Source organism: Nuphar pumila, chromosome 16 (assembly GCF_984573655.1).
Source record: "Nuphar pumila chromosome 16, dmNupPumi1.hap1.1, whole genome shotgun sequence".
NCBI lineage: Eukaryota > Viridiplantae > Streptophyta > Magnoliopsida > Nymphaeales > Nymphaeaceae > Nuphar > Nuphar pumila.
This window is the reverse complement of record NC_143264.1, coordinates 43574498-43646586: the sequence shown is the minus strand read 5'-3', so window position 1 is coordinate 43646586 and position 72089 is coordinate 43574498. Positions and strand designations below refer to the sequence as shown.

Here is a 72089-nt window from a genome sequence, read left to right as displayed (position 1 = left end):
GTAGAGAACGGAAATATTTCGTATTCAAACAAACAACTAAACTATTCTTTATGGTCAAAATGAGAAAAATAGTACGCAAAGAAAATAAATTTAATTAACTACTTATTACAATAAATGAATACCCTACACAGAGAGCGTAAAAGACATTATTTACAAACTCAGAATTAAATTCCTAATTCTAAAATAAAAGCAAACATTTTCTATGATTGTGCCTTGTGTCACTTGATCACTTTTGCTCCACTCCTATGTGATCCTGCACAAGTCAAACGAACACGAGCAGTACAAGAGAGAGAAATAGAAACTATAATAAGCATATTATACTAATTAAATGCTAAAAACATGAAAGAAACCAGGAAAGAAATCTAAATGACAATTTTAACTAAAATTGACTTCTAATTAAATCTAACTACTAACTAACTAATTACAAAGCAATTAACTAGCAGTTTACTTAACTAACAACTAATACTAGTCAATTAACTAATATGTAACAGTTAATGAACTAATCACTTACTTAACTAATCAGCTAATCTAACAATTACACATTACTTAACTGCTTCAAACAAAATTATTCTACTAATCCCTAATAATTTGATAAACTAATAGCTAACTAGTCATTTAACTAAACAACTAACTCTATTACTCAAAACAATAAAAACCAGTGAAATTCAGTGATTAACACACAGTAAAATTGTTGTTAACATTCAGTTAACATTCAACAGTAAACAATAAAATGAACAGTAAAAATCCAGTTAACATTCAGCAAAACTCAAATCTGATCTAATTAATATCAGTAAAAAACTGGGGCTCAGATTAAATTTCACCGAAAATAGTAAAAAGCACGGCTCAGATTGCCTGATTTCAGTAAAAAAAACATGGCTCAGATGAAATTTCGTCGGAAACAGTAACAAGCACGACCAGATTGCCGATGGATCAGTAAAGAAAAATACAACTCAGATTGTTGATGGATCCAAATGTTCACGATTCAGTTGTTCATCTTATCGTTGTTCACGATTCAAATGTTCACGATTTAGATGACAGATTCAAATTTCCGACGGATATCGATTTGCTTTGAAAACATTCAGTGCCGGAAATCGAATTTTCGTCGAAGATCAGTGAAAAGCATGACCAGAAGAAATTTGTCGGAAACAGTAAGCAACAACATTCACCGGATTCAAACAGAGCATTCATTGGAAGATGTTCTGATTCAGATCGACATTCACCAGATTCAAACACAAATCGTGATAGAGGATTCACGGCAAAAAGAGGAATCACGATTTCACGGCTTATGCAGGAGATTCCGACCAATCGTGACGATTCTGATTGGCTGGAATGGATCCAGGCCTCTGATCGGTGCCAAAATTTGATTACAAAACTGGAGCTCAAACAACAATATCGATCGGGAATGAAAATGTTGAAATCCAGATGATCGATCCAATTACACAGTAAGCACCGGAAAACACAGTGATCGATCCAGATGATCGATCAATCTGTAAAAAAAATGATAATCGATGCAGATGATCGATTAAATTTCAGTAACTTTGTGCTGAAATTCGACGAATGCACAAACACAGATGTGATGATTTCTGATATTTCACTGTATGCACACTACAATATTGTATATGAAAAGCTTAAAAACAAACAAACAAAAATGATACACGAAATGAATCTATGAAGCATGATTTTAATGAAAGGAAAATATGCAGAAAATTTAGATACTAATACTAATTCTACATACGATGAATTCAAAATGTAACATGAAATTGAAATCAAACATTATATCTACTAATTATGAGAAATCAGATTAACAAAACTGAAAAAGAAGAAGAATAATAAAAGTTGAGATGCTTACCGTGAACCGGAGGCGTTAGAAGAGATTGGCCTCCTCCCGTACGTCGTCGTCGGACTGAAGAGAAGCCTCCACCAGATTGAGGAAGAAGAGAGAAAGAGGGAGAAGGGGAAGAAAAGGCAAGAAATTGTGGAGGAGAAGGGTTAGGGAAGATGAGAGAGAGAAGACGTAAGGGGGAAGACGGTTTTGGTGCACAAAGGGGGAGGCAGGGGAATTTTTCCCCCTTCTGTGAATTTAAAAGCAATTCGGTAAGTGGTTACCGATTTTTTTTTCCAAAGGTTCCAAAATTTATTGATATTGCATTAAAGGGCTTTTCTAAAAGAATATTTACAAAACGCCTCCTTTTAACTATGTTTTTAAAAATATATCTAACTCTATTTTACTCTAGTTTTTTTTGTTATTTTTAAAAACTAAACTACTACAATTATGTAAAAAATTACAATATGCATTAAAATGTAAAATAAAGCTATTTTTATGCATTTTCTATTTTTAAATCATTTTAGCTCATTTACTCAAAACTAACATAAAATAGGGTTTTTAAATCATTTTCTCATGAAATCATGCATATTTTTATATGAAATATCCCTAAAATATATGCATGATCAAATACCCCATACTTATGTTTTGCTAGTCCTTGAGCAAACTAAAAAAAATGCAAGAAATCAAATTATTACTAGCTCACTTTCGTAGGAATCACGGTTGCATTTAGCACATGCAACAAGCCCTTTCAACCTCTGGGTTACCCCAGTGGACGAGTATGGTCTCGTGAGGGTTTGCAGTAATGCTACCAACAAACATCTTTGTCATGTATGCATAATATTACACATCTTCACAAGTAGTAGGTAATCAAAGACTTTGTTTTCACAAATATTTTCTGTTACAAAAAAAATCAAAACATAATTAGAGTCTTTTATATACCATCACAGAAAAAGAATTTCTTTCACTTTTCTAAATATCATAATTATTTATGTTTTATTCTTAGAAAATCCAATAAAAACAAGTTATTATTTACTTATCATCACTCCTATGCTTTCTGCACAGATTTTCTCAATCACACTTCTAAGCACTGAACTTTTTTTTAAGCTCTTTTCTTTTTCTTTTTTTCTTTTTTTCTTTTTTTCTTTTTTTCTTTTTTCTTTTTTTTCTTTTTTTCTTTTTTCTTTTTTTTTTTCTTTTTTTCTTTTTTTCTTTTTTCACGCTTTTTCTTTTTGCGCATTCATTCTTCTTTTATAGCTTGCATGTGGTCTGCTTTTATGCCTTGTGCAATGTCAATATCTTCTATACTTTTTCAATGCATACCAAAAGATATCAACTAAGACATAAAAGTGACTTCCTTCATTTACCTTTTTAACGTGAGAGTTAAATACTTCAACTTGTGTATGTTCTCAGCTACTAAGGATCACGAAGTTTTCCACTCTTATTTTCAAAATGAAATTCAAATACTTCAACTTGCATCTAATTCCCATCTACTAAGGATTGTGAAATTATCCAAACAACCTAACGCATGTTTTTTTTTCACTTTTGAGCTCATTTTTGTGCTTTTATTCATTTACTTAGTTTTTCAAAAATAGAATTGTGCATATTCATGTTTGTGATTCAAAATAAACTCTAACATGTATCTATCATCATTTCTTCGAAATCCACATAAACAATCATAATTTCTAGATCCATGTCAGAAAAAATTTTTGTGGGGCTTAAAAATTCTCTAAAAACATTAGATTTGAAATAGCATTTATATAAGCTCTAACTCTTTCTTTAAAAACCTACTTTTCATAAGAGATATGTAAACATGTGCAAGAATGTCAACAGAAATATCAAGGTGTGCAAACTACACCCTCTCACATGCTTGAATGACACTGTCCCAATGGCACTCCCCCATGCTTATATGAAACTACGTGGATGCACATGAGATGCAATAAATGAGAAAAAAGCGTAGAAACAACCTCACATGAATTTAAAATGCACGTTCTATAAATGCAATGAATGCAATGTATACATGACATGACATGAAAACTCATGAATGAAACGAAAAATAAAAAATAAAACCTAATAAAATCTACAAAATCTAAAAGCAAATCTAATAATATACAAGATATGGGTTGCCTCCCATAAAGCGCTAAGTTTCACGTCCCCAGCCAGACGGATCCCCGAAAAAACCTTTATCGTCCATGAGATCAATGGACGATGAAGTCTTGCTCAATCGGGCTCTATGAAGAAAAGAGTGTCATCTATGATACTATGCATTGTGTTTCCACCCACTCGACCCCTAAAAGTGATATCATGACTCTCGCTACAGGAAGAACGGAGGTTAGTCTACTCTCAAAATGAGAGTGCAGGACCGAACGACTATCGATATAAGAAACATCAAACAAGTGGTGGCCATGATCCTGCTTGACTATGTCAAGCATCTTTTGCATTTGCACATCTTGCATGCTAAAAGCAATCGACAGTTCGAATACCTGGGAGACTGGGGCTCGATGAATATATGATGATTGTAGAAGTTGTGGGCCTTGCCCCTTCTCCTGAGGCCTAATGGAGGAGATCGACTCGTCAGTGGGTATGACATTGGGCACCTGAGTCAATTCCTGAACAGGGTGATACACCTTCCTATTCTGAAGGGATGTAACAGATTTGACCTGCGACGGGTGTGAATTTATGGGGTGCAGGTCAAATGATATGGAATCCTCTCCCTTTGAGATGACAACATGCCTACTAGATGGGTTCCCCTTGCTTTGTCTGTTGAAGGTCTCAACCAATTGTCCCATTTGAGTCTTTAGCTTAGCTATTGACTGTGTATGGGAGCTCAAAACTTGTAATATCTTGTCCTAGAAGGACTGACTAGGCAAAGGTTCATGAGAATGGGGTTGAGTATAAGCAGGTTGGGTTAGGGGATAAGTCGATCGCTGAAATCCATGCGCATAATTGCTTTCCCTGGGTTGGCTCTGGGAAGGGTTAGGGGGTGGGCTGATGGGGTGGTTTTGTCATCACGAGTTATAAGTGGGTGCAAATGAATCATGCACGGGCCTAGCGAAACCTTGGACAGCATTCACCTGTGCCTGAACGAATTCAGGATATAACGGTGTTGTCGGACACTCAGAAACATAGTGTGCAGAGCTAGCGCATAGCTCGCACACTCTTCCTACTGGACTTCGCAAAGAATTTGATAAGAATTGATCTAATTTCTTAGTCAATAGGTCAACTTTGGTACGCAAATCTAACACAGACCCTACTTTGGAAATCTCAACTTTCCTAGGACCACTAGGCACAGATATGGTCCTATCGAGTCGTGAAGACAAGGCATGATGCATCGTGTTCTCAGTCAAGGTCTCAAATAAAGATCAAGCCTCATCCTCACTCTTGAGCATAAAAGTGCCCCCACACGATGAATAAACCATTTGACGGTTCTTCTCAGTAAGACTGTCATAGAAATATTGCACCAGTTGTCAGCGAGGCACCTGGTGGTGGGAACACTTGCGGAGAAGATCTTTCATCCTCTCCCAAGTCTCGTAGAACCGTTCTCCCTCAATCTGCGAGAAACTGATTATGGCTTTATGAAACTGATTCATCTTACTAATTGGGAAATACTTTTTAAGGAACTCGCGATGCATTCCTTTTCAAGTGGTAATCTGAACTGTATCGAGAACCTTTAGCCAATGCTTAGCTTTATCTTTGAGGGAGAACGAAAACAACATCAACCTCAACGCGTCATCTCCAAAGTTATTGATCCACACTGTCGAGAAGATCTCCAGAAAATCATCGAGATGACTATATGGGTCTTCATTGCTAAGGCCATGAAAGGATGGTAGCATTTCAATGACACTGGCCTTTATTTCATATTGATTTGCTCCTACATCAGGTCTCGTGATGCAGGAGGCGAGAGTGTATATGTTGGGCATGAAATACTTCCTAAGGGTACGAAACAACGACTGATTTTCGACCATGGTGATGGGACAAGGGGCTCTCCTAACGAAAGACTCGGGATCCTCAATAGACTCAACTAGCTCAGGGTTGAGTGATCGTCGCTCGTGCATACACCTTGAAGTAGATCGGTGTAGCACACGTCCTAACTTTTGGGTTTTTTTACCTAACTAACAAGCTAGCGGCCAAACCACACAAACCACGAAGCGAGTAAACAAAAACAAATACTAAAAATGAGAAATAAACAAGCATCACACAATTGCACTCAGTAGGGAATTTGCGAAAATGAAATCTATGTGCATAGTACCAATCGTACACAATCACTTCTAAGGGAATCCTAATGGGTGGTTGTGCAGGAAATGTAAGCTTTTCTCTACGTTATGCAAACACGTGGTTGTAAAACCTGAACACGTAAACAAACACTGGGCAATAAATTGAAACTCGTATTTCGTTGTTCCCTGATAACGGTGCCAAAAATTTGATGTCCTTTTGAAATCGTTATAGTTTTGAAAAGATTTTTAAATGAAGAACATGTGAAAATCAGACATCAAATAATAAAAATTGGTTCTCACTTGTGGTAGAGACCGGGTCGAACTTAGGGAACGCGAATATTTTGTATTCAAACAAACAACTAAACTATTCTTTATTGCCGAAATAAAAAAAATAATACGCAAAGAAAAGAAATCTAATTAACTATTTATTACAACAAATGAATACCCTACGCAAAGGGCGTAAAAGACATTATTTACAAATCCAGAATTAAATTCCTAATTCTAAAATAAAAGCAAACATCTTCTATGCTTGTGCCTCGTGCCACTTGATCACTTTCGCTCCACTTCTGTGTGATCCTGCACAAGTCAAACGAACACGAGTAGAATAAGAGAGAGAAATAGAAACTATACTAAGCAGATTATACTAATTAAATGCTAAAAACATGAAAGAAATCAGGAAAGAAATCTAAATGAAAATTTTAACTAAAATTGACTTCTAATTAAGTCTAACTACTAACTAACTAATTACAAAGCAATTAACTAACAGTTTACTTAACTAACAACTAATACTACACAATTAACTAAAATCTAACAGTTAATGAACTAATCACTTACTTAACTAATCAGCTAATCTAACAATTACACATTACTTAACTGCTTCAAGCAAAATTATTCTACTAATCCCTAACAATTTGATAAACTAACAACTAACTAGTCACTTAACTAAACAATTAACTCTATTACTCAAAACAATAAAAACCAGTGAAATTCAGTGATTAACACACAATAAAATTGCAGTTAACATTCAGTTAACATTCGACAGTAAACAATAAAATGAACAGTAAAAATCCAGTTAATATCAGTAAAAATCTGGGGCTCAGATTAAATTTCACCGAAAACAGTAAAAAGCACGGCTCAGATTGCCTAATTTTAGTAAAAAAAATGTGGCTCAGATGAAATTTCTTCAGAAATAGTAACAAGCACAGCCAGATTGTCGATGGATCAGTAAAGAAAAATACAACTCAGATTGTCGATGGATCCAAATGTTCACGATTCAGGTGTTCATCTTACCGTTGTTCATGATTCAAATGTTCACGATTCAGATGCCGGATTCAAATTTCTGATGGATATCAATTTGCTTTGAAAACATTCAGTGCCGGAAATCGAATTTTCGTCAAAGATCAGTGAAAAGCACGACCAGAAGAAATTTGTCGGAAACAGTAAGCAACAGCATTCACCGAATTCAAACAGAGCATTCACCGGAAGATGTTGTGATTCAGATCGACATTCACCGGATTCAAACACAAATCGTGATAGAGGATTCATGGCAAAAAGAGGAATCACGATTTCACGGCTTATGCAGGGGATTCTGGCCAATCATGACAGAGTTTTTCGGCCAGCTACAAATCCTTCATGATTCTGATTGGCTGGAATGGATTCAGGCCTATGATCGGTGCCGAAATTCGATTACAAACTGGAGCTCAAACAACAATATCGATCGGGAATAAAAATGTTGAAATCCAGATGATCGATGCAATTACACAGTAAGCACCGAAAAACACAGTGATCAATCCAGATGATCGATCAATCTGTAAAAAAAATGATAATCGATGCAAATGATCGATTAAATTTCAGTAACTTTGTGCTGATGTTCGACGAATGCACAAACACAGATCTGATGATTTCTGATATTTCACTATACGCACACTACAATGTTGTATATGAAAAGCTTAAAAACAAACAAACAGAAAAAAATGAAACAAAAATGATACACGAAATGAATCTATGAAGCATGATTTTAATGAAAGGGAAATATGCAGAAAATTTAGATGCTAATACTAATTCTACATACGATGAATTCAAAATGTAACATGAAATTGAAATCAAACATTATATCTACTAATTACGAGAAATCAGATTAACAAAACTGAAAAAGAAGAAGAAGAATAAAAGCTGAGATGCTTACTGTGAACCGGAGGGGTTAGAAGAGATTGGCCTCCTTCCATACGCCGTCGTCAGACTAAAGAGAAGCCTCCACTGAATTGAGGAAGAAGAGAGAAAGAGGGAAAAGGGGAAGAAAAGGCAAGAAATGGTGGAGGAGAAGGGTTAGGGAAGATGAGAGGGAGAAGACGTAAGGGAGAAGACGGTTTTGGCACACAAAGGGGGAGACGGGGAAATTTTTCCCCCTTTCGTGAATTTAAAACCAATTCGGTAAGTGGTTACCGATTTTTTTTTCAAAGGTTCCAAAATTTATTGATATTTCATTAAAGGGCTTTTCTAAAAAAATATTTACAAAATGCCTCCTTTTAACTATGTTTTGAAAAATATATCTAACTCTATTTTACTCTAGTTTTTTTTTTTTTTAAAAACTAAACTACTAAAATTATGTCAAAAATTAAAATATGCATTAAAATGTAAAATAAAGATATTTTTCATGCATTTTCTATTTTTAAATCATTTTAGCTCATTTACTCAAAACTAGCGTAAAATATGGTTTTTAAATCATTTTCTTATGAAATCATGCATATTTTTATATGAAATATCTCTAAAATATATGCATGATCACGAATCATTGTCTAAATCGGCATGTTCAAGCGTGTCCACACATCACGTAGCCAAAATGGTGTCTCCTTATGACATAGATCTGAAATATCTTTCTTATAAGTGGCAGCACCACTGCTAAGTATCTTTGTTAGGGTGCTTGTGGATTTTTGTTGTTATGGCGAGAAACTCTTACCGAGCGAGGGAAAACCCTGGATGGGGGGCCCTACGACCACTTTTCTTTACGCTGCGCCAGCAGGGTTTGATCCAGGATATTCAACTCAACATCTTCGCTGGCCACGCGGGTGTGGTAAGGAGCTTGTGGATTTGTATTACGGGGAAAGGACATTGCTCATATCTGGCCCCAACGCTGCGGCTACTTCTTAGCTAAATGTCTTGGCGACATTTACCTGTTTGGACATGTGATACTATGCATGGTTGGGGTCATCTTGCATGAACCTACGTGGGGTTAGCTCCAAACCCACACAGGCTCGTGTGCACCTAACGCTGCATTGTGGCAATAATCTTAATCGAGCTGAAAATCATCCAACTACCTAGGGGTGCCAACACGTGGTAACAAAGGAATGGGTCAGATTTAACTATTCAGGTTGGACCCATGAGGTCCGATTATTAAACGGGTCAGGTATGGTTTATAAAATTTTATACCAAACTTGGATAAGATTCGAGTTCTCATTAGAATTCACAATTTTTCAATATATATAGAAAAATTAAAAAAAATATGTTATCAGTCTGGATCTGGTCAGGTTTATACAATCTTTATTGGATCCAAGTATGTTTTTCTTATGAAGGATATGACCTGATCCAGATCCATATCTGATAACAGCACCTTCTAATCGAATCTAGTTTGGACCCACCTATTTTGGTAAAGGTCTGACCCATTGATACCACTTTAGTACACAAGGAGCTGCACTGTTTCACTACCCCAAAACAAGTACGGTTAATTTGACCCAATTCTTTAAAAATCCTATAATTTTTATATTCTCTTAATGTCCAAATTTGCAAATATCTGACATTGTTAAGACCCTTTTACCCTTCGTAACTGCGAATTGAGGCCTTATTTCCATAAAATTATATTGTCCATCAACTACGTCAAACTCTCACTTAAATCTAGAATTATAGGTTTTTTTATGCGGAACTCACAAACTCGCATAAATTTATTTTTAAATTTTCGGTAAAACTGAAACCACCAAATCACAAATATCCTATGCTGGAAATGACTGTAGTGTTCTTCCAAAATTTTGGTTTTTACCCTTTTGCAAATACAATAGGATGTTCACAACTCTTAATTGTGAATGAAAGTCCCCAAAATGTGTGAACCTCCTTTAACTAAATACTTTTACATTTGCAAAAAGTGGCAGTTGCTTAATCCATAGCTACCTAAATGAAACGCATGCGCTGATTAATGGACGGTCATCGCAAAAAAAATATGCAAAAGCGCTTTAAAATGCAAAACGAATGCTTTAAAGACACTAAAGGTCCTAGTTCTACTACACTCTTTAGTAGTGCTTCAAGACGCCACTAAAAGCCCCTACAGGGAGACACCTATTATTTTTTCAATTAGTTTTAGCAGTGTTTTGAAGTGCTGCTAAAGGTCCTAGTTTCGTTGAAGCACCACTAAAGGCCGAATGTCCTTACACATTTACGAATGTCCTCCGTAAAAACATGTTATAGGCAAAAAATACATTCGTAAATACATTATGACATTCGCAACCATGGAGTTGTGAAGGTCATACTGCATTTGCGAATGTCCTCACGCCTGTATCATTTTTTATAGAGATTTGTACATTTTGGAGACATTCGCAAACAAGAGTTGCGAAGGTCGTGTTGTATTTGCGAAAGGATAAAATAACCTAAAAATTTGAGAATCAAATTTTGGATATGCAAAAAAAATTATCAAACAAATAGGAATTTTGGAAAATGCACCATTTTGCAAGAAAAATAGTCATTTTCTGATATTGTTGTTCGTCACATGCCATGTTGCCACCTCATGTCGCCAACAAACCAACTAATATTGCACGCCACCGCACATGATGCATTTTTTGTTGGATGATGATTCACATTGCCCATGATGCATTCTAACTTCCCAATACACTCCATACCATGCTTACACATCACATCCCTGAAATGCGCGACATGCCCCATCCTACGAACACATTTGGTTGTGCCACCCAAAGTCTGTTTGCTAGACCCTCTCCCAACCAACCCTTCAACATTCTCATTGAAGCATGGATTATGAGAAATGAGGTCTCCCATTAATTCAGTTTTCAATCACAAATCTTAACCTTGGTCTATGTTCGTACTTTTTGACTTAAAATTTTGGCTGCCAAAAATTTTGACTCTCATGCTAGAGCCTTCCAATTATCGCATCCTTGAATGAAAGGGCGAATTTCCTTTTTTATTGGACACCCCATTCGTCGATAGTTAAATTGTTCCTCAATGCTCTCGATCACCAATTTCTATCGAAGGGTATGAATGTAACGTCCCTCAAAAATCCAACCTTTTAAAACTTTTTTAAACCCCAAAATTTTGCAAAAAAAATCAAAACTTTTTATTTATATAAACAATTCACATGGTTTTTGAAAGTAATATGCCAACAAGTTCATCTATAGCCGCATTCCAACCATTTCAAATACTAGACGACCCACCTGAGCGCAAGCGCGAGTGTATATTAACCTCCCAGTATCAGATCCAGTACGGAATCATCCATAGACACAACTTGATTGGGACTATTACTCTAAGGGCTTCTCACATATGAAAAAGAAAATGTGGAAGACAAAATGTATCAAGATTTAAGATAATTGAGGAGTCACATAAAAATTTAAGGTTTTAAAACATATGCAAGGACATAATAGTAATGAAATGACAGAATTTAAAAATGTTCTCATTTCAAAATATTACACTTCTTTAAATGTAAGGATTCAGTCAAAAAGTAAAATTTACACAAGTTTTAACTATCTCAAAACTTTTGCCTGATCTCTCCAGGAATTTTAATAGGTAAGAGTGGAGTGGAGTCTTCTGTCATGCAGCAACCTGTGTTTCACTTCAATCCTCCATAAGGTTATCTGTAAATATTGTAGAGCATCAATCACATGCCCGTAGGAAACCAAAACTAAACTTGAAGAACGCAATTCAAGTTGAAATGATGCAATCAAGTGTAATTCCCATCATTTTAGAAATGAGAGTCAAGGAAATCCACATCACAATAAGAACATGATATTCAATCGCATAAGCTATCATTCATTTCATTACATTCATAATTACATCACTTGTATGCATGAAAACTCAAAAGCATTCTCATTTTAATTCATGGCATTCAATTTCATAATCATTCACATACATGATAATCATTTGCATAAATGTATGAAACTAATAATTCATAGCATACTCAAAAGTGAAGTAAAAATGCAATTTATCATTCAATGTCATCATCCACTTTCTTTATGCTAAAAAAAAATAGGCTTATGTCCAACTTATGACTAAGGCATGCAATTTTTTCATTACAAATTCACGTCATTTGTCAGAATATTTATGCACTTTGCATTCAAATATAATAATGGAACAGGTCCTATCTTGACCCTTCCTGTGTGCCTTGCACACACAAGCACCTCATGTGCATCAATCAAGCTCTTGGCTTGTAACAATAGGTCAAAATCACATGACCAATCATAAACATGTCTTTTTCATTCACATGTAACAATTCATATGCAATAATCATGCAAAACCTTATAAGTCTCTACATACTCACAATATATGATCATGCATATGGAAGCAATTATCCTAAAAGTCTAATTAATTGTTTCTCTCGTTATTCAAACTCATCTATTACAAAAGAGGGTATAGACATCCAAAAACAATCATTGGAGTATTCATTATTCTATGTATTTTTTATTGCCCTCCTATGGCTTAACTAGGTTTTTTTCGAGTGATTCAACCCTGCAATACAGTGGTTGGGAGAACGGACTCATGGTCTCAAGTCTTGGCTTACGTCAAACCAAAATCGTCGATAAAAAATCAGGCGTGCAACCCTAACTCTGCAGAGCTTAGGTCCTACCACCTAGGACTCATTGGTAGATCGGTCCCCTAACCTCTGTACGATAGGAATAAGAGGCACTCTCAGCCTTCAAAACACATGTCCCACGAGGCTTGTATTGTCATTCCCTCTCTCGAGAGGACAAGATATCAGAATGGATTTAGCCATCTTAGAGAGCCCAGCCTTGCTGATGCCTCAAATGGACCCATGGCCCGATGTTATCTTTATGATTAAGTCATAGGTTAAAGCCAAGCATTATATTCTCATAAGATAACTCTCTCATGCCCTCATGCGTGAATTCACAAGTCTATTCCATTTACATAGCTTAAATTTACATGCTCTTATGCATGATATAAAAATCTGTCACTTTCATAATTCAAATTCACATGCTCTCATGTATGATATAAAAATCTATGTCACTTGCATAATTCAAATTTACATGCTCTCATGAATGATATCAAAGTCCATGTCACTTGCATAATTCAAATTTATATGCTCTCGTGCATGATATCAAAGTCTATACCACTTGCATAATTCAAATTTACATGCTCTCATGTACGTTCATAACAAATTTATATTCACTTTCATGTATGACCCTATCATGTCATGATTCAACTATATATGTTCACATGCATGATTCAATTCTAACATGATTTCATGCATGATTTAATCTCAACATGCTTAACACAAGATACACTCACATGAGTTATTATGCATGCATAGATAATTCAACTATTTCATGCATAAAACACATCACATCATACTTGCACACATTAACAAGATATACAAAAAATGTAATCATCATCACAAGCATGATACATTCATTTTAGACATGTTTTCATCATACAAATTTCACATGCATGGCAAGCTCAATAAAAAAATTAATGTCATGCAATCATTTGATATAGTCAATTCAAGTACAGCACTACAGTCAACCATTCATTTTACAACAATGTCAAACATGTACCTACAGCAAACACACTTCGATATCTCGCTAACTACAACCATATCCAACATGGTCTCCGAACTATAATTGTCAGCAGTCCTAGATATCCACAACTAAGTGATTGTGTAAGTAGGAGAGTATTGCATTTCAGGAAGTAATTAACCTATGATGCGCTTACATCACTTACTTACCATGGGTAGTTACCTGATTTGCATGCTTTTGCATTTGTATTTTTCTTATTTCTTTTTTGCATCGCATTTTTAGCTACATGCGGTGCTTAGCATTAAGCATCACGCATTTTGCTCTGCTACACACCTGTAATACATATTTATATAGACAATACAGTATAATTCTAACATTTTCTAGCAATGTGATTATGTTATGCATTTAGTGTATGTGCAAACTAACTTTTAGATTTTTATCATATAGCATGAATAACATTCTAAAATTTTAGTTTAGGAATCCTACCTTTTCTATGTGATGAAAGGTAAAACGAAACTCGGGGTCCCAAAATTCCAATGCAATTGTCGCACAACACAATCTACTCATCCCTCTCTCAAGGAGAGAGCGCTACCATGCTGCAGAACCAATAATAACTTTTATTTAAATACACTTTTGCTCACGAGCGATAAAAGTCTACACAACATTTGGTAACCCGATTGGCAAAAACCGAAAAGCAATACTCTGACAAGTCCAAATCAGATTGGACAGCCATGTGGAGTAAGTCCCACGGCTACACACAGTCCAAAGCATCGTTCTTCACGATAGAACAAAAATTGAGGCACACGGTTTCGAGGGGGTTTCGTATTCTTTTGGGAATATAAACCACAATGGTAAAACCAACACAATATTGTCGTTAAAATGCAAGGTATTCTTGTTGTCGTGCAACGGCAGCCTTGCATGATTCCCAATGTCAAGAATCGAGTTTGCAAGTTATGTTGTGAAGATAGCAAGACTCGGCTTGCACCTTGAACTGAAGAACTCTGCAATTAAATCAATGTAATGCATATATAAAATGGAACTCAGCAATTAACATTTAATCTAATTCATAAAAGAAAGGGAACTTAGTAATTAATAGAAAAAAAATTGATCTCATCCATACTGCAGTTACGTGCATGCACAAACAGTGAACCCCCCCCCGATTGGGGGTTGTTTCCCAGCGATACGAGGATCCGACCACCTACGATGGCCCGGACCTTACCTAAAACAAAGAAATCGACTCCAGAAAATAGAAAACAACGATTATGGGAGGGCTTTACAAAATAGAGGAGAGAGAGAGAGAATAGACGTACTCAAATAGGGTGTGGCGACTCACCTAGGTTCATCAGCGTCGATGGGAGGGTTTTGGAAGGCAGGTATCACTAAAGTGGTGTGGCATTGTCACAGGTTTTGGCAATGGCAAACAACAAAATCAGAGGCTCCGACAGTGGCTGGAGTAGTGGCGACCTATGACGAACTGGTGGTTGGAGGTCCGACGATGGCGACGGAACATAGCAGTGATGGGGGCTGTAATGACCATAACTCATAAACCTTAAAAAGTGCAACTTTTTTTTAAAGCAAGTGCGGAAACAATCCCAGAGACCCGGGGCCTTTACAATTAAATACAACCACCACCACTACAAGGGATCTTATACTCATCTTTCATACCAAACCAAAATCAAACTAGACTTTATTTATTCAAATGTAAAGAGTCTGAGACATAAGTAAATGAAAGTAAAGAAAGGAAAGGAAAGAGACATGTCATCCCAAGAATCTGCCATGTAATTGTGTGGTCCCCTCGTGACTCTTCTCAGAAGTAAGTCCTTTCCACTAGGCATCTAAGGCTGCAAAAAACACAAAAAGTAGGATGTCAAAATCCAAAGAATTTTGCCTATGAATCCTTCTAATGAAATAAATAAGCATAAAGAATACAGCTAAGATTCATGCAATAATTTAGAGGTATGCAATTATGATAAATTCATAATTCGATTAAGCATTCATGCATTAGCGATAATTATTAAGCATGAGTAAACATTTAATAAATAACAAAGATCACCATTTTAAGCAATACAACCATTTAACATGTATTAGAGAATAAGATCATGCATCCACCAACATGTAACAATTGAGAGAACAAGTAAATATTCATGATCTAATGCATAGCAGGAATATGCATGGCTTCAGTGCAATGCATGAGTAAATTATTACCTCTTATTAGAATTTTATTTTATATGCATATCTCTATTAAATGCACACAATTTAAGTTTCTCTTTTTAATTACCATTGCTCGCAAATACAACAAACGGGTAAAATCTTCGAGGTCAAGTTAGGTTCTCAGGGTAGCTTAGCACACAATTTGTATTTTATTATTGGGTTCTAAACTTAGCCCTCGATCAATATCAGAAAATAGCATAATCCATTAGAACATTAAAAATCAGCATCTAATATTGGGGACACTAGGGACATCAGCATCTACAAGTGATACTTTTCTTGGCATACCAAAACAACAGTTGTGCCTACACACCACCTCTAGGGAAAGTGGCAAAAACTCTCTAAAATCGTGGTTAGGAGAAAGAACATCAATATTGGGTTCAAAGGCAACAACAATGCACACGAAGTGTTTTGTATCCTCATAGTTTTCCCAAAATCATAATTCCAAGAGTCTCGTACTCCCGATGAGACATCTTAGAAAGTACATTACAATGTTTTTTTTCTTTGTCTAATTACTGATAGTTTAGCATGCCAAATTAATATCATAAATTTATATTTTCAAATGCAAGACTCATCACGGGACTCCAGCCCATGGAAAAATGCAGAACAGTGCAATTAAAACCACAATAGCCAATATGACTTTTGAAATACATAAACAAGTAAAGCAAGGAGCACTACGGCTCAAGGCATCCACAGCCTACCATGATCCATCTTGATCATCTATGCATTCATATGCAAAAATCTTAAGGAACATGCCAATGCATTCTTTTAATGCTTCCCAATGCACATTCATTTATGACAATCTAAAGATATGCATGAAACAATATTATACGTGTGCATGAGTTCACAACTTCATTTTAATTTCATGTATTCATTCTATACACATGTCTATGTCCAATGCATGCTTTCATTTAGTCTAAGCATTCATGTAAATGCATGCTTTGTCTTACATGTTCATGTGACATACATGCTTTCATTCAATTACACATCTTAATTAGTACTTGAACATTCAAGTGATGGTGCACGTGCCAAACTCATTAGTTTAAGGTATGTACATGCGAATGTTATTTTGATTAAACATATCATGTCAAGGATTACATTCCATAGCATGTAAGCAAATGCACCCTCTTAACAGGAAATCTGAAATAAAAAGAAAACATACATCATATTTTTTTCACGTAACCCAGCCGACCCAGTCGACTGGGTCTAGCACGCAGCCAGACCCACCCAGCCGACTAAGCCGGCTGGGTCAGGTACTCAGCCCAGTCGACCCAATCGGCTAGGGCTGACTGCCCTCTGGCTCCGCCGACCAAGGTCGGCTGGGCCCAAGCATGAAATAAAAAAATTATTTTAAACTTCCTTTTTTTTAAAACAAGCCTAGGCCGAATGGCTAGCCTGGCAATGACTACCATGCCTGCCAGCCGAAAAGCTGGCCTGGCAAGTCTGCCAGGCCTGCACCAGCCCAGTCACTCAGTTGAGCTGAGGAGGACCTGAGTCGGTCCCTGCCGAGCCACTAGAACCTGAAAAAAAAATGAAGCCAACAATACAAATTTCTGTCAGCTACCAGTATGTATATGTATATGTATATGTATATGTATATGTATATGTATATATATATACTAGTTTAAAGCTTTACATACTCATGTAACTAAACCATATATACACTAATAGGCTTGCCAAAACAATGAAAAGAAACATACGAATATGAATTCTTGCCTTTAGGATTTTACATAATTTCAGAAGTAACCTAAACATATTATCTAATACACTAATTTTATTTCAAATCCAAAACCATGATTTCTAATTTAATAAAAGATTAGGCTTGCTCAGGAATTAATTTAAAGCATTAATACACTAGATCGGTTGCTTATATAATTATATATATTTTTGAAAAGCCTGCACATACACAGTCCTATTAAAATAGCCTGGGTATGTGAAATTTCCTATTTCATGTATACAATACATGCATCATTATAAACAATTATGCATACATGGCCCAATTCACTTTTCACGCAAGTATATATATACTCTTATGCTCAAATCAAAACACATGCATAATCAAAATTTCTCAATATGACATGTGTGCATGATCAAAACAACAACATCCAATGGTCCTTCACTAGGATATTCATGAAAACCAAATTTGTCATGAACCAACACATAATAAATTGTATTTACCATAAAATAAAATTTTGTTTTGGTATAAATATGACATGAACAGGAAAAAAAATTTGTTGCTAGGTGTATAAAATCAAAAATACATCCAAGAGAGAGGATTTACAAAACCTTATCCATGTATTTTAGAGTAAATATCTAGATTTACTCTTTTTTCATGGATTTTCTCAAAAACATCACATGGAAATCCAATCCATGTTCTTTTTCTCATCCAAAACAAGAGAGAAAACCCGTACCTTTTATATAAACTGAAGAAAAATAATGGTAGATGTTGAAAAACGTGGATGGGTGGCTGAAAAAGATCAAATACCCTCGTCTTCTTTTTCCTTTTTTCTCTCTTTTCCTCGCTTTATCTCTCCTCCTTTTTTTTCTTCTCTTTTTCTTTTCTCTCTCCTTTTTGGGGTCATTTTATAGGCCCCATAGGGGAGGTCGCCCCTCCCTTTTTCTTCAGACCTCCCTAAGAAAGTTTCCAAAAGATGAAACTCTCTCTCTCCCTTTGTTTCCTAATTTTTTTGAAACTCTACCAAATATTGACTTTTCTAAAAAAAAACTTTCAATCCTTTTAAAACTCTTTCCTAACCTCTCTTAAGTTGGAATAAGGACTCTTTTAAAGAGTCTTACTCAGCCCCAAAAATAAAATTAAGAATTAGTATTAATTAATTAATTAATATTTTTAAAATATTAATTAATTAATATTTTTTAAATATTGATTAATTAATTAATTAATATTTTTAAATATTAATTAAAATTATCTAAAAACTTTCAAAAATTACTAAATTAACCCAAACGGCTTCTCAACCTTATTAAACTCTAAATTAAGGCTTCATATTGATTTAAAGCTGGAAAAATGTTGGGCATGGATTTGGATCTAGATCCAAGATCCAAACTCATCTCCGAAATCCAAATTGGTTTTGAGCTGGATCAAATCTAGATTAATATGGGTCTTGGATAGAGTACAAATCCATATTAATTTGGATCGAATCCATAAGATTCGGTTTGATCTGGGTCCGGATCCGAACTGACAAACTACTCAATTTTTAGAAAAATATGATTTTTGAGCCAACTGAAACCCGAATTCAAGAAAATAAAATATTGTTGTGCTCAGAATTCTAAGACGCATCCAACGATATATTACACGAATATCAAATTTTGAATTTTGCTCAAAAATAACCCAAATTTTGCTCAAATTTTGCTTGGATTTAAAGGTCAAAAATAAAACTCTTTATCTCGCTTTGATTGGCTCGTTTAGACCTAGTTGATGAGACCTGGATCAAACCCAGACTCAAAAGCATCAATCTAAAATTGAGGTTCAAACGATTTTTCTCCCAGACAGCCAAATTTTTTAAAATCTCAAATTTAACTAAGTGTGAAAATACATGACATTACAGGGGCTCCCGGTGATAAGGCAGCAACGTCGGGTCGCAATGGAGGGTTTCGATCAACACTCAAACGGGGGAAAGAAAAAGGTGAGGGGAAGAAAGGAAAAAGAGGCAGAAGGAGGAGGAGCGTAGACGAGGTGGGGGTCACGACGATGGCACCCAACTCCGGCCAGCTGTGAACGGGGAAGGGGGAGAAGGTGTCACGACGGGTCACGGTGGTGGCGGCAGAGATGGAGTGAGGGAAGAGGGAGGAGAAGACAGAGACAAGAGAAAGAAGAAGGAAGGAAGAGAGGAGGGGAAGAGAAGAAGAAGGAGGGAGAGATGGCACCGGTCGGTGAAGGTCGGCGACGGCCTGGCTTCGGCCGATCTGCAAACGAGGAAGAGAAAAGGGGAAAATGGCTCAGAAGGCTGCATGAATGGAGGAAAAAAATGAGAATGGGAAAAGAAAGCTTAGTTAGGGTTTTATGGGGGTGAAATGTTGGGTATGGATCGGACCCGGTTCGGGTATGGATCGGACCCGATTTGGGTCTGGTTCGGGCCCGACCTGAGGAACCTGAATAACTAAATAAAAAATAATTTATACAATACAAAGAGAAAAGAAAATCTACATAATGAAATAAATAAAGTATATAAAATAAAAATCACTAAAACTAAGACTACTTGGTGGTTCATAGTCTTAACTTAGACGAAATTTGGTTTTAAAACAATAATTTATTAAATTAAAATATTTTTGAAACTAATTTTTAATCTTGTTACAAAATTATTCTAGTACCATAAAAGGTATCTTGTTAAATTCAAAATGCATCAAAATGTTTAAATGGTTTTATGACTCATTAAAATGATTAAATTGACTATTTTATTTACCACTATAATTTAAAATGACCATTTTACCCTTCTTTGTCAGAAAGATAAAATTGAGCGTGTAAACACACAAAATTGACAATAAAAGATAAAAACATCAATTTTAACTCGAAAAGAGTCAATTCTTTTATTTATTTTCTTTTAAAAATTTACAAGTTTTACAAAGAAGCCAACATCAACACGGAGTTTTTTTTTTCATTGACTGTCCTGTGAGTTGTCATTCTGCCTTTTGCTACTTTGGTCATTGTTAGAAAAATTCACTAAGAGGGTTTGGAAACTAAGCTTGAACAAGGTGGTTTGGTGGCCCGCATTAAACATGCTATCTTTCAAGTGATAGTTTTTTCACTTATAATTAACTCCTTGATGCAAAGGGTACTCGTGCAACTTCGCTCCCAACATATAACTGAGTTTTTGCTTACTCGTGAAGGCTAGATCATGCCATGTACTTTGTGAGACCCAGCAACTCGACATGGACTATCTTAAATAGCCTTTTGACTCAATTTGGATTGAGTACACTCTAGGATCTACAGGGCAAACTCTTAAATAAGTTAGCCTAAACTCACTAGAGAGATGTCAGAACCCGACCTCAAGGAGAGATGGTTCTGCAAATTCGACTTTGATATGGCCAAGGCATGAATCTCAAGGGGTGGACGTCGGCAAGGATGAGGGAGAAAAGTGTTCCCTCTTAGGCTGGTGTCCTACTTATGAAAAGAGGTAAGAGCGTGAGGAGGGAGAAACACGTTCCCTCGGATTTGTAAATCTGGAACAAGAACAAAAAGAGAAGAATAATTTCAATCAAATTCCATTCATAATTAGTCAAAAAATAAAATACATATTTAAAGTCTAACCAGGAATCCTAAAGCAAATAAGAGTCCAAGAAAAAAAGTCTCAAGCGACCAAGAAAACAAGAATCCCAAATTGGAAGGGTGTCCCCCAGTCAAGATAGGACTCTTGGGCCGACCTAGATCTGAATCTTGCAAGTTGGATCCTCTCTGGATGAATCAGAGTGGTCCGTAACAATCCACCCCTCTCAAACTTGCCTTGTCCTCAAGGCAAGAACTCCAGAAAGTGAGTTGTGGTCTGATTATTTTCTTCCTATATTGCCTCATCTAATCCACTCTCACTCCACTATACTAGCACCTCTTTGACTAAACAAGTATCCTTTTTTACCTAATTTTTTTCAATATGTGTGTTGGTTGTGGTTGCAAGGCTTTTCTCAGGATGGGCAGAACTAGAAGATTACCTAGTGGCTCTCCCTTATAGGGTTTCAGGTGCGAAAATGGAACACAGGGTGGACCTAGACTTCTGCAGGAAGGTCCAAGCGGTAAGCCCCCACACAAATCCTCTCCAGGTCAAAAAAGGCTCATAGAACTGAGGTGCTAGCTTATGATGTGGGATCTATAAGACTATGCCTTGTCGGTGGAGCGACAATCAAAAGAGCATGTGGTTGCCCACTTGAAACAATCGCAGATGATGCTTTCGGTCATACACTCATGGGCGGTATCTATATTATGATGCAATAGTTGCAGTAGCTGATCTCCCTCTAACAATGATACTTCTATTGCACCTGCCCGTGCAACGCTAGAGATGCACAACAAATCGAGTAACTCAGTTAGGTTTGGTAAGGCTCACCTCGAGCTCGGCTCATCCCGTAAATGAGTCAAACTTAAACTAAGCGCAAGACTCGGCTGAGCAAACAAGTCAATCTTGATCGGCCTACCGAGCTCAATAAGGTTCAACTCGTATTTATATAATATATAATATATATTAATTATATAAAAAAAGACTAACGCATTTCTCTTTAGCCTCTCTCTCTCTCTCTCTCTCTCTCTCTCTCTCTCTCTCTCTCTCTTATTTGCAATAAGATGAGCTGCATGCAAGAAACGTTAGATAGGTGGGACATCATCAAAGGTGGTTAGGAGCAGTCTATTATGACCAGGTCAAAGCCCTAAAATGGTTGGTCAACAAACAGTCAAAGACTTGGGGATAAAATCATCTCAACTACCAAAAAGAATGGCCAAAAGTTGGTCAAGTTCAAGACCAAGACCAAACTTAACCAAGTTAAGCTAAGTCGAGCCGAGCCAGACCAGACCGAACCTAAACCTAAACTCAAACCCAAATCCAAGTCTAAGTTCAAGTACAAATCCAAATCAAAAGTTTAAAGTTTAATTGGCATGCCCCATTGGGCCTTGGCCATAAAAGCAACTCTAACCCTTATAAGCCCATGTGATGGTCCCTCTTATCTCCGATCAAAGTTTAAACTTTTTCAAAATGGTGTGGTTTCTCTCCAAAACCAAACTTAGACATATTATGGTAAATTGATTGGCTTAGCTACGTTGTTTCTCACTTAATTTTGAGAAAACCTCAACAATCTATCACGTTGATCAAATTTATGAAAAAAATCAAGTGGTTATTCATGAAGTTTTAATTTATAAATGAAGATACATTTTGGGTTTAAACCTCCACATTAGTATTACTTAGTTATAGTCAATCTAATATCTTCATAGTGTTAGCTTTGAATTAAAATTTTTATTTGACTTTTCATACACAACAATACACACTTTCGCTTTAGGTCATAGTGTACATTTCAGTATATAGAAGTTGCATATTAAGGGTTTTGTTTTGTATCTCAGTTACATAAGTGCTTTAGAAACAAAGTCCAAGTCACATAAAAGGTGACCCTACCTTCACACTCACATAGGTGAGTTTATCAAGGGTTTAAACCTGTTTGAAATACTCCAACCATAAGGCCTATAGATCTCATTAAGAGCTCAATTTGAGCTTAACTTTTGTAAACAGGTTTCAAGCATTTGACATCAAGAATAGAGAAATTATAACATTGTTATTCCCATTGAACTACTTGACATGGGGGTTTGCTTCTATCGTGGTACTTACAACCATAATTTATGGTAGTACACGATGTTATGCAAAAAGGTCTTTAGCAACCATTGTGACTGCTGCTACAAACCCTTTTTCCGCTTTTTCACCCTCACCTTTGATTGCATACATGTTCAATTTATTGCTCGAACGAGAAGGGTGCTCTCTCTCTCTCTCTCTCTCTCTCTCTCTCTCTCTCTCTCTCTCTCTCTCTCTCTCTCTCTCTCTCTCTCTCTCTCTCTCTCTCTCTCCGTTAGCCACAAACTCACCAAAGATTTCATTTTGTTTTTGTCCACATTTTGTTGTAATATCTTCAGGTTAGTGTTGATAATAATATGAAGGGACATACTCAGGATGTTTCTGTATTCTGGGGTGGAAGGAACAGTCTATAGACTGTTCTCACCCTCTACCTTATGCAAGGAGTGACAGCTTTCAAGACTCAAGCCCATGATTCCCCATTGATAGCCGGAGTATTTATAATTTTATACCACTGCACCAAGCAATGGCATCCGATATTCGTAACGATATTGTAGAGGTTTAATCTTAAATCAGGTAGCTGCAAGTTTAACCTTATAAGTACGTGATCCTTATATTCTCATCTTTTGTCTTTTTTGCTTCAAAACGAGTACCATATGATCCTCGTAAGTAGTCTAGCATCCACATGCATCTCTTCATAATGAACCTCATTAAGGTGCATTCCTGCCCCATGGAAGAAGGCCCCACAAGGAAACCGCACAGAGCCCTCCTGCAGAGATAGGGTCCACCCTGTGCAAAAGAAGCCCCATGTTTGCATCATACCTTAGGGCCGCCCAAAAATGTTCCTGCTTTCATGCATTTCCATGGCTTATACGGCAACTAAACATAAGCACCAAACAAGGACACAAAATTATAAGCGTTATGTATGAAGAATAAAGCTATCAATCTCTTTAGGCCATTTTGGTTGGTTCAAATAGGATTTTTCTTGTTCATTCTCAAAGTTTGCATCACTGGTTCAAGCATAACCATCATGTCCAGTAAGTGCCACCATCACCATAACGTTCAAATCCACAGCACACAAACCATGTTCTTTTTACAATCTGCCCCTTGAAAATAGGCCCTTGTGCTGACCATATATCTTGTAGATCAAGCAATGCCGGCGTGAAATTCCAAATGGGAGAATCTACAATATATGGCGTCTGAGAGGCGCCCAACCTTTACAAACGACCAGCAAACCACGAGCTCCTTAAGGAGAGAATTCAGGGACGTTCAGGTAACTCTGTCCATTATATTATTATTTTACACTTGTATTGGAACATTTTATACACTGTTGACTCGTGTAGCATAAACATAACAAGACTCAGCAATGTCCCAGATGGAGGACAGATGATCGAACAACAAGCATGCACGATGCTCCAGTCACATTGAGCATGGAGGCGGCAGGCGAAACTCTGGAAAATTGCAATCCTCATAGTTGTATGAGAAGCCTGTACATTTCCACAAGCACTCAAATATGTACTTAAATCTGAAGAGGAAGTCCGAAATTCTGGAAGGTTCTGATTTCCCCACCCAGTCCTGCAGTCACAATCACTAGTCCCCAGGCTGCCGCCGTGGACCTGCTGGCTTGCACCGGCTTACCATCAGTACCTCCTCTTTCGCATGGTCTGGAATTGGGGGGTGGACTCCCGTGCTTATCGTATGTCATAAGCTTCTCCTCGGGCCATGTTGCTGTACCCCTATCACAGAAGAAATTACTGGTTGAGCCTGAACCATGTGGCGATGGAAGCGGACTGCTACGGTTACAAGCTTCACCACAATTCCCGACCACTATGCCTTCTTGTTTATTGCTTTGTATAGGTGACCAGGGGCCACCTTGAAAAGTTGGAAGCTTGGGCGGAATCTGCAACAAGGAAAATGATGAGGCTCTGGACCTAGAAGAGAGCCCTGTTCGCCCATTTTCATGTGTTGAAATCTTGATTGGCTCACTGACAGCTTGATCGGTTAGCTGGTTGCCGGGCCATGGGATAGCCACTGAAACATCTCGACAGAAGAATTGTTCATATGAGCGGGTGATGCTTTTGTTTCCCCTTGATGCTGTGGGACCATTGGAATCAACATCATGTCTCCATATGTAAACATGTGAATCTTCACTTGCACAGATCACATACTTGCCATTTGCTGTGAAAGATGCCGCTATCTGGCTACTCGTGTTGCGAAAACCTGAAACCAGTGCATTGAAATGAACAAGTAGCTTAAGAAAGTGCAACGTCCTACAGTCAAAAAAGTGCATTGTCATCCAATCACCACCAGCATTCTTGGTTATAATAGATCTAATACTCTTAGCTGCCAAGTCTCCTTTGGTTTCCAATAAAATGCATACACCACATTGCAGTGATCTCATGCTTGAGATTAGTCAAATGCCTATACATGCATATGCAATCATAAAGCTGAAGAACGTGACAAGTTTCATCCTTGGTCATGGTAGCATCTTGTCATTGACAAGTTTTACCCCCCCCCCCCCACCCCCCAAAAAAATTCTCATGTGTTTGGGAGTAACTGGTTTAATAGAAGAGGGGCAATTCAGTTTTTCAACAGTAGTATTCTTGTAATATTAATAAGAATCAGGACATATAGGACACGCAGCGTAATATAACACTACTGCATGGCTTGTTTATAAATGTACCCCAAACGAGAGATACTATAAATAAATATACTATATTGGAGGCTCCCCCCTCGCTGCAGTATCCTCTTCTTTTTCCTCTCCCACTTAGAGTTTGATATCAGTTTTACATGGTATCAGAGCTAGCTTGTAGGTTTGATGTCCGTTTGACATGTTTAACTCTCTCTCTCTCTCTCTCTCTCTCTCTCTCTCTCTCTCTCTCTCTCTCTCTCTCTTATCTTCTTTTCTTTTCTTATTTGTTTCTCCCCACTTTTTCTTCCTTCTCATTGGCAGTTCCTAGGTCTAGTGCCTAGCACAAAGTTTCAGTTACTGGTGTGCAGATGATCTGACCTACCCTCTAGCAAGAGGTGAGGGTTGTTTGGCTGAAGAGAGTTGGCTGGGAAATGGGGTTTGGGATGCAAGACTAGGGAAACACCTTACAAGTTGAAATGTAAGGATTGGATGCACCCTGGCGAGCATTTTAAGCGGAGGCTAACAGAAAATGTGGATGACATCATTTGGAGTGGTTTCCTGAATCATTGGTTCCTACGCTTATAAATGAACCAATTTTGAGTCCTAGGTCAGCAGTTTCTGTATGGTTGATCTCCATCAATCAGGTTCCCACCCAATTCTGCCTGAAGAGAAGAGGCTTCAGTTGGCATTTCATAGGATTGAGGAAAAGTATTTTCATCATTCATAGACTCATCACTTCTTTCATAGCCTTTGCAATCCAGCATGACCAGACAAATTTGGTAGTTTGGATGGGGTCCTGTTTGAAAATGGGAATTCTGGATTGTTGCCTAGTTATAATTTATAAGGGCAAGGAACATGCTCTGATTTGGAAGTTGAGACATGCTCTATTATGGTGCATGCTTGACTAGAGAGAGAGAGTTTGAGATGTCACTTGTGTTTCTTTCCTTCTAGAATGGAGCATCTGATACTCCTTGCTGCTTTGTGCTAAAGAGAGCTGGCCTGGTGCATAGAAAATGTGTTGTGGCTTGCTTATGCAAGGCAATCAATAATTAAGAGAGAGAAAGAGAGACTTAGCCGTGCTATGAAAGGTGGTTATGCTATGAGTGACGGTCAATGAGGTATGAACGGAAGCATTTAACGAAGCAAACAAAGGGAAGAATCATAGGCAAGTAGAGCCCAGATAAGGTAGAGACCTGCAGCTAGTAAGTGAAGGAAGAAAAGACCTTTAAGAGACAATCTGGAGAAAAGTAAAAAGTGATTGAACAACAAGCCTAGATGTTAGTAAGCACCAGAGATCCTAAAGTACTTCATGATTCTCTGTTCAATGATACTATGTCAATCTTGCATCTAATTTTTTCTTTACACTGTTTGTCATTTTTTCGCAAAAAAGAAAAACAAAGGTTAGGCCTACAGCATCACAAACAGTTCTATCAATGGTGTTACTATGAGAACCAACTATGAATTGTAACAGTACCTTTAAACTTGTGAACAAGATCAACACCATCAAAAATCCTGACCCGTGAATCTGCAGATGTGATCAACACGTCCAAGGAATTGCCTGGGGAAAACTGTTAATCCATGCTAATCAGTTAACAAAGAAACAAGCAAAGCTCAGAAGCCAGAGCAAATATCAGCATCAAAGTTACAATGGGAAAAACTCAGGAGATAATATCTGATCATAAATGTGGCAACCAAAGAAGAAGAAGTCAAACTAATACCTGGAAACCTGTAATTTTCTTTCCCTGGGATTTCTTTTTCTTATTTAGCACATCTATTTGTTTTTCCTGCTGCAGCTTATTTCCTAACCAATCAGATGAAAATGAGTAATTAGAAGATGCACTAGGTGAATACAGCTCAAGTCAAAACGAAGGATGGCTAGGGAAAATCGACATCCATCATGTATGCGACACCACAACAAAATCATCTTTGTTGGACAGATCGAAAAGAGCGAAAACATCTTTAGCACAAAACAGAATCATCTCTGCCAGAGAAAAGGCATAAATATTTGACATTTAGATCCTGAAGTGCACAGTCTGACCAACGTCTAGAACAAAACCAAAACTAAGAATAATTTTATGTTGATTTTCTAAACCTTAACCAGTGACAACTAAGAAGTAAGAACACAGAACTGAAACTTCAGATAATCACACAGATGATGCCAGGAAACCTGCCTATCATGAGAATATGTGTCACACCCCAAAACAAGACCATAATTACTCATATTTTAGGGAGTGACTATTAAGCTGTTCATTTCTGCCTTCGGGTCTTAATAACCTGACAGAGTTTTGCAAAAGAAGAAAATAAGCATTTACATAGCATTTGTACAACTCTACCTATTAACTTAACTTTCATTACAATCTCTAATGCAAGCCAAAACACAGTTCAGAGACAATTACAAGATCTTCAAATACATAAGGCTAACAAACTAATGACTCAACTATAAACTAAGATGCATGACTCCCTTGTTGATATCCTCTTCCTAGTATCATGTGTACGTCTTTCAAAACCCTTGCTACCCCTATCAAGAGTTTAACAATAATAATCAACTAATGAGCTATGTCACATGGGTACGGGTACGGGTACGGGCACTGTGCGGGTACGATAAGGCAATTTCAAAAAAATGCGGGTACGGGGACACGGCTATATATATATATATATATATATATATATATATATATATATATATATATATATATATATATATATATATATATATATATATATATATATATATATATATATATATATATATATAAAGAGAGAGAGTTTGGATCTGAGTCTGGATTATATATGGATCCACTATATTAGGATCCATATATAACACATCTTATAAAAGGGAAGGGCCCTTCCCCTTTTTGCTCTCCCACTGTCACATCTCTCTCGGATTGTTGTAGGAAGAAGAAGAAGAGGAGGAGGTACTCTCCCTCTCTCGTTTGCCCCTCCCCCCCCTCCCCTCTTGTTTACTCCCCGGTACCAGGGGGAGACAAGAGAGAGAGAGAGAGAGAGCAAACACCCAAAAAAATGGGTTGGGTCGCGGTTAAACCCGACCCACAGCGTACCCACACACCGTGCGGTACCCGTACCCATGTTGACACGGGTACGGCTACCCATATGGAGTGTCTGTGTGACATAGCTAATGAGCTATAATGCTAAGTAAGCAACTAATCACAGCCTCAATAATTAGGTTTTATATGTTTCCAAAGAAACAGTTAAAGGGACATTTGCGAAAAGTCAACACAATAAATTTTAAAATTACTTTTGCGAATCTAGATTTGAATCAAAAACTGCTTTTTAAAATGTGGTACACATAAAAGACAGCAAAATAGATCTTAAAACACTTTGCAAATCATTATGCACTTTCACAAAACTTGTTTTTCAAATGCAGTACAATTATACATTTTCTTATTTCATTAATCTTTTAGAAAACATTTCCACTTAGAACCGATTTATATTCCCACCAAAAATCGAAGGGTCGATAAATCTGAATTTTATTTGTGCTGATAAAATTCCTCCGTACTTCAAATAGGCCGATAGCAATAGTGGTTACAGGTTCCATCACCCATCAGATATTCAAAAGGGGGTCAGAGATCTTGTATCCCTCTCAGAAACTTCAATGGGTCAATCATTGGTTTGGGATTTCATCTTTCCTATTGACTACACCAAAGGGCCACTTGATTTCTCAGGACTAAGCCAACTGAGTGGATAATCCAATGACAAGCCAAATGGGCCGATTATTCTTATTCAATAAAAGGTACATACCCTGGTAAGGTTGTCGGGGGTCGATATGCCATGCAGCTACCAGTCCACTTACATTTATGTGAATGGACATTTCAATTTCAAATACTTAACTTTGATAAAAGCAACATTCTTTCGATGATTTCAAATCATTTAAATGCAACTTTAATTTGATTTTCAATGCTAAATCTGATTTTTTGAATAATACAGAAAAAAGAGGGTGATAGCAAAACAAAAACGATATGTGGACACAATTAATACAATGATCAAATTTATAAGAGCTTGAGCTGATTACTTTTGAACAATTGTGAAAATCTAATGGCTTTTCAATAACATCTAGAAAATCAATTTAACTTGAAGAAAGTTGCCAAACCACATTTAATAACAATAAAACTTCATGATTTATGAAAACCGGTAATTTGAGAAAGGTATAGAAGCTGAAATTATTATTGAGTTTATCAAACTAATTACTAATACCTACTTACGCAAGAGACTAACCTTTAAAACAGTAATGTAAATTCAGAAGCTCTAACAAAAATCAATTACTTACAAGAAATTAGCTTATGACGACCTTATTATGAGAATTATAGCGATCAGTCTAATGAAGCTTAAGAAAATCTAGGTCTAATTATGGATAACTATGACTAATCCCACATAAGAAAACAATTTATGACCAACTCAATCTTAATAGTTAAAACCTTAATTACTTACAAAACTATTACAACCCTAATTTTAGAAAGCCATAACTTCTAAGCTACAAATTACAAAACTAATTTTAAGAAAACCTAACTCTAGTATGAAAAGCACAACTAATTTTCTCGTAAGAAATTAACTAAGGCAAATCCTAATTATTAAAACCACAATTAACCACTTACCTAGCTATGTGAACTCCTCAAGTCGCCTCCGCTCCTTAGCCCCTCTTCCTTCCTTTTCTCCATTTCAATACCCCCTAGGGGTATGATAAAGCGGAGGGGGGAGGTACGTTAAATTGGGCCATGGGGAGAAATTACCATTTTTCCCTTGGACTTTTAACTTATGTCAACCTTTATTTTTACTTTCTTTTTATTCACCATTTACTTAAGATGATATATGTAAATAAGCAACTACCCCTTATTTGAATCCAATAAAAATATTTAAAAATTCAAGTTCCTGAAAGATACAAATTCAACTTCAGGGTTTCAATACAAATTTTGAAGTTTTGTGAATGGTCCAAAATTACACCTCTCAAAATCTTAAGTAATTCTTTGGTCTTGTATTTTTAAAAATTCTATCATTGCATATTGTTACTTTGTGTCAAATATCTAAGAGAAAATCTTTCAGAATTTAATTATTAAAAATATTTTTCATTACCTTTCACAACAATTGGAGAGATAAGGACCTAGGTTTGACTTTAAAATAAATCACTATAGTTAAAGTAAAATTAAGGCTTATAATTGGGGAAAACAGGGTGTGATGTTACATTATATTTTTGAGAGTATAAAAATCTCATTGATTGGAGACTGCTTTTCTTTCTTTTTTTAAACAAGTAGAATAGAACAAGCAAAAATGTAAATTGATTCATGCTTTTAATGCTGGAGTGCACATCATCATTGTTAGTATGTGAGTTGTATATATATATATGACATGTTTGTAATATGTATTACCCTACAGGGGTAGGGTACTTTTGTCTTTTTGACCTATGTAACTTTTGAAAAAATAAAATCTCTACCTTTTGGAAATAGCCAATTTGTATCTAAAAAACCTTTTGAGTTAATACATTCGGATATGGGGACCAACACCGGTTATGTCCAAAGGAGGAGTTACTTATTATGTAATTTTTGTGAATGATTATAGTAGGCATACATGAATCTATTTTCCTAGACGCAAATCTGAAGTATTTGAGTGTTTTAAAAAAAATCATAATTATGTTAAAAATCAATTCAAAACCTCTATTAAAATATTTAGATCTGATTCTGGAGGAGAATTTTTATCAAAAGATTATAAAAGCTTTCTTGATCAACAAGAGATTACTCATCAAAAATCTTGCTCTTACACTACACAACAAAATGGGTTGGCCGAAAAAAAAGCATGAGCACATTATTAAACCAATAGGACTCTTAATATCCAAAATTGTTCTAAAAAATTTTAGGCCGAAGCTTCCCTTACGACGATCTATTTAATCAATAGAGTGTCTTCTAACATTCTTGGAAACACTTCTCCTATTGAAAAATTGTTTAAAATTCCTGTCGATTGTTCAAGATTGAGAGTCGTTGGTTGTAAATGTTTTGTTCTTTCTAACAAAAATAATAAACTTTTCGCTAAGGACATTCCTTGTGTTTTCCTAGGCTATGCCGAAAACCAAAAAGAGTTTAGGTGTTATATTGAGAAAGACAAGCTTTATGTTTCAAGAAATGTAACTTTTCTTGAAAAGAAAAATGGTTTTAAAAAAATTGAGTCTAAGAAACCATGTGAGTATGGTAATATTGATGTAATGAATGAGCATAATAATGGTAATATTGATGATGTTGATGAAAGTAATGATATTCATGATATTCATGAGAGTGTCAATGATAACACTCATTATGATCATAAAGAAGATATGCATATTGTTGAACCTCAATGAACTTCAAACATATTCTCGTCGTATACAACCAACCACCATGTGCATTAGAAAGGTATATCCAAGGTCAAGACATAGATCAATCTAGTATTAAGAGATCTACAAGGATATCCCAAGCACCTAGTAGGTTTGTATTCTATGAGTCCTTTGAACCCTACTATAGATCGTGTCTTATGGCCATACATTCTTACATAGAATATTTTTCCTATAATAGAATATTTTTCCTATAATGAAGCCAAAAATCATAAATGGATCGAGGCCATGAATAATGAATTAGAAGCCTTAAAAAATGTCAAAACTTAAGAGATTCAATCATTACATATAGGAAAGAAAATCATAGGGTGTAGATGCGTATGTAAAATTAAAACCAAAAGTGATGGGACACAAAAAAGGTACAAAGCTAGGCTAGTAGCCAAAGGGTATAGTTAAGAATATAGGATAGGTTATGAAGAAACATTTGCCCCAGTAGCTAGGATGACCATAGTTTGAACTATCATCGCCATAGCATCCATTAGAAAATGGCCTATCCTTGAAATGGGCATTAAAAATATTTTTTTAAATAGAACCCTAAATGAAGAAGGCTATATGGAACCTCCACCCGAATTAGGTTTGGCACATGAAAAAATTCTTCAATTACGAAAAGCTTTGTATGGTCTAAAACAAACTCCTAAGGCTTGGTATGATCATTTTAGTGATGTAATGGTTTAACTAGGATTTAGATCTTGTTATACTGATATTGCCTTGTTTGTTAAGTCCTCTTGTGCAGGTATAATTATTTTTCTCTTCTACGAAAACGATATGATTATCGGAAGAGGTGATAAGCAGGGAGTTAGTCATATCAAGGATGTTCTAAAAAAATATTTTGATATGACAGATCTTGGCTTTCTTAGATATTTTCATGGGATAGAAGTTGCTTACTCACCCTATGGGTATTTTTTGTCTCAAACTAAATATGCAGCCAAGATAAGCGAAAGGTCAAGTCTTACAGATGAAAAGAGAGTGGACACGCCAGAGGTCATCAATGCAAAAATAAATAAAGATGATTGAGAACCTCTGAAAGATACAACCCCATATTGTCAAATGATTGGTGCCTTAACTCACCTTTCTATTACTTGTCTGGATATTGCTCATGCTATTCATACTGGTTGTAATTTCAGCATTCTCTCACTACAGTACATGTGAGTGTTGTAATGAGAATAGTTAGTTGTGTTAAAAATACTATCAATCTGTGAATAATCCTTGCAAACAATCAAGTTTTCAAATAACTTGATACTTCAAATACTCAAGACACAAAATAAATGCAGTGTTTATAAGCTTTACACCACAAAAGAAGTGCAATAAATGCACAGTGTTTAAAAGCTTTACGCCACAAAAGAAGTGTAATAAATGCACAGTGTTTATAAGCTTAAGGAGACAACTCCTTAATGTAATACATACCTTCAATGGGCTCACATAGCCCTTATTTATTATAAGCACTTAAAGAGACGTTGGACTATTCCCAACAACTCTTATTAGAGACGTTGGGAATCAGCCCAACGTCTACCTTTTAAAATGTGTACAACAGTCAATGGTTGACTGTTGTACATTGTACACAGTCAGGTCACCTGACTATGTACAAAAATATTACATAAAAGAACAAAAATAAGAAATGAAAAAAATTACAAAAATAAGAAAAAATAAAAAGGAGGAATTACAATCATATTCAAAAACATGAATATGCATAAAATGTAGAAATGACTAAAATACCCCTACAGCTAAAGAAATATATATTTTATATATATAAGTAGATGGATACATGTACATATATATGAAATATATATATGTATATGTATCTTCTTTTATATATAAAATATATATAGAAAATACATTGTCTTATGAATTATAATTTAACACCCCCCCCCCCCTCAAACTTAGGGCAAGATACTGAAAGTTTGCCAAGGAGGAAATTGAACCGCAGAGCACACAAAGCTTTGGTGAAGAAATCTGCCAACTGATATTCTGAAGTTACATATGGAAGATCTATAACTCCTTTCAGATATGCTTCCCGAACATAATGACAGTATCTCAATGTGTTTAGTCCGCTCATAAAAAGTATGATTTTTTGCAATGTATGGTGCACTCTTGTTATTACAGCATAGTTTGGTGGGCCCATCTATTGAGATCCCCATGTCTTCTAATAGCTTATGAATTCATACAATTTTCATGGTAGTAGTCGTCATGGCACAATATTCAGCTTCTGTTGAGGATAGAGACATTTTTTTTGCTTCTTACATCTCCATGAAATCAGCGAGTCTCCTAAAAACACACAAAAAACCAGTGGTGGAGTGACGATTATTTGGGTCACCTCCCCAGTTAGAGTCAGTATAAGCAATTAATTTTAATTCAGAAGAAGAGGATAAGAATACTCCCTTGTTTAGTGTGTCCTTTATGTATCTCACAATCTGCAAGATGGCACTCATGTGAACTGATGTTGGTGCATGTTGAAACTGACTTGCAGTATGAACTGCATAAGAGATATTTGGTCTAGTAATACTCATATACATCAAAGATCCCACAAGCTGTCTATAGAGGGTGGGATCGGAGAGATAAATACCATCATGAATCTTCATTTTGGCTCCTACTATAACAGGAGTTTCACAAACCTTATCATTCGTAATACCTGACATGTCAATAATCTCAGAGGCAAGCTTAGTTTGAGATAAAAAATACCCTCTATGAGAGTATGCTACTTCAATACCCAAAAAATAAGTTAAAAATCTCAAATCAGACATTTCAAACCTATCCTTCAAAATTGATTTTATGCTTTTAACCCCTTTAGAATCACTTCTGATTATAAGCATATCATCCATATATAAGAGCAGAATGATAATCCCTGCATTGGTTTTTCTAACAAATAAGGCAGTGTTAGTGAAACAGGAAGAAAAAACATTTTCTAACATTACGGAGTTAAATCTATCATACCAAGCCTTGGGGGTTTATTTTAAACCACAAAGTGTTTTCGAAGGCGAAGCGTTTTCCCTTTGGGAGTCTTCATTCCTGGTAGAGCATCCATGTATACCTCTTCATTCAGATCACCATTTAGGAAGGTGTTTTTAACATCCATTTGATATATGTTTCATTTGTTGATTGAGGCAACGATAATGAAACATCGAACAGTGATCATTCGGGCCACAGGGGCAAAAGTTTCTTCATAATCAATCATGTATTCATGACTATATCCCTTTGCAACTAATCGGACCTTATATCTCTCAAAAGATCCATCGCTCTTAGTTTTTACCTTAAATATTCATCTACACCCTATTACTTTCTTACCCTTATGAAGATCTTGGAACTCACAAGTCTTTGCCCTGTTGAGAGCTGAAAGCTCACATTCCATTGCTTTCAGCCATTCATCATTCTTTTTGGATTCTTCAAAGTTTCTGGGTTCTATATAGGAATGAATCGCGCTAAGGCAGGCTTTATGTTTAAGAGTAAACGAATCATATGAAATAAACCTAGAAGGCATCTTTCTACTTTTCTCAGTTCTTCGTAGGTTTTCATCATTTGTTGAATTGGACCCACTAGGTTCACTGAATTTTTCAATTGCACTCCTAAAACTGTTTCTATCTCTACATGTATACGTTATAGGATCTCTCAATGCTCCTTCATTTTTATGTTGGGAGATAGGTGGATGGTAAGAGCCATCTTCTTTATCATTGACGTCATTATGAATGAAATCGTCATCACTATCATCATCATGTGCTAACATTTCAAATAAAAAAGAGTAATTCATGTTTTCTTCAAACGGTTCACTCCTTTCAAAACCATTAACATTTTCCAAAAAACTCACATTTCTAGAAACATATAGCTTGTCATTCTTAATATCATAACAATGAAACCCTTTTTGGGTTTCGGAATATCCAAGAAAGGCGCAGGCAATGGCTTTTGATAAAAGTTTGTCATTCTTATCAATAAGAACGAAGCATTTACAACCGAAAATTCTCAACCGACTATAGTCGGGTTCTTTGATATACAATTTTTCAAAAGGCGAAATATTGTTCAAGTTTTTAGAAGGTAGCCGATTTATCAGATAGACAGATGCTAAAGCCGCTTCAACCCAAAAACCTTTTGTGATGTTTTGAGAAACAAGTAATGTTCGAGTTGTCTCTATTATACGTTTATGCTTCCTTTCGACTAATCCATTTTGTTAAAGGATTTTTAGACAAGATCTTTGATGAAGAATACCATGACTTTCAAAATAATTTTTGAATTCACTTGAAAGGTATTCTCCACCAGAGTCAGTTCTAAAAATTTTTAGATTCCCATTAAATTGATTTTTAATCATCATATGATAGGTTTTAAAAATCGAGAAAACTTCATATTTGTATTTAAGAAAATAAATCCAACAATATCTCATGTAGTCGTCAACAAAAATGACATAATATGCAAAGCCTCCTTTTGATAGGACGGGTGTCGGTCCCCATACATCCGAATGGATAATTTTAAAGGTCTTGTTGTAAACATAGATCTTTGACAAAAGGGCAATTTTTTTATTTTCCCAAGAATACAGTCGTTACAAGTGAAATCACTTTTACATAGACTTTTAACAAGAGGTAAATGAGAAATTTTTGCAACATTTGGATGTTCAAGTCTCTTGTGTCACACATTAATATCCTTTTGTTGGACAACATTACAAAACGGGTTCTTTGAAATTTGAAGGGAATCGACATAGTATAGATCGCCCTTCCTAGAGCCTTCCCGAATCAATCTCCCGGACCGCCGATCCTGTATCCAACATTTGTTAGATGAAAACTTTATATCGCACCCATGATCCGAGAGTTGAGAAACGGAAGGCAAATTTAAGTTTAATTTGGGTATAAATCTAATTTTTGGAATAAAGAACCCTTGTTTTTCAAAATTTCTTATTCCTTTTACTTCAAGAGATGTTCCATTCGCGATTGAAACAAAAGATGGAAAAGGATTTTTTTAGTATTCGGAAAAAGAACTAAAACTTGGGGTCATGTGAAAAAAAGCACCCGAATCTAAAAGCCAAGAGGTCTTACCGGGAGGAAAACAAGTTGACATGGCGACTCCGGAAATAGCCCATTTTAGAAGAGGTTGAAGTGTATCCACGATTTGTTGCATTGAGAGAACTCCATTTGAAGATGACGAGCACTCTTCCTTTTGAGGTTGGGATGTAGTAGTCATGGCAAGTAACTTTTTCCACTTTAGGCAAATAGGCTTGATATGCCCCGGTTCCTTACAAAAATAACATAAAAGCTTACTATAATCCTTCTTCCCTCCTTGACCACTTGAGTTTTGATTCTTGAAGTGAGGAGGCTTGTAGGTCCTTAAGTTGCTCCCCGGTCTTGAGACGGCATTAACTCCATTTTCTTCATTATTGGAAGGTGTAGCTAGAACACTTTGGTTGTTCTTGCTTATACCCATACGAGTCTCTTCCCCATTTAGTTTAGTAATTACATCTTCAAGAGAGGGGGAAGTGAAGGCGGATAAAAGAGAAGACAGGATTTGTTCGAATTCAGGCCTAAGCCCATTCAAAAAATTAAAAAATCTATCTTCTTCTAATTGTTTATGACAAAGCTCTATGGCTTCTCCACTCCATTTGGGTTCGAGCATAGCAAGCTCATCCCAAATAGAAGAAAGTTCGGCAAAATACTCTCTTATAGTCATCTCTCCTTGATGAAGAGTTAGCGCCCTCTTTTGGGGGTAATATTTATGGGATAAGTCCCTAGAGGTGTACACCTTCTCAAGGTACTCCCGTGCTTGAGAAGCCTTCTTAAAATTGATAATATTGGTGTTAATTCTTGTTTCTACGAATGAGAAAATCCATGAGAGGATTTTAAAATTCCTCATCTCCCATTCTTCATGCTTTTTGTGTAGTCTTCAAGAGCCTTGGCTCTTTCTTTGCCTTCAAGGATTTTTATTTCTCCTTTCTCCATCAAGGTTATCTTTGGCTCCGGTTCAGGAATTGAGCCTTGTACATAACCTCAAAGCTCTTTCCCTTTAACATGAGCCTCCATGTTTCTGGCCCAAACGTGATAGTTGGTCCCATTGAGTTTGAAGTCTGAGAGAAAAATGAAGGTCTTTTTCACCCATTAGAGAGGAGAGATGATGAAAAAGAATACGTACCACAAAGGATTTTTAGACCTTTCTTGATAGAAGAGTCTTCTAAAATATTGGATGAACAAGAGGATCCACTCCAATAACCAAAAAATCGAAAGCACACTTTTCGAGGCACCCAAAAAAGTGAAAATCCACACGATCTTTCTTTCTCCAACCTTGCTCTGATACCATGTGAATAATCCTTGCAAACAATCAAGGTTTCAAATAACTTGATACTTCAAATACTCAAGACACAAAATAGATGCACAGTGTTTATAAGCTTTACACCACAAAAGAAGTGCAATAAATGCACAGTGTTTATAAGCTTAAGGAGACAACTCCTGACTGTAATACATACCTTCAATGGGCTCACATAACCCTTATTTATAAGCACTTAAAGAGACGTTGGGTTATTCCCAACGGCTCTTATTAGAGACATTGGGAATCAGCCCAACGTCTACCTTTTAAACTGGGTACAACAGTGAGTGGCTGAGTGTTGTACACTGTAGCCACTGACTGTGTACAGAAATATTACATAAAAGAACAAAAATAAGAAATGAAAAAAATTACAAAATAAGAAAAAATAAAGAGGAATTACAATCATATTCAAAAACATGAATATACGTAAAATGTAAAAATGACTAAAATAGCCCTATAGCTAAAGAAATATATATTTTATATATATATATAAGTAGATGGATACATGTACATATATATGAAATATATATATGTATATGTATCTTCTTTTATATATAAAAAATACAGTCTTATGAATTACAATTTAACACAATCATGGTTTGTTTTTATCATCTTCATCCCCATTAGATGTTATTGCATATACTGACTCTGATTTGGGAGGAAATGTAAATGACCGTCGTTCAACCACAAGTTTTTGTATTTTTGTAAGTGATTCATTCGTATCTTAAAGATGCAAAAAATAACAGAAGGTGTCACTATCTTTCACAAAAGTTGATTATCGTGCAATGGCCACTACGACTTCTGAATTGGTATGGTTGTGATAGTTACTCGAAGACCTGAGGGTTTTCATATATGTACCCTTAAAATTATGTTGTAATAACAAGAGTGTCATCTATATTGCAAGCAATCATACATTTCATAAGCGCACAAAGCATATCAAAATGGATTGTCATTATGTCCGTGAAGCATTCCTGAAGAAAACCATCACTTTACCATATGTATCATCTGAATATCAACTGACGGACTCCTTCACTAAGGTGCTACCATCTCCCAAATTCCACTTTCTTCTTGGCAAACTCTCAGTTGTCATTTTGTGAGTTTGAGCCGGGGGGGTTAGAATGTGGGTTGTGTATATATACGACATGTTTGTAATATGTATTACCCTAGGAGGTAAGGAATTTTTGTCTTTTTGACCTATATAATTTTTGTAATAGGTGTCGCCCAATAGGGGCCCTTTTTATTTTTTATTTTAAGTTGTAATATGTTATATGGTCAAGGGCATTTCTGCCCTTGACAAATATAATAGCTATATAGTTGTTAGGGCTCCCCAAGGGTTAGAGATCTAGCTGTTTGGAGCTCTAACAACTATATTGGGGAGCCTCTCACTCCCCTTTGTGCCTATAAATATGGGCTTAGACCCCTTGTAATGCAATACATTTTGTGTGCATTTGATCCTCAATAAAGACAATATTTTTATATTGTGTGTTCATTTCTTTAAGCCCATAAGTGGCTAATGTGGTTGTGCTAATGCCCCTTTGTGTGGGTTTATATTTGCCTCTTGTTTGGGGTGTGTGGAAAGTTCGTGATTTCATTACAATTAAGGCAACAAGTGTTCTTGTGTCCTCTTGCATTCCACCATAACCATAGGCACCATTTGCAGATTTTAGTAAACAACTGCCTACTAAACATCATTTGTTTCCCCAAAAGAAACTCAATTCTGAAGTGAACTCTAGACCATATGGTCATTCAAAGCACCTGGATCCCATTTGGTGTTTTGTTATGATATGCAAAAGGCATGCCCAACAAAAACATGTTGAACCAAGCCATATAACTTAATGTGTGTTGCTTCCCCTAGTTCTTTATCAAGTTCAACTAAGCTATGACATATAGATGTGGATGTAGGGTTGTGTATGTTGAGCACACATGCACACACAGAGATAATACTTAATATTGACTGTCAGTGCAGAGCTCTACTACAATATAAAGAAAAATATAGAAAGCATAAAATATCTATAAAAGTATAAAATGTATCCTATACATCATATAGCATGTTATTTGTAGAAGCATCCAACACTAGAAACCAAAATAATCAGCACTGACACGGTTACTCTAGCATTTTGAAGTAAAATTTACACAAAAACTAAGTTAATTTTCTTTTAAGCATGCCATTCAAGCTTGGATGAGCTAGGCTAGCCTAACCAATAACTAAATTAGGCTATGCTCCATCCTAGATTATGTGAAAAGGAACTATGTAATATATTTCTTAGTATATTGCTCGCAACATGTGTAGTTAGAGTTACTTTAGGACATTAACTGAGCCCTAGAAGCCTGATTGGAGGTGTTTTGCATGGCACCCACCATGATGGTAGTTCGAAAAGGGTTTCAAAGTGCGCAAAACTAAGGGTAAGCGCATTTCTTTTGATGTTTTTGCCTTTAATCCCAAAGGGTAATCTCAAAGAACTCAAAATTGAGCCATAGGGTGTGGTTGAACCTAGATCTACCCATTTTTGCCGGAAATCAACTGTGCTTGTACCTTTAGACCTCGAAATCTTACCCTATCAGATAGATGGAGGGTGGAGGATGCTGCCCAAATGATCCAGCATAGAGATACTACAAACCGGTTGACTAAGGGTGTGGCTTGAATAAAATAATAAGTTGTACAAATTTAAATGCCATGTTTTGGGTCATTGCAAGTTTGCAAATCCACCGATTATGTAACCCATCTAATATTTGCGTTGAGCTACTTGTAAACTTTATAGAAGATAATTAAAAAAAATGCAAAAGCACAAGCAGCATTTGTCGAAAAAAATTATCAGAGGTCATCTCCAATTTAAAAGAAGATGACTAATCACCATCTTAAACAATTGAATGCTGCAGTAAACAAAGAAAATCATTAAGTTGAAATGATACTGAAGACAACTTTTATATATATATATATATATATATGTTTCTGAGCTCTACCTTGCGTAGCCTTTGGTCCTAGCATCATGTGTTTTGTAAAATTATATATTGTAACTCTTGTAATTTACAAAACATTTTAGCTTTTGCATGTAATGATATTTTGTTTTAACTAATTTTGATTGAGGTACTTAGATTTATTAATGGCACAATGTCTACCTGCTGAAGACAGCATGGCAATACTATGAAGATCCTGAAGGTCAGAGGGATATCTGACTTTGATATGGAGGTTCTATTAATTATCGATTTGCAAGGGGTTGTATCGTATGAAGCATAACATTGCTAATATTCCGAATTCGTGAGTGTGACCATGTGACACAGCCCAAGGCATTGACAAATGATGAAGATGCTAAGGAGCCACAACAAGATGTCATCTCTGATGTAGAACGCCAAATGATTGATAATGAAGATGACTTATGAGTTTTGTTGTTTTGCCACAAAACTTTTATATAATGAAATCTCGTGGCATTTATGTTTATGATTTTATAAAATGAATTTGTCAATTTGATGCTAATGGCATATCTATGTTTAGTTGATTTTAATGCTTGACTTTATTTTTTCTTGTATCCTATTAATTTTTTCTAAATCTTTCTGATTATTTGTATTTCTTTATTTTTGCAAATGATATCGGAGAATCAATTTGGTTTTATGCCTGGAAGATCAACTATGGAAGCTATACATCTTCTTAGACAACTTATTGAAAGATATAGAGAGAGGAACAAAGATTTGCATATGGTTTTTATTGATTTAGAGAAGGCATACGATAGAGTACTTAGGGACGTTCTCTGGTGGACAATGATGAAGAAAGGTGTTTCTCTCAAGTACATTAGTATAATTAAAGATATGTATGAAGGAGTAGTAACCAATGTCCGCACTTGTGGAGGGGTGACAACCAATTTTCCGATAATGGTTGGGTTACATCAAGGATCTGCTTTAAGCCCTTTCCTATTTGCGATAGTGATGGATGAGCTTACGAGATCAATTCAAGAAAATGTATCGTGGTGTATGTTATTTGTTGATGATATTGTTTTGATTGATGAGTCTAGAGCTGGGGTTAATGCTAAGTTAGAATTATGGAGACAGACATTGGAAGCTAGAGATTTTAAGTTGAGTAAGAGTAAGACTGAATATATGGAATGTCGGTTTAGTAAGCAACGAAGTAGTGATGGGAGTGTAGGGAAGCTTGGTGAGCAAGAAATACCGGTGAATGATTATTTCAAATATTTGGGATCCATCATTCAAAAGTATGGAGAAATTGATGGAGATGTAAATCATAGGATAAAGGTTGGGTGGATGAAATGGAAAAGTGCAACTGGAGTGCTGTGCGATCGTAGAATGCCATTGCGGTTGAAGGGAAAGTTTTATAGGACGACTATTAGACCCGCTTTACTATATGGTACGGAATGTTGGGCTGCCAAGAGACATCATATTCAAAAAATGAGTGTAGCTGAGATGCGAATGCTTAGATGGATGTGTGGAAATACAATAAAAGATAAGATTCGGAACGAGGAGATACGTAAGAAGGTAGGTGTTGCACCCATTGAAAATAAGATGCGAGAGAATCGTTTACGGTGGTTTGGACATATTCGGCGAAGGCCTAATGATGCTCCAGTTAGAAGGTTAGAGAAATGGGAAAATATATTAGTTAAAAGAGGTCGGGGTAGGCCTAGCAAGACTTGGATGGAGATGATAGGAAAGGATATGAATGCTTTGAACCTCAACGAGGACATGGCATTGGATAGAAATGATTGGAGGAAAAGGATTCATGTGGAAGACCCAAAATGAATTTCTTTCTTGGTTCATATCGCTGACCCCAATTGTTTTGGGATGAAGGCGTAGTTGTTGTTGTTGTTTGTTGTTGCAAATTTTTAAGGAACTTTTTCCCTCGCATCTCATGATATGCTACACTATCATACAGTATGATACACCCGTATGTCTGGCCCTTCTGATACGGGTTCCAATACGCTTTTGACAACATTGATATGGATGATGTCTTGGATGTGAACTAGCTAAGGATAGGATAGTTTTTGCTAGAGATTGTTGACTGCTAGCTAAAACAGATTTGTTTGGGTCAGATTTATCTGCATAGGGGTTGTGGCATGTTTTTATGTGGTGGTGTTTTGTGGCAATAATACTCTTGTAGCTGAGGAGGGGTGACTAAAAACTATGGAGGCGGATTCAATTCAGCTTATTCTTGTTCTAGACACGACCAACTACAGTTACTAGGCTGAGTTTATGAAGGTTGTTACAAAAGGTTATGGACTCAAAGGGTATCTCAATGGAACTCAAGATAAGCCTAAGACTAGGGTGGATGGCTATGATGAAAAGTTGTAAGCTTAGTTGTCAAAGGCAGCACCTAGGCGCGGCCTAGGTGACCTAGCCGCAGCCCCACCGCCTAGGTGACCAGGTTTGGGCAGTGCGGCCCTATATTGCCGCCTAGGCTGGGACCACTTAGGCTTAAGCCTAGGTCGGTCCACTTTTTGGGGTCTTTTTTTTGTTGACCTAAATCAGCATATAAAAGGGGGAAAGGGTGCTTTTCCCCCTTTTTCACCCCTCTCGTGTCTCCTCTCTCTTGCTAGGGCAGAAGAAGAAAAAGATGAAAAAAAAGGTGGAGCAGCAGTCGTTTTGAAAATCTGTCTCTCGTCATGCTGAATTATTTTAGTTGATTTCTTGGGTGATTTGGCTGATTTGTTGATGCAGAATTATTTTGGCTTCTAATTCATGCTATCTGAATGTCATGTGAGTGCTTGTCATAGTTGTGAGTCTGTTGGGTTTTGAGACTGATTCAGATTGGGTTTCTTTTGTGTTTTACTGTTTACTGTTTATATTTAGCATCATCATAATGTTGTGTGAACTTTGGAATTTTTAGCATCATCATAATGCTGTATTGCTTAGAAAGTGCCTCTTATTTGCATTTACTGTTTAGTGTGTGCTCTATTTTACTGTTTACTGTTTATAAAAATGGTGTTAATTTTGTATATATTATAAGTGTATGTATTTATGTATATGTATATATTATATAGTTTATGTATTTGTTTCTAACATATATGATATATATTAAATTTTTGTTGTTGTCTTATTTTAATTATGATGCTGCATATGAATTTACTGTTGTCTTATTTTGATTCTGATGCTGCTTATAAATTTAGCGTTTACTTTTTACTGTTTATAAAAAATGATTTATTTGCATTTACTGTTTAGTGTGTGTTCTATTTGACTGTTTTTTTTAGTTATATTTTTTGTTGACTGTTTAGTGTTTAACTGTTTATGATTTATGTATAGTTAATATATTAACATATTATAAGTGTATGTATTTATGTAAATGTATATATTGTATAGTTTATGTATTTGTTTTTCACATATATGAAATATATTAATATATGAGTTTATGTTATTTGTTGCTTACTCCTTTTAATTTAGCGAATTTACATGTTTCTTTTTTTTTGGATTCTTATTATTTTTTAGAACAATGGAAGGGGCTTCTTAATTTGTTTGAGCAGATTATGTAATATAATTGCTTTACAGTGTTCGACGACATGTTATTATTTGTCTATTGCTTATTGTTGATTGATTTTATGTTATATACATGTTTCTTATCAATTTTAGTAGTTTATTTACATATTTTGTATTTTTTTTATTTGGGGTACCGCCTAGGCCCTGCCTAGGTCTTTTTAGGGCCTCACCGCCTAGCGCCTATGACAACTAAGGTTGTGAGAATGGTATATGAATAATGCTAAGAGTAAAAGTGTGGATATTGGGATCAGTGGAGCATAGCATAACCATTAATCATGATGCTAGGTTCAAGGAAGCTAAGGATGCATGGAAGTTTCAACAAGTTTATGAGCAAGCAAATTGGCAAAGAACTGTCAACTTGTGCAAGAGTTTTAAGGCAAGAGACAAAGACTATTCAGAATTTTTATAATGAAATGTAGCAAGCTCTTGCATTGATGAATATAGCTCTTAAGTGTCCAAAGTGCAAAGAATTTAAGACTTGTATTCAGGCAGCAAACAAGGCAAGAGATCAGACTTGCACGATAGAGCTTCGTATAGTTCTTCATTTGGAATTTGACAATATTAGAAGTGTGATACTTCATATAGTTGCTTTGTCTACTCTTACTAACTCTCTCAAAGCTTATTGTAGAAGAGACTACACGTAAGTCTCTCTATTCTCGACCAATGAAGGATATTGTGTTGGTTGTGACTAACCAATGTATAGGCCCAAGGTGGGAAGCCTACACAATCTAGAATACCTAAGTGGATATTAGCAGTGTGAGGTGCTACTGCTACAGAAAATTGAGACATATAAAGAAGCTTCAAGAGGAAGAGACTTGGTGTGTCAGTGGTTGGTCCTCCTGCCATTGATAGTGTGAAAAGTGAGAAGACGTTTGGGAGTGATAGTAATGCATCTTCAACCGCAGGTACATCCTCAAGCACACTATATGGTATATATTTGAAGTTATTTGAGAGAATGCATCATATTCAGAACCTCTTGACTCATACCACCATTTTTGCTCCAACATCCTCCTCGACCTCCTCTACTATTGCATTTGCAAGTATACCTGGTATTGGCTCAAATTTGTTAATGGGTTCAAGGGTTTCATGCCACATGAACTTAGTAGTTAAAGTCTCCCCTAGACTGCCTAAATGCAAGTCTACCACCAACGAGCACCCAGGTGCCTAGTCGAGTACCTAAGCTAGCAAGCACCCAGGTTGCTATTTTATTTTTTTGTAATGTTTAAAACATTACAATTATATTTTGGTTGTGTATTTCAAAATATTTAAGTTGTTCAATTTTTTCTTATTTTTTATGACTTATATATTTTTATTTTAAATAGAGAGAGTTGTGATGCTTTTCTCCTCTTCTCATTTACATATTCTACTAGAAGGCTGACCCATAGGGCACTTCCCTACCTATGGGATCTTCAGATAAGCTACTCATTACAATTAATAACTAGAACTATTCTTTTTATTATAAGTAACTAATTATAGTTTTATAGTTAGAATTTTTTTTCTTATTGCAAGATTATTTATACAGTTTTTATAATTAGAGTTTCTCCTCTTACTGCAAGTTATCAGTTGCAGTGCTATGAGTAGAGGCTTGATCTCCTGAAATGATATTTCGAAACACGACCAACTCGCATTTGGATCTCGAGATGAGTGACTTCCATCTAAGATTGCTCCTCATCGTTGTCAATTTTGAAAACCCATGGCAACTCTCATGTAACTTTGCAGAAAATCATGAACCAGAACATTTTATAGCAAACATGTTACTCTATTAATGTACATATTTTTTCCCTCTCTACCATATCAATGTGACATTTGGACAAGTACATATTACTAAAAAGTTACAACTAAAAATTCAAAAACTCAGCTATAGTCAAAATCCTTGGTTCTTTTGTGGACGTCCTCGTCCATGTATACTATGATCACCTTCAAAAGTCCTTGGTACTACTATCTATCAGTTTCACTCTAAAAATCATAAGTATTGAGCTACCATTGCTTAATAAACTACTAATTATAAGCAAACAATTAAAGCTCTCAGTCCATTTTGAAAGTCTTTTTAAAATGCAATCACACTAAAAACATTCATTTGAAAATAATTAATTGTGAAAACATTCTTTGAAATCTCAATCGCCCTGAAAAAAATACCTTAATAACTAGGTTGCTTAGACCATCTCAAAAGTCTAGTTATTTTACAAATGGCATTCATAACATGGATCTCTTGGAATGCTGACTTCAAAATGCAGTTCATACGCCAATATCTTCAAACCTACCTTTAATAAATCATAGTCACTCTTAAATTACAAAAGGTGCAGTTTATTTTAAAAGTGGTCAAAACGTCGATTTAGTTGGAAAACTGTAAACACTGGTATTAAAGAATGCTTTAAATTTTGGTTGTCCTAGGACCTAAAGTCATGCCCATTCACTCCCTCTAGAGCTTCCAGGGCTGGACAAATCCCTTTGTTACTATTGATGGGTCAATCAACATTCAAACCAGAGCTTATTAGGCTAACAGCACCAATTGGTGAGGGGTCCAATCATGGTGACTTTAGGTGCTTGAGGCATGAAACCAATATCCTCATGGGGCCACATTTAATCCCTTTGACAAATTCAAAGGGTCTAACAAACTCAGGACCAATCCACAAAGTCAGTAGAACTCCTATGACGAGTCTACAGGTTACAGAAAACATATAACACCCAACACTGAATGCCCTTAAGAAGGCTGTCAAGGGTCAATTCTAATCAACCGACAGTTCAATTACAATTAAAGTACAATAGGTAAAATGAACATTCTTAAATTCACAAACACTTTAAAAATGAAATGATATTTTAGATAATGACATACACTTTCAATCAATAAAATAGTAAACATGTATTCTAAATCTATCAAAATAATTTAAATTGAAATTAATATAACTGTTGGTATCATTTTAGTGTGACAGAGGGTGGTCGAAGGTTGCAACTTGCAAGCAGTGCCGAAATACTTCATAGTACTTGACAGAGGGTGGAGAGTTCATCATGAAATGGTAAACCCTATCCCTCTTCTCTTTGTTTTTTATGTTATTTGTTTTGGTTGAATGGGAGCTTCAAACCCCGTTAGCCACTTCTTAATAGGAGGCATGCACCTCAAGGCTGATGCACACCTCAACACAAGGCGTGTACCTCAATGGCCTTGAGGTGCATGACTTGAGGGCCTTCCACCCTATTGTGAAGCATCGAGTGATAAGCAACCTCGCCTCAAAGGAAGCAAAAGGTGTTCATTGATGTGAGCTTTCAATAACTTCGGTTAAATATGCACACACCACTCAAATTTTCTCATTCAAAGGTCTTTTTCAGCCAACAGGCCCAACACACAAACAAAAACAAAAGAAAACAAAACAGCTGATATAAAACACAGAAGGCTTCTCTTTGAATTAGGAAAAGCAAAAAATTCAAGGCTAAAAACATTATTTCACTATAGCCCAGAAATTCAACCATGATGGTACACTATTACCGTAATATTTATGATATTTGAGAAGTCATTTGCATAGCTTGTGTAGAATAAATAATAGAATATGCAGAAGAGAGAGAGAGAGACGTCAAAATCAATATTAGGTCTAATCTCTTCTAGTTTAAATAGAGATTAGCCAAAAGAATAAATTTACATTTGGGTCTCTCATTATTTAGAAAATACCAAAACAGACTTAAGAATAAATAAACTTTAAAGTGGTCGACTTATCTTAACACTCCCCCTCAAGCTGGAGCATAGATATCAATCATGCTCAGTTTGCCGCAACATTTAGAGAAACTGGACCTGGCAAGAGGCTTTGTAAAAAAATTTGCAACTTGATCCTCATAGATCACATGCTTGGTAGAGATATCTCCAGCTTGAACCATATCCCTTATGTAGTGGCAGTCAACTTCAATATGTTGGGTCCTCTCATGAAATACCGGATTATTGGCTATATATGTAGCTGCCTTTTTATCACACATCATCACCATAGGAGATGAAACCTTCACTTGAAGATCAGTCAGCACAGTTCGAACCCACATCAATTCAGTTGTCATTTGGGCCATAGCACAATATTCTGATTCGGCACTCGACCTAGCAACCACGGTTTGCTTCTTGCTTCTCCAAAAAATTAAGTTACCTCCCACAAATACTCAGAATCCTGTGGTAGATTTCTTATCCTCTACAGATCCAGCATAATCAGCATCAGAGTAAGCAACTACCTCCAGGGTACCCCCTTTCTTGAATAATAACCCTTTTCCAAGAGAAGATTTTAAGTACCTGAGTATCATCATTGTAGCATTCCAGTGTACCTCAGTCGGTTTGTTCATGAATTGGCTAACCTTGCCTACAGCCAAAGCAATATCAGGTCTAGTCACTGTCACATATAGTAACTTCCCTACCAATAAGCGATAGCTCCTGCTATCAACAGGTTTTGACCCCTCATCCAATAAATGAACTTTGTGATCCATGGGAATATTTGTTGGTTTAGCTCCCAACATTCCTATCTCTTTTAATAAATCAAGAACATACTTCCGTTGAAACAAAATCACGCTCTCACTGCTCCTGGCCACTTCAATGCCCAGAAAGTATCTAAGTGGACCAAGGTTTTTTGTAACAAAATGTTTTGGAAGATGAGCCTTTGTAGCTGCAATATCTTTCATGTTATCTCCTGTAAGGATGATGTCATCCACATATACCACCATAACGACTAGGCCTGAGTTAGTTTTCTTAATAAATAATGTGTGTTTTGACGCTGACCTATTAAAACCAAACTTTGACATCACCTCAAACAACTTTTGAAACCATGCACGAGGACTTTGCTTTAGACCATATATCGCCTTTCTTAATATGCACACCTTTTGACACTCTCCCTCAACCTCGAACGCAGGAAGTTGTTGCATGTAGACTGTCTCAGACAGATCCCCATATAGGAATGCATTTTTCACATCTAGTTGACACAAACTCCATCCATGGTGAATAGCTACGAAGAAAACAAGACGAATGGTGCCCATTCGTGCTACGGGAGAAAATGTCTCAAAGAAATCAACACCATATGTCTGAGTATAACCTTTTGCTACCAACCTGGCCTTGTATCTTTCAATTGAACAATTTGAGTTGTACTTAATGGTATATACCCATTTGCATCCAACAATGTCTGCATCCAATGGGGGATCAACAAGGTCTCATGTCTGTTGAGACAGTAAAGCATCCATTTCATCTTGCATAGCCTGCTTCCACCTAGTATCGAGTACTGCCTTTTGATAACGAGGAATAGTTTCAGCAGATAAGGCTGAAATAAATGCTTTCATCTGATTACCAATTCTAGCATCTGACACAAACTGAGACATAGGATATAAGGTACATTGTCGTGTCCCCTTTCGTAGAGCGATTGGCCTGTTATCATCAACAAGAATGTCATTGCTATCAGGAGCACTTACCTCATGAGAAGAAGAAGATAGAGGCACTGAAGGAGGTGGAGCGCTATGCACATACACTAATGGAGGATTGTGAAATCGTGAGGCAGGTGGAGTTGGATTCGGTAAGGGGGGGCACCGATTTCAAAGGAAAAGGAGGAACAGGAAGAGGAAATGACTCATCTTGATCAGCTTGCATCTGAGCACCAGTACTGGAATAGTATGGAAGAGATTCCAAGAAGGATACATCCGCATTGACATACTCCTGCCGAAAAATCGGATCATAACATCGATACCCCTTTTGATTTTTTGGATAGCCTATAAACATACACTTAGTGGCTTGAGGTGCTAATTTATCACGGTCAGGTCTGAGTCTGTGCACAAAACAAACGCACCCAAATACCTTGGGCGAAAGAGAGAAAAGAGGTACATTAGGATACAGGATTTGCAAAGGAATTTGGTCTTCCACGGATGATGAAGGCATGTGGTTGATCAAATAACAAGTTGTGGTAACCGCATCACCCCAATATGAAGCAAGAACATTGGATTGAATCATAAGGGTGCAGGCTACATCAAGGAGGTGCCTGTGTTTTCGCTCAGCCACCCCATTTTGTTGGAAAGTATAGGCACAAGTGGTTTGAGGTTGAATGTCATGGTCTCGATAAAATTGCAGTAGTGCTTTGGTTTTAAAACTCAAGGGCATTATCAGTGCGGATAATCTTGACAACAGATTCAAACTGAGTTTTTATTTCAATAACTAATGATTTGAAGATACTAGGAACTTCAGATCTTTCTTTTATTAAAAACACCCAAGGCAACTTAGAAAAATCATCGACAATAACAAGATAATAACGACATTGGGTCCTGGTAGGAATCTTACTAGGACCCCATACATCCGCATGAAAAAGTTCAAAGACCTTATGACTGGACTGACTCTGACTAGAAGGAAATAAACTCCGATGATGCTTGCCCAACTGACATGCTTCACACTGGAATGATGTAGTAGATGGAATTTGAGGAATGACACGACGAAGCTTTGACAATGAAGGATGTCCGAGACGACGATGCCACTGAACAGGACTCGAGCGATAATCGACTGCAGCATAAATGTTTCCCACAGGGTGATGTAGATAGTAGACTCCATTTTCTTCATAGCCTCCACCAATCTTCTTCCCCGTCAGCAAATCCTGAAAATGATAGCACACAGGATCAAATATCACTCTACAATTTAGCTCTTTCGTAAGGCAACTAACTGAGAGTAAACTTTGAGGAAATGAAGGAGCATGAAGAACATTGTTCAACTGCAAGGAAGAGGATATAGAAACATTTCCCTGACCAATAACCGGAAAGGAACTCCCATCAGCTAATGAGACTCCCCGATATGCAGTAATAGCCTTTAGATCTGAAAAATTTTGAGAGTTTCCACATAGATTGTGAAAATATCTCAAGAGAGATATAGTGCTAAATACGCACAATCACCACAAAGGGAGAGGTGTACAAAGGCACAAGAACACTTAGAACAATGTACACACAGGTACAAAAAAAGAACCCAAATGCAAAATATAAATAATTTTATTGAACAAGTTGGAGAACAATGCTCCCAACCATTAATGAGAATACAATAGGGGTTCAACCCCTTTTATAGAAGAGAGGAAGCCTTGGAGGGGCTCCCACTAGTCGTTGGAACCCCTCCAACGGTTAGAAATCTAACCGTTGAAGGGGTCCAACGACTAGTGTTGGACCCCCCTCCAAGGTTGACTAAGTCAACATTAGTAAAAGAAAAAGAAAAGAGAAAAAAGGAAAAAGGAAAAAAAGAAAATAAAAGGAAATAAATTACAAACATATTTACAAGTGTAAATATGCATACAATAGAACAAAAGATAGAAATACCCTTGGGGGTTACATGAAGGATATATATATATATATATATATATATATATATATATATATGATGCATATATGTATATGTATCTTTTGTCATATACATATAAAAATATATGTACATAGGAGATACAATTTAACACCTCTCAAACTTAGGGCGAAATGACTGAGAGTTTGCCAAGAAGAAAATTGAATCTGGGAGAGCATAGAGCCTTGGTGAAGAAATCTGCCAACTGATATTCTGAAGTCACGTATAGAAGATCTATAATTCTTTGCAAGTATGCTTCTCTAACGTAGTGACAGTCCATCTCAATATGCTTTGTGCATTCAAGAAATGTGTGATTTTTGGCAATGTAGATTACACTCTTATTATCACAGCATAACTTAGTGGGTCCTTGAACCTGAATCTTCATATCCTGTAACAGTTGATGAATCCACACAATTTTCATAGTTGTAGAAGTCATAGCTCGATATTCTGCTTCTGTGGACGACAGAGACACCTTTTGTTGTTTCTTGCATATTCATGAGATTAGGGATTCACCTAAAAAAATACAAAAGCCTGTAGTGGAGTGATGGTTATTTGGATCACCTCCCCAATCAGAGTCAGTATATGCAATCAAATTTAATTCAGAGGATGAGGAAAGAAAAACTCCCTTGTTGATAGTTCCCCTTATGTATCTGACAACTCGGAGAACAGCGCCCATATAAACGGATGTAGGAGCATGTTGAAACTGGCTTGCAGTGTGCACGGCGTGTGAGATGTTTGGCCTTGTGATGCTAAGATACATTAGAGACCCCACAAGTTGTCGGTAGGGGGTAGGATCCTTCAACAGAATCCCATCATCGATTTTCATCTTTGAGCCCACAATTTCAGGAGTTTCACAAAAATTTTCATCAGTAATACCAGATCTGTCAAGAATCTCACATGCAAATTTGGTTTGAGACAAAAAATAGCCTCTATGAGAATAGGCTACCTCAATACCAAGAAAATAAGTTAGATACCCAAAATCTGACATTTCAAACCTTTCTTTCAAAGTGTTTTTAATATTTTTGATACCCTTTATGTCACTACCTGTTATCAACATATCATCAACATACAGCAGTAAAATCACAATACCTGCATTAGACTTTTTGACAAACAGAGCAATGTCAGTGTAGCATGAAACAAAACCATTTTGAACCATTACTTCATTAAATCGATCATGCCAAGCCTTGGGAGCTTGTTTTAAACCATAAAGAGTTTTTTGCAAATGAAAGAAGGACCTTTTCCTTTGGAACATTAAGTCGGGAGGAGCATCCATATATACTTCTTCATTAAGGTCCCCGTTTAAAAAAGCATTTTTGACATCCATTTGATAAATGTTCCAGTTTTTAATAGAGGCAATGGTGATCAAACACCTAACAGTGACCATTTGTGCGACAGGAGCAAAGGTTTCTTCGTAATCAATGTTGTATTCTTGACTATATCCCTTAGCGATAAGGTGGGTTTTATATCTCTCAAGAGTGTCATCACTCTTGGTTTTGACTTTATAAACTCATCTACATCCTGTTGATTTCTTTCCTTTTGAGAGATCTTGAAAAACCCAAGTTTTAGCTTTGTTGAGGGCTCTAAGCTCGTTATCCATGGCGTCCCTCCACTCTATTCTTTCCTTGGTTTCTCCAAATTTTCTAGGTTCTTGGTAGGAGTGAATAGCACTAAGGCATGCCCTATGCTTTGGAGAAAAGGACTCATAGGATATAAATCTCGAAGGATTTTTCCTAGATCTTTCGGGTCTTCGAGATTGGTTAGAAGATTCACTAGGGTCACTATATTTTTCTATTGCACTTCTAAAAGTACTTTTATCTCTATGTGTATAGGTGATTGGTTCAACTATCATTTCTTCTTCATGTTGGATGGGTTGTGGAGTACTTTCACTTCTACCCACATCCTCATTTACTTCATCATCACTAAAAAAATCTTCATTTCTAGATAATAGTTCAAACAAAAAAGAGTAATCGGTATTATCTTCATGAGCTTTGCGTTCTTCAAAACCACTTATGTTCTCTAAAAAGGTCACGTTTCTTGAAACATATAATTTGTCATTTTTAATATCATAACATCTAAAACCTTTTTGTGTTTCCGAATAACTCAAAAATGCACAAGGAATAGCTTTAGGAGACAATTTATCATTTTTGTCGGTGAGGACAAAACACTTACAACCAAAAATTCTTAGTCTATTGTAGTCGGGTTCCTTTTTATATAAGATTTCAAAAGGGGTTATTTGGTTTAAATTTTTGGATGGAAGCCGATTTATGAGGTAAACTGATGCAAGAGTCGCTTCGGCCCAAAATCTTTTTGAAATTTTTTGAGAAATAAGTAATGTTCTTGTAGTTTCTATTATATGTCTATGTTTTCGTTTAGCTAATCCATTTTGTTGAGGAGTTTTGGGACAAGACCTTTGATGAATAATTCCATTATTTTCAATATAACTTTTGAAGTCATTTGAAAGATATTCTCCCCCTGAATCAGTTCTAAAAATTTGTAATTTACTATTAAATTGGTTTTGTATCATCATATGGAAAACCTTAAAGGTAGAGAACACTTCATGTTTATGCTTGAGGAAGTAGATCCAACTATATCTTGAAAAATCATCAACATAAATAACATAATATGAAAACCCTCTCTTAGACACAACGGGTGTCGGTCCCCATACATCCGAATGCACAATTTCAAAAGGCTTAGTTGAAAACATAGTTCTTTGTCCAAAAGGTAAGCTTTTCATTTTACCAAGAATACAATTATTACAATTGAAGTTGTCTTTACATAAAGTTTTGGTAAAATGTAAATAAGAAAGCTTGACAATATTTGGGTGCCCAAGGCGTTTATGCCAAACATTTATATCCTTATGTTGGGCAATATTACAAAAAAATTGCTTTGGAACTTGAAGAAGTTCTATAAAGTATAGAGCTCTATTCCTAGAGCCTTCCCCAATCAACTTCCCGGACCGGCGATCCTATATCCAACATTTATTTGATGAGAATTTGATATCACACCCATAATCTGATAGTTGAGAGACATAAAGCAAATTTAAATTTAATTTTGGGATAAATCTAACTTTAGGAACAAAAAAACCTTGACTTTCAAAATCTCAAATTCCCTTTATTTCAAGAGAAGCCTCATCCGTCGTAGAAACAAAAGAGTGTGATAAGTTTTTTGAATATTTAGAAAGTGCAAAAACATTTGGAGTCATATGAAAGGATACACCCGAGTCTAAGAGCCAAAGAATCTTACCGGGTGGGGAGAAGGTCGACATGGTTGCTCCGAAAACGGATCCCTTGAGGAGAGGCTGAAGAGCTTCCATTATTTGATTTAGAGATAATGTAGCATTGTTGGAAGTTGATGGTCCTTCCTCCTTGTATTGTTGTTGAAGTGAGGGGGTTTATATGTTTTGACATTATTCCCCGATCTAGAGACGGCATAAGCACCCTCATCTTCATCTTTAGAGGGAACGGCCAACACACTTTGATTGGTTTTATTCATCCTCAATCGAGTTTCTTCTCCACTTAGCTTGGTAAGTACATCTTTCAACGGAGGAGAAGAGAAAGAAGACAAGAGAGAGGACCTAGTTTGCTCGAATTCGGGTCTAAGCCCGTTTAAAAAGTTGAAGAAGTGATCATTTTCAAGTTGTTTGGCCCTTAATTCAATAGCCTCTCCACTCCATTTAAGTTCTTGAAAAACAAATTCATCCCAAATGGTGGATAGCTCGGCAAAATATTCTCTAACGGACATTTCCCCTTGTTGAAGGGTCAATGCCTTCTTTTGAAGGTAATATTTATGGGACAAATCTCTCGAAGTATACATTCTTTCGAGATATTCTCATACTTGAAAGGCTTTCTTGAACTTCAAAATATTGGCATTTATCTTCGTTTCAACAAAAGAAAAGAACTATGAGAGAATTTTGTAGTTTTTCATCTCCCATTCTTCATGTCTTTTGTTATATTTTTCAAAATCTTTTTTTCTTTCTTCGCCATCAAGAACCTTTATTTCACCCTTATCAATAATGGTGATCTTAGGTTCGGGTTCGGGTTCGGGAATGGTTCCTTTAACATATCCCCAAAGACCTTTCCCCTTAATGTGAGCCTCTATATTACCGGCCCAAACATGGTAGTTGGAGCCATTTAATTTGAAACCAAGTGAAAAATGGGACTCTTTTTCACCCATTAGAGAAGGAAGAATGGAGAATATATACGTACCACAAGGGATTCTAAAGTCTTTCTTGTCGTAAGAATCTTCCAAAATATTGATGGAAGAGAAGTCCCTACTTCAATCACCAAGAAGCCAAGGGCACGCTTTGCGAGGCACAAAGAATAACACAATCTTCAATCTCCAACCTTGCTCTGATACCATGTGAAAATATCTCAAGAGAGATATAGTGCTAAATACGCACAATCACCACAAAGGGAGAGGTGCACAAAGGCACAAGAACAGTTAGAACAATGTACACAAAGGTACAAAAAGAGAACCCAAATGCAAAATATAAAAAATTTTATTGAACAATTTGGAGAACAATGCTCCCAACCATTGAATGAGAATACAATAGGGGTTTCAACCCTTTTTATAGAAGAGAAGAAGCCTTGGAGGGGCTCCCACTAGTCGTTGGAGCCCCTCCAACGGTTAGAAATCTAACCGTTGGAGGGGCCCAACGACTAGTGTTGGACCCCCCTCCAAGGTTGACCAAGTCAACATTCAACAACAACAACAACTACGCCTTCATCCCAAAACAATTGGGGTCGGCGATATGAACCAAAAAAGAAAATCATTCTGGGTCTTCCACATGAATCCTTCTCCTCCAATCATTTCTATCCAATGCCATGTCCTCGGTGAGGTTCAAAGCATTCATATCCTTTCCTATCACCTCCATCCATGTCTTCCTAGGCCTACCCCGACCTCTTTTAACTAATATATTTTCCCATTTCTCCATCCTTCTAACTGGATCATCATTAGGCCTTCGCTGAATATGTCCAAACCACCGTAAACGATTCTCTCTTATCTTATTTTCAATGGGTGCAACACCTACCTTCTTACGTATCTCCTCGTTCTGAATCTTATCTTTTATTGTATTTCCACACATCCATCTCAGCATACGCATCTCAGCTACACTCATTTTTTGAATATGATGTCTCTTGGCAGCCCAACATTCCGTACCATATAATAAAGCGGGCCTAATGGTCGTCCTATAAAACTTTCCCTTCAACCGCAATGGCATTCTACGATCGCACAATACTCCAGTTGCACTTTTCCATTTCATCCACCCAACATTTATCCTATGATTTACATCTCCATCAATTTCTCCATACTTTTGAATTATAGATCCCAAATATTTGAAACAATCATCCACCCGTATTTCTTGCTCACCCAGCTTCACTACACTCCCATCACTACTTTGTTGCTTACTAAACCGACATTTCATGTATTCTGTCTTACTCTTACTCAACTTAAAACATCTAGCTTCCAATGTCTGTCTCCATAATTCTAACTTAGCATTAACCCCAGCTCTAGACTCATCAATCAAAACAATATCATCAGCAAACAACATACACCACGGCACATTTTCTTGAATTGATCTCGTAAGTTCATCCATCACTATAGCAAATAGGAAAGGGCTTAAAGGAGATCCTTGATGTAACCTAACCGTTATAGGAAAATTGGTTGTCACCCCTCCACAAGTGCGGACATTGGTTACTACTCCTTCATACATATCCTTAATTATACTAATGTACTTGAGAGAAACACCTTTCTTCATCATTGTTCACCAGAGAACGTCCCTAGGTACTCTATCGTATGCCTTCTCCAAATCAATAAAAACCATATGCAAATCTTTGTTCCTCTCTCTATTTATCTCAATAAGTTGTCTAAGAAGATGTATAGCTTTCATAGTTGATCTTCCAGGCATAAAACCAAATTGATTCTCCAATATCATGACAATCTTCCTTAACCTAGACTCAATCACCCTCTCCCAAAGTTTCATAGTATGACTCATGAGTTTTATACCACGATAGTTTGTGCAATCTTGTATATCACCCTTATTCTTATATAGAGGCACCAAAGTACTCTTCCTCCACTCATTAGGCATCTTATTTGTCTGCCAAATCTTGTTAAAAAGATTTGTCAACCATTTTAAACCTTTCTCTCCCAAGCATTTCCAAGCCTCGATAGGTATATCATCTGGGCCAACTGCCATTTTTTATTTCATTTTCTTCAAAGCCTCTACAATTTCTTTCTTTTGAATCTTGCGCATGAAGTCACGATTCATCTCATGAAAAAGAATGGACAAGTCTCCAAGATCTTGAGCATGACTTTCATTAAATAGCTTATCAAAATAATCTTTCCATCTTTCCTTAATCTCCTCATCTTTGACTAAAACCCTTTGCGTTTCATCTTTGATACATCTAACCATACCCAGATCCCTCGATTTCCTATCTCTCATCTTTGCAAGCCTATAAATATCCTTCTCGCCCTCTTTGGTATCCAACTTGTCATAAACCTACTTATATACCTGCTTGAGTTGGAACTACACTGGGGTTCCACGAGCATGGAATGCTCGTTGTGAGAAAACGGAAGACTGCTGTCTAATCGATCAGAGATGCGCTAAGGTATGGGACTTGGCATATTGAAGATTGTGGAGATGGTGGATGGACACCAGAACAAGTTGAGATGGATGAAAAATAAGTTAGCCAAAAGTTAACACAAAAAGGGAACTGGCAGATCAAGCTAACTGCATTCTTACCTACACCAACATTATCGAGGACGTATAATGGCTTAGGTGGGGGAGCATGTCCCGGGCCGAGTTTGGAATGGGGCATGAGCAGTGTGGAGCTCTACTGAGTGGAAAATGCATCGAGAGTAAGAACGCGCGGTATGCGTCAGCTTGATCGGTGACGTGCGGTGGTAGCATGACATGCGATAGGCAACGATATCGTCGTTAGTGCATCGTTGTATGGCGGCACAGACGTGGAGCGTTGTTTGGCTAAGCAGTGCCAGCGGACCAGAGGGTGTTGCCTTTGGAGAGTTGCTTAAGAACCTCTCAACTTGCGGGTTTCCCATGCGAGGCGATTGGACGCACGGGGGGGTGTGTGGGTTAGGAGTAATTCCCCCAGGAGTCACACTAGGTGATTCCAACCGAGTAAAGATACTCGGGGCTAGGCAAGAGAGAGCCTATGCGCCAGCGAATGAGTTTGGGTGGTGCTCTTCGCTATGGCATGATATCATCAACTAGTCTTCGGACTGGGGGTCGCAAGACCTTGTTCCTTCAGTGGCGAGGTTTCAATTGGCTTGCGCATGGAGTTGTGATGTGCTCCATGGTATTCTAAGCTAAGGCAGGTTGGTGCCCTTCTCGGAAGTGCTTAGTTGATATGAGACGACTATGCACAAAGTAGCATTGATAACATAGAACGCATTTGAAGATGCGCTTGAAGAGCTTCTGCTAGGCAGCTGTGCGCGGGGTAGCGCACAGGGCCAATATTCTGATTCAGCACATTGAAAGTGTTGGTGAGTGGCTTGTGGTCGTTAGTCTGGCCATATTGGCTAGTCTAGCGTGTTACAGGTTGCGAGCTATTTTATGCCTGTGGCAAAAGTGGCTATGAGATAGCGATTAGAAGGCTTGTGGCAGTAAGGAGGACCGTTGCGCCGCATGGGCTTATTGAGCGGAAATTAGCCCGTGACTGCCCCATTCCAAACTCGGCCCGGGACATGCTCCCCCACCTAAGCCATTATACATCCTCGATAATGTTGGTGTAGGTAAGAACGCAGTTAGCTTGATCTGCCAGTTCCCTTTTTGTGTTAACTTTTGGCTAACTTATTTTTCATCCAGCTCAACTTATTCCGGTGTCCATCCACCATCTCCACAATCTTCAATATGTCAAGTCCCATACCTTAGCGCATTTCTTGGCATGACTAAGTCAACATTAATAAAAGAAAAAGAAAAGAGAAAAAAGAAAAAAGAAAAAAGGAAAAGAAGAAAATAAAAGGAAATAAATTACAAACATATTTATAAGTATAAATATGCGTGAAATAGAATAAAAGACAGAAATACCCCTGGGGTTACATGAAGGGAAAATATATATTTTTATACATATATAACAATAGATACATATACATATATGTATGATACATACATGTATATGTATCTTTCGTCATATACATATAAAAATATATGTTCATAGGAGATACAATTTAACATAGATGTCTAGATGCACCAGAGTCAATAATCCACGTACTATCATGGGGAGAAATATGGGCTCCTGTTGAGTAGGTCACACCAGCTACAGGAGAAGAGGAACTTGAAGGACGATGAGCGACCAGTTCATCATATTCTACACGACTAAGAGTGATACAATCACTGGGAGAATTGGTTTCATTCGCTACCTCTAGTTTTGTAACATTAGCTTTTGGAACATTAGCCTTCAATGTAGAAAATGCAGACCGTCCATGTTTATCCCAGCAACGATCTTCTAAATGTCCTGATTTTCCGCAAAAGGTACATTGGAGTTTACCTTTACCTCTCATACCTCTTCCACGACCTCGTCCTCTAACATTCAGAGTATTTCCTCGTACATAACTAGACGGAACAGCTAAATCAGATGACTGGGATGCAGGTTGAGATAGTGAAAGAGAGATGGCAAGTCTACTCAAACGATTGTATATATCAGCAAGGGTAGAAACATCAGACCCGGTCAACATTTGAACTTTAGCAACTGAGAACTTTGAAGATAAGCCTGTGAGGAACCGAACAACCATAGTCTATTCTTGATGATCCTTTTGTTTTGAACAACACAGTGGCCTATGAGCATTAAGTCTTTTAAAAGCTGCTTTAACGGAGGCATAGTACTGGGCCAAGGTCTGATCACCCTGCTGCAAATTATATATCTCTTGTTCAACTTAGAGAATGCGACTCACATTAGTCTCTTGAAAGTACGTATCTCAAAGATTGTCCCACATCTGTTTAGATGTGTTATAATAAATTAGGCCATCTGCAATATGAGGATCGATGCTATTCATGATCCATGACATAACAATGTCATTATCTTCTTCCCAAATAATATATTTTTTCGCTTTATCATTTGGTTCAGTTTCCAACAAAATATGTTTTCTACGATGTCCAGAAACCGATATCATAAACGTTCTGGACCACCTTGCATAGTTCGTTTCATTTAATTTCACGGAAGAACCATAGGAGAAAGGATTCGTGAAGGCTTTATATTCCCCAATAGTCTCATTCTTGTAATCAGATTTCGAAACTTCCCCAATAATGAATAACCCTAACTCAGGTGTCACTACCAATAATGTTGTTGTAATAACCGTCCACATAAAAAAAATTGTCACAGTGTGTAAATCTGGTAGACTACCAAAAAAATCGTTCAGATTTATGCTCCAATCCACTAAGAAATCGGATCTGAATACTCAAAGAACGCACGATCTGCTCCACACTATGCAGATCCCTGACGGTGATGAGTCTAACCATGACTCCAGATCTGTGATCAGCTCTGAACTAACTAGAACAGATCTAAAAATATATGTAGTTTCACGACTATTTAATAAAATTTATTTTCACACGACATTTAGGTCCACGACTGAAGAAAGGATGCATTTAATCGATGATCTGATATGAACAAATCAAAAACACACTGCTCCACATGATGCAGAACTCACGACGACACCAGATCTGTGATCAGATCTGAACTAACCAGAATAATGATCAGATCTGAAAAAAAAAATATGCAGATCCACGACAATAGACTGCATTTAACCAAAAAGAAACGATTGTCAACTGTCACCCACTTCACGATTTCTACACAACACCCATACCTGTATCCACCTGATCTGGTCGACAAAGATACATAGATCCACCGCGACTTTTAGATCTAATTACAGATCTGAGTCATGACTCTTGTCAGACCTCAGATCTGTTATCAGATCAGTACCACTCGTTCTTCAAGGAAAAAATAAATCAGACACACCTTTAGATCTGATCCTCTTCACGCAATTGAATATCCTTCACTCGAACTTTGGCGTTGAACTCAAGATCAGGCTCCCAAGGTCGACTGCTTTGATACCATGTAGAATAATAGAATACGCAGAAGAGAGAGAGAGAGGGAAAGACGTCAAAATCAATATTAGGTCTAATCTCTTCTAGTTTAAATAGAGATTAGCCAGAAGAATAAATTTACATTTGGGTCCCTCATTATTTAGAAAATACCAAAACAGCCTTAAGAATAAATAAACTTAAAGCGGTCAACTTATCTTAACAGTTTGTAAGAATGGCTCCCTGAATTCATGATAACTGGATTAGGTCACTACAAGACAGTAACTTCAATTGTGGTCTAAAAAATATTAAAGCAAGCTGCATTAAGCTGAATGCTAACTTGATAAAACCACTTATATTTACAAACCGTATTTTACATGTCATTTCATCTAGCCAGTTGTTTTACGTGATTTGTTTAATTCTGATAGCTCTTCCTCTTTTAGTTCTTGTTTCCTCATCTGCAATTCTATATCACTTGCTCAAGATCTTTGCTTAAATAGAAAATCAGATCTATTAGCCTCAGCAATTCAAGATTGCATGTTAATCGATTCAAACCTAAGTCACATGGGTGCGGGTGCGGGTACAGGTGCGACACGGGTGCAGAGCAATTTCAAAAAAATTGGACATGGGGACACGGCTATATATATATATATATATAAAATAAGACTTGGTCAAAGTTGTGCCCATTAGGGGACATTGTTATATATATAATATATATATAACAATAATAAGACTCGGCTATATATATATATATATATATATATATATATATATATATATATATATATATTAAAATATAAAAAATGATTTTTTTTAGTTTTTATACATCTTTTGTCTTAAAAATGGACAAAAATAGACTCGATCAAAGTTGATCGAGTCCAAAATGTGGACGAACTCGGCCCCGGTGTGTTGACCGAGTCTGACACTTGGTTGACTGTGTCTGCCCCGTGTCCGAAGCCGCACCCGTGTCGGGTACGGGCGACACAGGTGCGTCGACCTTTTAGCCGAGTCCATGTGACTTAGATTCAAACCTTATAATGACACCCTTACTTCAAGGAACCATTGATCCGCATGCAAAACCTTTCAATAGGCTTTGACACAATAAAGAGGTATCTACAGTAGAAAGTGAAGAAGCCGTCCACAGCATTTGGCAAGTAATGCATGAAATACATAAAATAATGAGAAACAGTGCCTTGCCTATCAATTATTTGTCAGATATTCCAAAAAATGAGTTATACAAATAGCAATTAGGTGATCATTTTAACCTATTTCTCAAGCTTCAACTAACATACTAACATGAACTAAACCTAAGTTAGATGTTTCATTCGGTTAATTACCTAACCACAGTCCAAAGAAATTGGCCTCTTAATGGAAAAGAAACTAGGAAAAAAAAAGAAAAAAAAATCCCAGAAAATAAGAACAATGAAGAAAGAAAAAAGAAAAAAAAATGGGACCTTCAAACAAAAACCATTTTGTACCTGAAGTTTTGTATACCCTACAACTTCCCTTGTGAGAACCAACCAATGCACCCTTCAAAAGGAAAAGAATAGGCATCATAAAATCAATACATACACCAACATGGACTAACGCATCAAAGAAAAATAAAGAGCAAGAAAGGATAAGTAAATGACAATACCTGACCATCAGGATTATAGCAAGCAGCAGTAACCATTTCATGTAGATCACTCCAATCGACAACCTGGCGATCTAGTATGCTCCATATTCGGACCTTTGCATCTAGAGACCCACTAATAAAATATCTATCATCAACAGGGTTGAATTGGATGCATGTCACTGCATCACAACACATCCAAGGGAAAAAATGTTACAAGTCCACAAATAGCAAAATATGTATTTTAAATGTACATAATCCAACACAACTTGTATTCTTTCTTGAGATGAACGAAAACAATCATAACTTAGAGGACCCCAAGTCCATTAGCACACTAAGATTGTGGAACTCACCATAATCACTATGTGAGAACACCTTTAGACAAGAATTGCTAGACATATGCCACAATCTAACTGTTTTGTCCATCGAGGATGAAAGCAAATACTGCAAATGCAAGTGAATGTAAGTTTTATGGTGCATACTGCTTACAAACAAAATTACTAATACAGCATCCTTGCATCCATATATTCAAGCATGGTGGAGGTGGAAAAATGAAAAAAGGCACCACATGAAACAAATGAGATAGACATTTCCAGATAATCGTTCACTATTTTCTTTGTAGGAGACCATCTAGCAAGCAGAAAGGAGTGGGAGTGTGCACTCCGCCACCCCCCCCCCCCTGCTAAGATCCTCTCCTTCCATTCAGAAGTGTAATTTCAAAAAAATACAAAAGAGTGGCACCAATTTGAAATTATAGGTGCTTCTATTGCTGGTTCATGGTAGAGAGTTCTGGTGTTCTTATGCAGCATTTATCTGCTATGGTGATTAACGTGGAAAGTGTTATTCAACATAAAATTACACCCACATCATGAACCTACAAAACATGGACACAATTTCATAGAAATACAACCACAATGATGACACATATTTAAATTAATTACATTACAAGCATCAATTAAACTAACAGAGATTAAGCAGGGAGGAAACACAAAAATAACAGGTTCAGGTTTTATCAGAAACTGAGTAGTTCTTTTGAAACCAGAGATTCAGTATTCCATCTTTTAATAAGGTGAAAGTTGCCTAATTGCAACCTCCAAAGGTGCCCATCTTCTTGCCCCTCCATTGTAGGGGTCAAGGAACAAGGCATCTCACTTGCGCAAGAAAATCATTCCCATGAATTTTTTTCACCTAAACAAACTAGGTGTGCAATTGAGACCGTTTGTTATGTCAGAAGTAATGGATCCCCATATAGCTAAAATTTCACCAAAATAGCTATATCCCATTTCCCTATAGTCATATTCATGCCATATAGGCCATGGCTACTATTTTCCTACACAAAATAGATTTTTAATTCAAAGTCAATGGTGAAGACTCCTACACAAAATAGATTCTGAAAAAAGTCTACGGTGAAGTCATCATACTTTTGAAATGGATCACAAGCACATAAATAACAGAAACATACTGAAATCTGAGCGAATAGCATAGAATTCTAAGAAGAGAACCAGAAAGAAGCTTAAACATATCCAAAAGACCAATACAGAAAATGGATGCTTAAATGGTAATGGACAAAGCAGGTAGTTCACAAGTGCTAAATGAGAGGTAGCCAGATTAGCTTAAGCCCTAGTGGTTTGTAAGAATGATTTGAACTACTATAAGGAGGAAAAGATGTTGGAGGCACTTAATAAGAGAAGAAGCTCGCATGGAAGGACCAGCCAAACTCGCTGAGGAAAGAGTGGAGACAACCGAATGACACGACTCAATTGTACAGAATAAGTGGAGCGGTAGCAAACCTGGGATTTCGACCACGATAGATCTAGGACATCTTCAAGGTGACCACGGAAAGAGCAGACTGGCTTCTCCGAGAGCATAAATATATTGTCTGGCAGCACGACATGATCTGAGTGTGTGCATTTCTTACTTCCAGATGCTTTGCCTCTCCTCTTCTTCTCAGCGTGATTTTCTATACTTGGTGCCACCAATGCTGGTTCAGGGGAGCCGTTTGCTGCAAAGCTAGGATTCACATTCCCTTCTTCCGGCTTCTCCACCATCATGTCGCCCTTCCTCTCAGACTCCATCACCTGCCATATGTGAATAACACAATCCTCACCTGCACTTGCTAGATACTGCCCGTCCGGGCTGAACTTGATGCTCCATATAGAACCATTGTGTGCCTGTATCTCTTGACTCATGTAAAGCGCTGTGAGTTCCTTGTAGGACTTGCCATACTGCCTAACCTTGGTCCTCTCAGGAGAAACAAAGGCAACATCCTGGCTGTCATCCGTAGCAGAACTTGACCTCCTGCCGCCTTTATCAGATGATGTGTCCTTCTCATCACTGCTTCTCCTCTCTTTGTGGCCAGTCACCGTGTTCGCAACAACCTTTATGCTCTTGAACCATCCTCCCTTCTTCTTCGGCTTCAACTCAGCCTTACTGGCAGCGAATTCGGGGTCGTCTTTCTTCCCTGCGGATTCTACTCCCTCACGCCTCATCAGCTCTTGGACGAGCGGAGAATGGCCCATAGACATCTGGAACTCCTCGATCGTCAACTGCCTACCGGTTTCTACTTCCCTAAGCTTGTTCCACATGCCATCTTCCCTAAACTCGTTCACGATGAATTCCTTCCCATTGTCGAGGTTCCTGATCATGCAGAACGCATCCCTGATCCCGTCCTCATCCTCATACTCCAATGCAGACGATTCCTCTACCCTGCGGCTGCTAGAATCTCGAGGGAGACCATGCTCATTGTCAGGCATTCCTCCATCCACGCTCGTGCCGCGGCGACTGAACAGCGAAGGCTGATCATCAAGGAGGCCGCCTTTCGGCTGCAATTCGTGAGAATGTTTGGAGGGAGCAAAGGCGCCGGAGGGCGGCTTATCGGAATGGTTATTATCCGTAGTAGTAGCATCATCTAAAAGATGAAAAATGATGACGATTTTATGATCGCAAATCACGGAATGGATAAATTAGGATTAGAATGTCAAGGCTGCAGGTATGGTCCGACTTACTGTGATGGCGTTCGTGGACGCAGTAAGCGGCGGCGGTGCCGGCGGACCTGGATCTGGCGATGTCGGAAGCGGCAACAGGAGGGATGCCCAAGTCTTCTTCTCTCCTGGAAAGCTCTTCGCGGGAGACGGATCTGGCGACGTCCGCGGCCGAATTGGCATCGTTCGCGCTGGTCGAGCATTGCTGGTGAAGGTCGGGGGGGTGGGACGGTTCGCCGGAGGGTTGGGGAGGGAGGGAAGAGACGGATTCTCCATCTGGGAAGCTGCCGCTGCTCAGCCTGAGGAGGCCTCTGTCTTCGCCGAGGCCCATCTGCTGGAGGAGGCGCTTGCGCCGCTCCTGGATGGACTCCGGCTCCGAAATCCATACCTGGTAATTGGAGACCGCCATTGTCGTGGTGGTAGGAGAGGGGTTGGAAAGGGGTGCTAACGAACGACGATGGCGCTGATGTTGGTGATCGTCTTCGTCCGTTTCCGATCCCGAAGTCGAGAGGATCCGATCGAATGACTCGAAGAATTGCTCGTCCTCGACACCGTCGGTTGAATCTTTCATGATTCAGGGCATTCCCATGAATGCCCTGCTCCGCCGAACGCCACGATTGAAATTCTGCATAAAAAGAAAGGAGTTCTTTCTCTCTTTTTCGAGATCGAAACGATTCAAGTCAATGGAAGATCACAGAGATGAGAGCACCATAAAAATGCTTCCCCCAATCCCAATCCTTTGCTCTTTGTTTCCCCCCTCCCTCTAGAGAACATGGGCGTGATTTGTGAGGTATAACAAGAATAAAATTAAGCAGTCAAAAGGGCACGCGAAAATTATTTGGAGGGAACGGGGTGCTAGAGGATCACCGGAAGGCCTGAGACTACGCATTCGGTGGTGACGCGTCTCCCTCTCTCTGTTCCTCTTTCCAACAAACGGGCAGATCTGGGAAAAAGGGAAACTAGATCTAAGGCCCAACGAAATGAAATGAAATGAATGAATGGTCTTCCATGACCCCACCAAAGAGAGAGAGAGAGCGCGCAAAGAGGTGCGATAACTAGACGTCTGGTGAAGGACGAAGCCCTGTGAGATTTTGTGGCCGCGTTTCGCAAGCTAAAAGGAACGAGGGACAGTAATTTTTTTAGGGGGGGGGGGAGAGAATTTTCATTTAAAGGAAAGCATTGCTCTTAATTTCAAAAAAAGGTTTTATGTTTCTAAGTTTTTTTAATACGTGCCTCTCTTTGTCTTTTAAACTGTCAAGCAGAGAACCTCTTATCAATGACCAATTGACCAATCTTAGTTAAATTAAGTCAATTGATAATAATGCTCTCAAATGACTAAAACCATACTTTAAATACTGGCTGAATCGACCCAGTGACTCAGTTGACTAGGCTCAGATCGCCTAGTCACTAGGTCAAAAATGAGTACAAACTCATAAAACTCAGCCGAGTCATAGACCAGTCAACCAAGTTATGGCTACATATATAATATATATTTTGTATATATATTAATAAAGTTATATATTAAATATATTATAAAAATATCATATAATGCATATTATATATAATATATTAATAAAATATTATAAAATGTACATAGTATTTATATATTTTATATAACATATAAAGTTAACTTGACTCCGCCGAGTGACCGAGTTGACCAGACCGAGTCACTGGTCACTCAAAGATTAGGAGATTGACGAGTCACTCGGTTTTAATACCATGAATAAAACATTACCCTTCTCTTTAAATAAGTATTTTTTATTTTCAAATGGCAGTATAAAAAATAACAATTTATGAAAACATGCAAACTTTTGACCTATTTACAAACACATGCCTAACTTTTGAGATATTATGATTACACCTAGTTAACAAAACAAATCTCAATCGATAACCATGTATTTGTAATATTTCAAACCTCAGGCATGTGTTCGCTAATAGGCCAAAAGCTAGGCGTGCTTTTGTACATTTTTTTATTAAAAAAATCATGCTTATGAGTTGATGCACTCAAGGTCTTTGGAAAAAAAAATGTTTGTATCATGAAATTCAAAAAATGTGCAGCCCTTCTTTTTATTAGATGATAAACGTTGGCTACTACATAAAAATTTTTCTAATTATTTATTATTTTTCTCAAAAAATAATTGATGATGCTGGTTATATTTCTATTTATCGTGCAAACATCTTGTTTATCAAGTGAGATAAGATTCTTACAACCGTTGATTGGGACGAGATGGATTTTCATTCCAACTCTCTCTACAAGCTCTTAAGAACATTATAAGCCCTTCTTTTTTTTAATTAAGAATTTACATAAAGAAGCCACGTCCACGATGAATTTGCAAAACATGTCTAACCTTTCAAAAATCATATTTTATTGCTAGTCAAGAAAATTTATTTGAAAGCACCGTCTAACTCTCGTGGAAACACTCAAACATCATCTAACCATCATATATGATGCAATTTAGCTTTAACGCCTTCATACAATCTTTATATCATTTTCTATGATAGTAACTATAATATAGCAACCGAACTGGTATCCCATCATGTGGCAAGCGGAGTCCTCTGTTCCCCTCTGCCACATGGGGCTTAAGAGATATCTGATGGGGTCTGCCTAACCCCAGCTTGCCTTTGAAAAAAAAAACTATAATAAAGCATAGCAAAACTCTAATCATCTTCAAAAAAATGATCGTGATTCTTGAAAAAAACTTATCATTTTCAAAAATTCACCCAATGACAAAAATCGCAAATGTTTGTCGTTAAAAAAGATCATTTTAACCATTGTATAGCGGACCTCCTGAGGTTCGCATGATATATCGATATGTGCCCTGGGCATCTCATTATCACACTTAAAGGTAGATTTACACTATTTTTTTGTAAACTTAACAAAGTTCACATAACCAAAATTGTGAACCTCCTTTTAAACTGGAACATCAAAGCGTCGCAAATATCATACTAAATTCGCATATATAACATGAAATTCATGAGATATAGTGTAAATATCATGTTAATCGCAAATATTGTACTAAATTCACAGGATATAGTGTGAACTTCCTATGATCTGCAAGAAGTCTGCAAATTAGGTACTCACTTCGAAAATTATGTCATTGCGAATATGTTGGTTTGTGGATTTTGTGCAAGCATTAAATATGAATTTCTTTCATTTATATAAAAGTTGATTGTCACACCCTAGGGCCATTTTCACATAAACTAGTGTTTTTTGTGGTTCTCAACTAGTGGCCCCAAGTTGCTTCCCCCCATCAACAATTTTCGGGACTATTTTTTACCATGGTTGGCAAACTTGGTGAGTCAACTCATGACCCGCCTGAGTTGGCTCATATTAGGCCCTAACCGAGTTAGAAAAGTGTATGACTCGGTTAGGACCAAACCTGGTTGAGTCAATTTTTTGACTCGGTTGAGTCAGTAAAGAATCGATCAAGTCAGCCATTGACTCGATCGAGTCTTGCTTACTTTTTGTCAATATATCATGATATTTGGCAAATTTATATTTTATAAAATTAGACTTACAAAATATCTTAAGTAAATATCAATATATCATGATATTTTTGTAAATGTAAAACATAGATATCTTAAGTAAATTTATATTTAGTCAAATATATCATGATATTTGGCAAATATCATGTCATTATACAATTTAAAATAATAAACTAACATATTTTTGTTTTTTTGTGATATTTTAAAAATATTTTTAATACTTATCCCCATAAATTTTTTAAGTTAAGTGTATTATTATATGTAATAAATCACACTCATGTATTAATTTAAAAATTCTTATACTATAAAATTATATATTATATATTTTTAATAAATTAAATAAAAAACTTGACTCACCCGAGTCACCAAGTTGACTCACCCGAGTCACCGAGTTGACTCGTCCGAGTCACCGAGTTGACTCATTCGAGTCGTCGAGTTGACTCGTCCGAGTCACCGAGTTGACTCGGACGAGTTGCCAACTTGCATGCATCTGATATGATATTGAGTCTCGAGAATGCCAACCATGTTTTCAGTGACTATTTTTGGTGAATCATCGACGGTACCTTATCAATGAAAAATAAAAAACTGAGGCATTTTTCTAGTAATCACATCTTTAACGGCTAGACCTGATATTTTTTGGAAACATCAGTTTGAATCAATTGTTTTTTGAAACATTGGCATGAGTTAGTTATGTTGTGAAAAAATTGCATGGTTTTCAAGTTATCTTTGCATATTTAATAGCCTATTCTATTTTTTTCTTTGATTAAATCATTTGTGCATGAGTATTCATGTGATTATATGTTGTGTATCTTGTATTATAAACATAATTAGGGCACACTCATTTTTTTTTTGTTGTTTCCTTAATGGTTAAAAGTTTTTTATAAGCTATTTTGTTTGGTTTTTGCAATATTTTTTTAATAACCTATGCCTTGTCTATGTTGTCTCTCTGTTTATATATATATTCCCCGTGTTGTTATTGTAAGAATTTCTGAATTTGTTTAATATGATGACTAAGAATACTAACTCGAAGGGGGGCACACCAACAACATCCAATATTGTTGGAATACAACAAAAAAGGTAAAGGAAGAAAAATCATGCACTTGGTGATAGTTCGTATTATTAAGTACGGAGTATGCTTAACAAGTGGGTAGAGAGAGCTAGATCCATTGCCAAAGTTTGGGTGTCTGGCATTTTTCATAAAAAATGCAATATCAATAAATTAAGACCCAAACTTCTATGCTTAAACTTACAACAGCTAACACCTTTAATACAAGCCAAACAATAGCAAACATTTCAAGTGTGGCCCATATATAAGGATGAATATAAAAAAAACTGTTGACGAGTATATAGATACATTGATGTCTCACATCCAAAAACATCTAAAGAGGGGAGAGACTCAGTGGTAAAGAAGTTTCACCCATTAAATGTGTAATAACTATGAATTTTCACTACTTTATGCACTAAAATAAATATAGTTTTTTTGTGATTTAATTATTTGCTATAATTATTTGAAGAGTAATTTGGATTCATTGCAAAATTTAATGTAAAACTTTGAATTAAATTTACAAGCAAAAGTGAAGATCAATTTAAATATGAAGGGGTAAAACTACCGTAAGTTTTAAATTCGAGATTAAATTCGGTTTAAAATAAACATAAATTTAATTATAAATCCAATTGGATGCCCAA

General features: G+C 36.8%; 1 protein-coding gene across 1 annotated transcript; it reads right to left on the bottom strand.

Annotated features, from left to right (window-relative positions):
- Positions 1-24209: 24209 nt before the first annotated feature.
- Positions 24210-68003, bottom strand: LOC149813210 (uncharacterized). The gene is made up of 8 exons (XM_089991281.1): positions 66942-68003; positions 65727-66844; positions 64290-64380; positions 63961-64118; positions 63803-63854; positions 27602-27684; positions 27358-27451; positions 24210-25471 (listed from the first exon to the last, which is right to left on the bottom strand). The coding sequence occupies exons 1-8, from the start codon at positions 67486-67488 to the stop codon at positions 24771-24773; spliced, it is 2844 nt and encodes a 947-aa protein (XP_089847407.1). The 5' UTR covers positions 67489-68003; the 3' UTR covers positions 24210-24770.
- Positions 68004-72089: the final 4086 nt, after the last annotated feature.

What these genes read in the sequence shown, in the direction of transcription:
- LOC149813210 (XM_089991281.1), bottom strand. Translation starts at nt 67,488, where the DNA reads ATGAAAGATTCAACCGACGGTGTCGAGGACGAGCAATTCTTCGAGTCA. An exon ending in GTTCTCACATAGTGATTATG is followed by an intron (nt 64,119 to 64,289) that starts GTGAGTTCCACA and finishes GTTGTGATGCAG; the next exon opens with TGACATGCATCCAATTCAAC. An exon ending in TCTTGTTCACAAGTTTAAAG is followed by an intron (nt 25,472 to 27,357) that starts GTACTGTTACAA and finishes CACTGGTTTCAG; the next exon opens with GTTTTCGCAACACGAGTAGC.